This window comes from Euphorbia lathyris, chromosome 5 (assembly GCF_963576675.1).
Source record: "Euphorbia lathyris chromosome 5, ddEupLath1.1, whole genome shotgun sequence".
Taxonomy (NCBI): domain Eukaryota; kingdom Viridiplantae; phylum Streptophyta; class Magnoliopsida; order Malpighiales; family Euphorbiaceae; genus Euphorbia; species Euphorbia lathyris.
In genome coordinates this window covers 86998906-87070994 of record NC_088914.1, presented here as the reverse complement: position 1 = coordinate 87070994, position 72089 = coordinate 86998906, and the positions used below count along the sequence as shown (strand labels likewise).

The 72089-nt window shown below is 34.6% G+C and overlaps 1 protein-coding gene, 1 long non-coding RNA gene, 1 other non-coding gene and 2 pseudogenes across 5 annotated transcripts; 3 read left to right on the top strand and 2 right to left on the bottom strand.

Moving 5' to 3' along the window:
- The first annotated feature begins 15985 nt into the window (after nucleotides 1-15985).
- Nucleotides 15986-16092, top strand: LOC136231439 (small nucleolar RNA R71). Its single transcript, XR_010689824.1, has one exon. It is a non-coding gene; the product is annotated as a small nucleolar RNA R71 (small nucleolar RNA).
- A 9995-nt stretch (nucleotides 16093-26087) lies between these two features.
- LOC136231301 (uncharacterized) lies at nucleotides 26088-52286 on the bottom strand. Of its 2 annotated transcripts, XR_010689748.1 has the most exons (6): nucleotides 52083-52286; nucleotides 51208-51294; nucleotides 32894-32979; nucleotides 28201-28247; nucleotides 27991-28078; nucleotides 26088-27445 (listed from the first exon to the last, which is right to left on the bottom strand). It is a non-coding gene; the product is annotated as an uncharacterized lncRNA (long non-coding RNA). The 2 variants fall into 2 exon arrangements; XR_010689747.1 differs by having other exon boundaries at nucleotides 26088-28078.
- On the top strand, nucleotides 28781-32973 carry LOC136231300 (probable leucine-rich repeat receptor-like protein kinase At1g35710; annotated as a pseudogene).
- Nucleotides 45326-49166, top strand: LOC136230192 (MDIS1-interacting receptor like kinase 2-like; annotated as a pseudogene).
- An 11820-nt stretch (nucleotides 52287-64106) lies between the features above and the next one.
- On the bottom strand, nucleotides 64107-68588 carry LOC136229632 (nicotianamine aminotransferase 1-like). Of its 2 annotated transcripts, none has more exons than XM_066018545.1 (6): nucleotides 68309-68588; nucleotides 67577-67916; nucleotides 67241-67460; nucleotides 65792-65947; nucleotides 65608-65701; nucleotides 64107-64895 (listed from the first exon to the last, which is right to left on the bottom strand). In XM_066018545.1, exons 3-6 carry the CDS (start codon nucleotides 67415-67417, stop codon nucleotides 64777-64779), a joined length of 546 nt encoding a protein of 181 aa, XP_065874617.1. In that variant the 5' UTR covers nucleotides 67418-67460; nucleotides 67577-67916; nucleotides 68309-68588; the 3' UTR covers nucleotides 64107-64776. The 2 variants fall into 2 exon arrangements, with proteins under 2 accessions (XP_065874617.1, XP_065874618.1); XM_066018546.1 differs by having other exon boundaries at nucleotides 68313-68588.
- Nucleotides 68589-72089: the final 3501 nt, after the last annotated feature.

Here is a 72089-nt window from a genome sequence, read left to right as displayed (position 1 = left end):
GGTTCATGTTTAGACCGAATGTTGAGCGATTTCCGCAAGTGCACGGTATACGCTTGTAGTAATAAAAGATATCAATCCCACAGGGAACGTTTTTTAACAAAAACTTATTTTGAATTGGTTAAATTTGCTTTTAAGGTTTATAATAATAAAATCGTTTAATCGGATTTGGTTTTGAAATTGCTAAAATAAGAAATAGAATAGAGTATAACAAATGTTAGAAAATACTTCTGACTTTGGGATAAATTTACAAAACATGATTGTTTAGTTCTTTAGAAAAGTAAACAAGTGTATTCGTTTGCATTAAGCAAAGAAAACAACTTTAAACTTTGTATAAATTATAACGATGAAATAAATGACGGAACCTCTAATTTTTAGGCTTTGAACTGTAGTCAATCCTCCTACGGTCGGGTTAGATCGCTACCTTAACCAAATTAAAACTCTACCGAGATATCAATTTGTCTAAGTGTTCAACAAAGTTTCCTTGTAAAGATTTTGAATTAAACTACGTTTTAATGAAAACACCGACAATCCACTTCGGATCCTTTACCGAAGTGCTGCATGAAAATCTATCGAATAGAACAGACTTTATTGGATGAAATATAAATTTGATACAAGTTTACAGAGAACAAGAAGCATGAAAACATTTGACGACTTGCAAGTGAACGGGTTGTCAATCCTTTCCTTGGGTTTCGTTAGAGTTTGTCAGACTCAGGGCGGATTCTCTACTCAATCTTCTCGTTGTAACTTCGTAATAGGGATGCGGTCGGCCTCCACCAAAATGTAAACTAATATGAATAAATCTAAACGCTACTGTGTTTGTAATTATTGAGTAAACAATGTGTGTACATCGTATTGCTTTTTACAGAAATGAAATCTAAATTCTGAATCACTTGACTCGGAATTTCTGCATAAATTCTATACTAAATCTCTTTCTTCTATATCTTTCCAACTCTCCATCAACTCTTTATTTATAGATGTTGAAGAGTCGTGATTGAAGTGTCGTGTCCGTTATGAAGGATCGTATCCTTTGTGAAGGGACGTTTCTATCCATCCGAACGAACGTGTTTCTTTGAATTAAACATGTGTTCATTGTACTTGGAGGAATTTCTGCACTTACCGAGAATGGCAATTCTCGGCAGAGAATGGGGAGTAAATACTTTGTCTTCGAATGAAAGGAAGGGGAGTTGAAAAACGCGTGTCGCGACCGAGAATTTGAGATTCTCGGTCGCGGCTTCCACAAATTCTCTACCGAGAAATTGGTTTCCTCAATCGAGAATTGGGCATTTTCTTCTGTTGCTGACTTCGTCTTTGTTCTCGTTTAGGTGTAATCGATCTTTGTCGTTTTTGACTCCTTTTATAAGGTTTTTCTTCTGTTTTTAAGCTCTTTTCGTTCCTATTTGGATTTTACCAAATATTTACGTACCTTATAAGAAAGAAACATATTCGAGAGTAAAAGCATTCTAAATAGTTATAAATAGCACAAATTCGTAGCAGAACTGATGTAAATACTAATGATATTTTAGGTATATTTTGGGCTTAACAAATCTTCACACTTAATCTTTTGCTAGTCCCGAGCAAAATTTCACTGATTTTATTCTTTAACTAATCTCTTTATGAAAATAAAACATATATCTTTGTATTACCTTTTGAATTAGTTAAGCCGAAAAAGACTAACTTCTCATGGCAAATTTATACGTAAAATATAAAACTAACTTAGTATAAAGGCGATATATCAGTCGTCTTGTATTTTCAATTTTTGAATTGAAGTATTTGGGACAAAATAATAAGCACGCATGTTTATTGAGTCTTTCGTCTCAAGGCATTTCAAAGCACAAAATTTCCTTTCCCAAACCTAAACTAATATATAAGATATATTATTTGAATGAGTACTTAGGATTAATTTATTTACTTAGTTACGCCCGAGATAAGGGTGGTCTTGATCGTAACCTTATACGTATGTTATTGCTTTTGTGTTTGCTTAAGAGGTATCGACCATGCCATGGATGGACGCAATCGTTACTTTAAACTTAAACACTCTTTATTTTGTTTAAACGTTCCTTCCATACCTCGATTGTGATAAGGGTGGTCGCAACCGTGGCCAAAAGTAAACGGTACTTAATTTTTTTCCCTTTCATACCTCGATTGTGATAAGGTTAGTCTCAATCGTGGCCAAAAGTGAAGAATTCAACTAATTGATTAATTAATATGAAATATAAAATTGTAAATTGGGAAAAAGAAAGATAGCACATTCATCCTATATTGACTTTTAAAATTCAACATGTATTATGGCTAAAGTTTCCTTAAAAACTTCAATTGGTGTTAATGTAAGACGAAATCAAACCGAGCTAAAAATGTTAGTTTAATTTAATGCCTATAAACCTAATTGAAAATTTAAAATAAGATTTATTGTATCATGAATTTCATGATATAAAATAGAGATTGAAAATAAAGAATTTATTTACTTAAATACATTCACTCGAGACGTTTTACTTAAAATCGTATCGGAGATTTATGAAAAATTTAAAAAATAATACCCGTATAGAAATATTATTTCTATCGATAATGATAACCTAAAAATATATGTTGCATTTGAAAAAGATTATTTAAAAATTATTTGTTGCATAAAAAGTATTCGTTGCATTTATTATTCGTACTAAAGATTAAAATGATATATGTATATCTCCTCCCACAGTTAAATTGGACCATGTCCTCATTGGTGCAAATACTGAGATACCATAAAAAAAAACAAGCACAAAATAACGCATACGAAAATAAGATAGAACTTTTAGCAAATGAAAAACATCCATCATAATAAAATTAAAAATTGTACAAAACATAAATAAAATATATTGTACCAAACTTAAATAGAAAAACATCATAATAAGATGAAAAAGAAAAGATAAAACCTAAGCTTGAGGCGGAGAATCCGGAGGTGTTGGTGAAGTTTCCACATTGCGGCGACGGAAAAATGAAAGCATCCGATGCCGAGTAGACCTATGCTCGCGCCTCAAAGTATTGAGGTTGTCATTCATCACCATGTTATTCTCCACCAAATCATCAATTCTTAAATTCATTTGGCGATTATTGGAATTGATTTGGTTCAAAATCCGCCTTAAATCTACCGGATCATCCTCTTGAGGTACTTGGGGTTATGGGTGTGCTTGCGGTGCATCCTCCCCGCCTTCCGCCGCGCCTCCGCCTTCGGTACCTACAAATTGAGAACTTGAAGCTCCTCCATCCATAGTGCCACAAAGATGGGCAATACGGGAAGCATATGAAATAAAAACGGGAGGAACCAAAGTAAGCAATAAGTGAGCCCGCTCAAGTGCCGAAATGTCCAAAATCGGAACATACCCATGGTAGGTGGACATGTCATAATCGGCCAATTCACCCCGTACTCCCAAAAGAATAGCCGTGATAAAATTACCGAGAGGGACTTGAATTGTGGAAGCCCTCGAAGCACGGAATAAATTGTCAAACAGCATACCGATGCTATCAACCCTCAAACCCTTAAACAGACAATCCAAAACAAATAAATCCGAAACTTGAATCTTAGAGCTCTCAACACGACCAAACAAGGAAAAACTCAACAATTTGTGAAAGAAGAACACACAATTGTCCTTAATCAACTTGCTTGAAGTGTTTTTGGAGTTAAAATATTCTTGATCCGAAAGAGTTTGCCAAATAGAGTCATTATCAAAATCCTTAGGCTTGTCATAGAAATCACTAGTAGGGAAACCAAACATATTTCCCATAGCTTCATAATCAATGGTATAGGTGACACCATGATTCCTAAAAGAAATTGATGTTTTCTTCTTATTCATGGTCAAAGTGACCAAAAATTCTACCACATATTCTTGAATACGGTGAAAACGCATAGAAACAAATTCTTGCCAACCCAAAGCTTCAATAAAAGCATCAATTCGAGTAGAGAAATTCAATGCTCTTACCGGATCGAAGTCAAGAAATTGCATATCCACAAACTGCCTGTCGGAATGGGAAAAATGAAGAAATCGAGCGGCTTCTTCCTCCGTTTCGATATCGAAATAGGCTCCGCAATGTAAACGAAGACGATTAGCTTCCGTAACCGGAGGCTTTTGACCAACACGCTTTTGTCTAGGCATGGTAATGGTGGTGGTTAGGGTTGAGCAAAGAAGAAGAAGAAGAAGTGAAGAAAAGAGAGAGAAGCAAAGGATGAAGATGAAGTGAGAGTTGTAAAATGAGGTAATGAATTGAGAAGTGATAAGAGAGGGTAAAAAATAATTGGGGAAGAGTAAAAGTAATGTATGGGGAAGAGGTTAGGGTAGGTGATTAGGTGAAATTTGAGGTGATGTGAGGTTTGTGTAAGGAGTAGGTTTATATAGGGTGAAATAGGGAGATGTAGAGGGTGAATAGGAATAGGAATAGGCTTGAAAATGTGTCAAAAATCCGGAAATATTCGCCCTACAGGTCGAGTGTCGCGATTGAGAATGACGATCAGCGGTCGCGACACGCGAAATTCAGAGAATTTGTTGCTCTGATTTCGGCCTGTTGTTGCTGGACTTACCGAGAATTTTAAATTCTCGGTAGAGAATCGGTCAAAAGTGGCTGGGTTTGTGTATTTGGACCTAGTTTGTGTAATTTGGTTGATTAATTGTGTCCTAAACTTAATGTGAACTGTACCTACACTTAAATATTTAAATAAAAACATTAAATGCAAGGAAAACCAAAGGTTTATCCTTATTAATTGTGAAAATTAAGAGAAATAAATGTGTCATATTAAGAAGTAATGAAACCTTAATGAATATTTATGTATATAAGTTAAATGAATCATATTAAGTGCAAATAAATACTAGGTCATATATTAATAAATTGAATTAAATCTTAATGTATTGAAAATAATAGATTAAGTTATGAATTTAATTAAATGTGAATATATGTGTAGATTAAGAAAAACCATATTAGTTCATGTGAATCATTTTTTATCTCTATTTGAGCAACAATGATTAGAATTGGTCCATACCAAATGTACTAAGTATAGATTTATCCATGATCCCATAGGGAATGGAACAAATATATAACTATGGTGAAATTAAGAAATGAACTAAAATAAATAGAATTTTTATTAAATCAACCATATGTACAAAATAATGAACACAAAACAAAATAAAATATTTACAAAATAAAATGTAAAAACCTAAACTATTCTATATATTCATCCCTATCAAGCGGGATTTCTGTGGCCCTATAGCGGTCAATTTTCAACTGCACGAAAGCTTGACGTTCCGGTGCAGAAAGAAAATGCGGGCCTGCACGAAAGACACGTTTCACGAGTCCTTCAAACTCTAAAAACTCATAGTCTATCATCGGGAAGAATTCAGCATCACTCCAAGGAACATCAATAGTACCCTTGGTACCGAGAATTATTCCACAGATTATATACCCGAACCCAATCTTATTATCCTTGGATCGAGAAGTGGCGACAAGACCCTCCATCAGAATTTTTGAAGAATCAACTGTATTTCCTTGGAATATATCTCCAAGAACATATAAATCGGTGTCACGGACCACACTACTAAATGTGCGACCGAACAAACTATGACACAAAAATTTGTGTAAATACAGCATGGAGTTGGAGTGAAAGGAATGATTGTAGGCGAGTCTAGGATTGAAACGCCAAAAACCAGTAAGCATTCTCCATATGTCTGTGGATGTCATGTCTTTGCCAGGATGATGTTTGATTGTATCCCTCGGGGGAAAACCAAACCAGGCCTGCAACTCTGGATAGCCAAAAGTAAAGATTTCGCCATCTCGACGAAAACTAAGACGGACCCGTCGTTTGTTAACAAAACGAACGGTACAGAAAAATTCCAGAATCCAATCGCCAATGATTGGAAATCGCATGTTGGCGAATTTTGTCCACCCTAAGCGTTCCAAATAGCGACTCATGTCATCACTTATACCGAGTTGATCATTCAAAAAATCATCCATATATAACATTCCGACGAAGAATGTATAATGAAGCCTCCAGTAGCGCCTTCCTTCATCATGATTGAAGATAGGAAATGGCGCCCCGTATCGTTTGGATAATTCTGGACGTTTGTTGCTTGAAGCAGCATTTTTCTTTGAGGTTTTATGTTTAGTAGGCATAGTAAAGAACTAAAGAAACAAGGTGTCTGTAACTTAGGGAAAAAATGGTATTTTAAGAAAATCAGAAAATTGATCTGACAAAGATGAAAAGAATGTAACAGAACTATGATCCTCTAGGACTTATTTATAGGATTTTAGGATGAAATGAGGTGTTATTTTGATGCGAAAAGACATAAAATTATACCTCTTTGAATTGAAGAAACTTAATTTTTCGTTTATGAAAGGATTTGTCTACAGGTTGAAGATGATTCAGGTCTGATGTGCAAAAATAGCGCGTGTCGCGGTCGAGAATTCCAAATTCTCGGTCGCGACACGCTGATTTCCTTGCGGAAATCAGGCGTCGAAACCTATTTTTCCGATTCTCGGCCGAGAATTAAATATTCTCGGTAAGTTCAGAAAAAACCTTGCCTATATGGACAATTTTGAAAAGGAGAATTCTCGACCGAGAATTCCAAATTCTCGGCAGAGAATCGCCTAAATCTTCAAATTCGAACTAATTACCTAAAATCAAATTTAAAATCATGAAATAAACATAATTTATGCATCTAAATCATAATATAAAGTCATCTAATCATAAAAATGGCATGTGTAAAACAAAAATTTAATAATTAATTAAGAATGAAAAATGTAAATGAACAAAAATTTAAAAGAAAATAAAACAAAATAAGTTGTGTTAGAAAAGCTAAACGAATTATACTTCAGATAATCTTGTTACGAACTCAATTCCTATATTCGAAACATTTTCGTAATAAATTTTGCATCGATTACCATTAACTTTGAAACGAACTCCGTTAGGTCCTTCAAGTTCTAAAGAACCATAATCGAATGTTTTGACGAATAAATATGGTCCTATCCATCTGGACTTAAGTTTACCTGGAAATAAACGGAGTCGTGAATTAAATAACAGCACCTTATCCCCAATATTAAAGTTTTTGACTTTAATCTTGGCGTCGTGCCATTTTTTCACTTTTTCTTTATATATTTTCGCATTTTCGTAAGATAGATGAGGTAACTCATCTAACTCATTTAAATTGAGCAAACGTTTCTTACCTGCTTGGTGCAAATCAAAGTTAAGTTCCCTAATAGCCCAATAGGCTTTATGCTCTAATTCGACTGGTAGATGACATGCTTTCCCATACACTAATCGGTATGGCGTCATTCTTATTGGTGTTTTAAATGCAGTACGGTATGCCCATAACGCATTGTTTAGTTTAGAAGACCAATCTTTTCTTGAAGATGAAACTGTTTTCTCTAGAATCCATTTGAGTTCTCTATTTGATATCTCCGCCTGACCATTTGATTGTGGATGGTATGGCGTTGACACTCGGTGGCGTACTCCATATTTCCTCATAAGTATATCAAAACTTCGGTTAATAAAATGGGTACCGCCATCACTAACAATGACTCTAGGACAACCAAATCTACAAAATATATCTTCTAGAAAACCAGTAACCACTTTAGAATCGTTCGTCGGGGTTGCAATTGCTTCAACCCACTTCGAAACATAATCTACGGCGACCTATATGTAAGTTTTACCAAAAGAAGGGGGAAAAGGTCCCATGAAATCTATTCCTCACATGTCGAAGACTTCAACTTCTAACATGGTTGTGAGGGGCATCTTATCTTTCCTTCCTAAATTTCCTGTTCTTTGGCACTTGTCACAACGAGTAATAAATGAACGGACGTCTTTAAACATCGTAGGCCAAAAGAAACCACATTCAAATATTCTAGCTACTGTCTTACTAACCCCATTATGTCCTCCATAAGAGCTAGAATGGAATTCTGAAATTATGGATTCATATTCATTTTCACTAACGCATCTCCTAATTATCCCGTCACCACAAGTTCTGAACAAGAAAGGATCTTCCCAAAAATACTGTTTAATGTCAAAGAAGAATTTCTTCTTTTGTTGGAAAGTTAATCCTTCCGGAACAATATTGGCTGCAAGATAATTTGCAATATCCGCGTATCATGGTGACATGACACTTTTTATTTGATAGAGATATTCATCGGGGAAATCATCTCGTATACCGATAGTTTCACCTATAGGACCGTTTTCATCTTCGAGTCTTGATAGATGATCGACGACAAGGTTTTATACTCCCCTTTTGTCTTTAATTTCTATATCAAATTCTTGTAACAATAAAACCCATCTAATTAGACGTGGTTTTGCATCTTTTTTAGCAAATAGATACCTTAAAGCTGCGTGATCAGTATAAATAATTACTTTCGAACCTAACAAGTATGACCTAAACTTATCACAAGCAAAAACTACAGCTAACATTTCCTTCTCGGTCGTGGTGTAATTCAATTGTGCACCGGACAGTGTGTGACTTGCATAATAAATGACATGAAGTTTCTTATCATTTCTTTGACCTAAAACACATCCGACGGCTAAGTCACTTGCATCACACATAATTTCAAAGGGTAAATCCCAATCGGGTTTAGCAATAATAGGTGCACTGACTAAAGCTGTTTTCAATGTTTCGAAAGCTTTAACGCAATCTTTATTAAAATCAAAGGTCGAATCTTTCATGAGTAAATTAGTAAGTGGTTAGGAAATTACAGAAAAATTCTTAATAAATCTCCTGTAAAAACCTGCATGTCCTAAAAATGACCTTACTCCCTTAACAGTAGTTGGAGGAGGTAATTTTTCTATTACTGAAGTTTTTGCTCTATCCACTTCTAATCCCTTTTCAGATATTTTGTGACCTAAAACAATTCCCTCGTCAATCATGAAATGACATTTTTCCCAGTTTAATACTAAATTTGTTTCTTCACACCTAGACAAAACTTTATCCAAATTTTGTAAGCATGAATCGAAAGAATCTCCATAAACGGAAAAATCATCCATAAAAACTTCCATGATATCTTCAATGAAATCATTAAAAATTGTAGTCATACAACGTTGAAATGTTGCTGGTGCGTTACATAGATCAAAGGGCATCCTCCTATATGCAAATGTTCCGTAAGGACATGTGAAGGTTGTTTTATCTTGATCATCCGGGTAAATATATATTTGAAAAAATCCGGAATAACCGTCTAGAAAACAATAGAAAGCATGACCAGCTATCCTTTCGATCATTTGATCAATGAAAGGTAGAGGAAAATGGTCTTTCCTAGTTGCTTTGTTTAGGTTCCTATAGTCTATACAAACCCTCCAACCGGTGGTGGTTCGTGTAGGTATTAATTCTCCTTCGTCATTCCTTACAACTGTTATGCCTCCCTTTTTAGGTACACAATGGATTGGACTAACCCATTCACTATCCGAAATAGGATAAATGATTCCATTGTCTAGAAGTTTAGTAATTTCATTTTTGACTACTTCTTTCATATTCGGATTGAGGCGTCTTTGTCTATCCGCTTTAGGCGGCTTATCTTCTTCTAAGTGAATTCTGTGCATTACAATGCTAGGATTAATACATTTTAAATCTGAAATTTGCCAACCCATACTTCCTATCCTATTTCTAACAACTTCTTTCAATTTCTCTTCTTGAACCTGTGTTAATTTGTTAGAGATAATTATAGGTAGAGAATCGCCTTCGCCTAAGAAAGCGTACCTCAAATGACTGGGTAATTCTTTAAGTTCTAATTTAGGTGGAACTATAATTGAAGGCGGAACTGGTCCATCTTCTCGAATCAAAGGCTCTGGGTCCTTATCTTCTAATTCTTCACTCATTATATGTTCTATTATTTCTTCTTTTTGAACAATGTCATTTACACATTCTTCAACTAAATCAAGTTTCATACACGCGAAATCCTCCATAGGATATTTCATCGCTTGGTTCATATCAAACTCGATCTTATCGATCGTCTCCTATTCTTAAAACTACTTTCCCTTCCGACACATCAACTAGAGCACGTCCCGTGTTCATAAACGGTCTACCAAAAATTAGCGGACAATTAACGTCATATGCAAAATCTAATATAACGAAATCGGTTGGAAAAATAAATTTGTCAACTTTAACTAAAACATCCTCAATTATACCATATGGTCTTTTAGTGGTTTGATCCGCTAATTGTAAAACCATATTGGTACGTTTGATATCTTCTTCTAAGCCTAACTTATTAAAAATTGATAATGGCATCAAGTTTATGCTTGCTCCTAAATCACAAAGACAACTTGGGAATTCAATATCTCCCAATTTACACGGAATGGTAAAACATCCGGGATCTTTGAGTTTAGTGGGCAAATTACTCGACACAATTGAACTGCAATCTTCGGTTAGTGAAATGGATGAAATTCCTTCCCAACTGATTTTCTTTGAAATTAAATCTTTTAGGAATTTACCATAATTGGGAATTTGCGTAATTGCATCCATAAACGTCAAATTAATATGCAAATTTTTAAGTTTGTCTAAAAATGTTAAAAGTTGTTTGTCATAGTCCTTATTTCGGACTTTGTGTGGAAAATGTGGTTTGGGTACAAAAGTTTTTGTACTTGAATCAATTAGTGTATCTTTTTGGTTTAAAGTATCTTCGTTGGATTTTGGTAAATCAGTTCCTGGTAAAGTTGAATTTCCGGGCATTTCCGGGCCTGAGTAATTTTTCCCTGAACGAAGAGTGATAGCCTTAACATGCTCTTTCGGATTTTCTTCCGTATGGCTGGGAACACTTCCCTCTTTGTGGGATGGAATTGATTTATCGAATTGTCCAATTTGAACCTCCAAATTATGGATGCTAGATGATTGGTTTTTAATAAGCTGATCGAATTTATTCTCGATCCGTTTAAAACCATCGTCGTGATTACTTATTTTTCCGCTCATAGCATCAATAAATTTGTCGATTTTAGAAGATAAAGTGCTAATCGTATCTCTTGATTGATTTTGATAATTGGTTGTACGATTTTGATTAGCATTAGCATTATTATTATTATCTCTCCAGTTAAAGTTATGATGATTTCTCCATCCAGGATTATATGTATTGGAATAAGGGTTATTAGTTTGGTTTTGTCCTTGGACAAAATTTACCTGTTCAATTTCGCTCATCCCTTCATAATCTATATCCGTTTGGATTGGCTGACCATTAGGATCACACGGTGCCATAAACCTATCAATTTTGTGCGATAAGGCAGAAAATTGGGCTTGCACTATGCCATAGATGGTCTATAGCAACACAAAATAAATGTGTTGCCTAAAATATGTTGCCATTTACACATTTAAATTTAATCTATTGCAACACTATTTATAAAATGTTGCCTTTTATACATAAAACTAAATTAACTCTGGTTAATAGCAACATTTTTGTTAAGTGTTGCAATTGATAATAGAAACTTGCAACACTCTGTATTCTCAGATGCAAAACTACATCGTTTTGCATCTGAAATTAAGAAAAAATGAAATAGGAAAAAAAAGGGTGGGATGGGAAAACTTTTGTTTTGGAGGGAAAGACCTAATTTGTTTCCCCCCACTTCTATTATTTCCGACTTCACAATCTGCCAGACCCTAAAACACAACTATCTCTGATCTCTCTATCGTTCTCCCTCAAGGATGGGGATCCACTGTCAGACCATAACCCTAACTATCTTGGGAAAAAGGATGGGGATATATGCAGTCGGAATCTCCGATCGATCTATCGTTCCTCCTAAAAGATTATCGCTATCGATCTCCAATCAAAATTATTGCTCAATTGTTTTCATCTGTCACACCTCTCTAAGCACTGGAATTGGAATCTCCAATCTCTCTATCGTGGTCTACCAGCCTCACTCTCATCTTGATTCCCTCGGGATGACCTTGCTTTTGTCATTATACTTCTTTGTCATGGAACCGTTTGAACTAAAAGCTCGGTCTGATAGTTAAAGTCTAATCGTAGATATTATATTAATCTCTAACACACACCCATACGCAAATGCCCCTCGGGCTTGCAACGTGAACAACACAGGTCCATCCCGCCATATGTTTTTAGTTCCACAAATATGAGGTTGTTAGGACTCAAACCCTAGATCGTTTGGTCGTAGAAGTTCTGATACCATATATGGAACCGTTTGAACTAAAAGCTCGGACTGATAGTTAAGGTCCAACTGTAGATATTATATTAATCTCTGACATTTTTAGACTTGAATTTTCATACAAAGTAGTCTAAGATATTGGAGACTACAACTTTGTGAGAATAACATTTATCCTTCTTACTAATGTAGAACATTATTTCTAGTTTTTTAACTCAAAATTTTAGCTAATGAAAGCTAGTTCTTCGAATATAATGAGAGCTACTGGAGGGAAAGTGGAATTGCCTTAGTTTTAGTTGTTCTATTTAGTCTATATCAATGAAAGACAATGCAACTTTATTCATTTTGCTAGATTGGAAATCTCCATTGCTTGTTTAGTGCTGCAAATTGATTCCTTACTGTTTTTTCTTGCTTTCTAATTCCTCAACTTTAATCAATTTGTGAAAGGTTCATATAGTTAATTTCATTATTGAATTACGCATGTCTAGTCTGTGAAAACTAGTAGTATTTTTTTTGAAAAGATACTATTGTTGGAGTTATTAGTCAAATTATTTTAAATAAGATTTGTATGTAATTAAAAAGCTTAAATAGCATATACTATTGTTTTTCACTTTCCCGTTTGATACCACTACCTTCTTTTAGGACTTTTTATAAGTTGAGGCCTTAATAAATCTAGTTATGTCAATTAAGGGGGGGAAACAAAATGTTGTTATGACAAACATGGTAAAATGAACGTCCATGGACGGTCAAATTGTTCATGAAGTGACCATTCCTTGAACCAAAAACATACTTAGTGGGTATCAATTGTGGTTGCATGGATTTTAATATAATTTGTGATTGAGATCCGAGAGGAATTTGGTATGTTATTAGGATAATGAAGAAATTTGACTTTAAGAATTGCAAATTTAGCTTTAACGTATCAAGTGCTACAAACTTAACTTAATGTTTTCAAGGATGATCAATTTTAGTCCTATGTTACTAAAATTTAAAAAAGCTGGTTTGACTGTTATTTAACAGTCACATCGAGCTTTCACGATTTACTGGCTCAGTTCGTAAACGAGCAGAGTTTGAGCAGATTAAAGCTCGGCTTGAAAGCTCGCAAGCAGCTCGATTAGAACATTTATGAACAAATTTTAGTTTTGTAGAAAACTATATAGTTTTATGTTAGTTCATAAATATCTAAACTTAATATTATTTCATTCGCTATTAGATGAGTTCGTTCACAAATATAATGAGTAATAGACGAACTATTTGTAAGCATCTTATTTATTTATTCACAAACTTTGCTTGTGGTCTTGTTTATGTACATAATTAAAGAGCTATTTGCGAGCAAACTTTATAAATATAATTAACGATTTACTCACAACCAATTCATGGTTAGATAATTTTCTTAATGAACCAAATTCAAATAGGATTTTGGGCTCGAAGCTCGGCTCGAGCTCGTTTATTTTCTAATAAGCTGAGCTGAGCTTGAGCAAGTCAAAGCTCGGCTCAGGCTTGGGCTCGAGCTCATTAATTTTATAGCGAGCAGAGCTTCAGCAGGCCAAAGCTCGGCTCGGCTCGATTACAGCCCTAGTCATTTGTAACTATATTAGTAACACATTGAATATTTTAGAAATATTGACAAAAAAAAATTGTGATTATCTTGTATATGACAGACTTAGTTGTTAGCATTTTAACAAGTTTTTGAAACTATGTTAGTATCACATTAAATATCCTAGACGTAATTCATGTTTGGAAGGTCCGATTTTACAGTTAAATAATAGTCAAAATAGTTTTTTAAAAATTTCGGCAATGTAGGGTTAAAGTTGATTTTACTTGGAAATATAAGGATTAAATTTAGACTATTTTGAACGTCAGTGCTAAATCTGCATTTCACTAAAAACATTACAGTTAAATTTGGCTCTTATCTCATTATATTATATTATATTATATCTGGTATGAAATGGAAAGTAATAGAAATTTGACATTACCATTCTATCCTAGAAAGCCCAATCATAATGTTATCTTGAATATGGCTTTACTTCATAAACTTCAGAGGTTTTTTTTTTCTTAATACAAAATTTGTCCTCTCAAATTATCTAATCATGCCTCTAAATATGTCCCTGTCAGATACTATATGGATTAGATGATCAATTAATTATTTTGTATTAGTATTTGGTGATATGATATTTAAGCAAGTAAGTGTAGTTGGGAACTAATTTTTGTAAATTCAATCTCTATCCTGAAGTATGCCAAGTTGTGCCTGTGTTCTGACTGATTTATGGCCCCTCTAACAAAATTGTAAGGCTAGTTGTTGACTTTCTAGTATATTATTTCCTAGAATGGAAAAGGCCATGACTTTTATTATTTTTCTACCCGATTCTTAGAATTTCCATGCACAAAGGTCTAAATATGATACCTATGCCATGCCTTGAATTTATATATTGTCAAATTCTGAGCCGATCATTGCCCTACAATTTATATGATCCAAATTCCAAATCAAGGTTTAGTTTGTAGGGTTCAGAGTATAGTAAAAAATTAATTAAAGTTTGCATTATTTCTTATATATCATTAGGTACGTATTTTATTTTAATGAAACACTTATTTATTTTTAAAAAATCGAGTACTTATCACATATTGATGCATAACTCATGTTTTTATAGTAAAAAATTGAAGACATTTGCTGATCTGCATCAAATGGTGAGAGCGTTCAACAACTATTTGTGAGGACATAGCACACAGATCTGCTTGGCTTGTTGACAGGGGTGCAGTACCTAAAAATCCGAAGAAACAACCAACTGGGAACATTTCTAATTCTTATGCAGAGGAGTCGACAACAAAAATAAGAAACCGACTTCGAGAAAAAATGAATGAGAGAATGAACCAAAAAATGTTGTGGATGGTGAACAAATTGGGAGAAGCTAATCTCAATTTCAAAGTTGATATATATAGAAGAAATTTGTGGTGACATGTCAAGTGAAAATTACAATGTTGCGGTCCATATGTAGATATGGAAAAATTAAGCTACGTTTTGTTTGTACGATATCATTATACTTTTTTTTTATTCACATGCCAATGTTAAATTCTATTGTTCATATATTGACCTAGTGTGGTTGTACTTGTAATTAAGGATATTTTTACGCTATTATTTTAATTAAAAATAGCTTTCCAAAAATTTGTGTTGCATATTTAAAGAATGTATCGCATATTGTCCATTGCAAAAAAAGTGTTGTTTCTAATATCACATGTTACAATAAAAAGTGTTGCAAATATGAAAACGATGTTGCATCTAAAAATTATGTTGCAATCAAAGTGTTGCAATGGTGTACAAAAGAGTTGTTTCGAAAATAAAGTGTTTGCAGAAAATAGAGTTGCAATAATATACGAAAGTGTTGCTTATATTTTTTCGACAATAGTGTTACAATATCAATAGTTATGGCAACACTTATATTAGAGTTGCCATGAGGTATCTAAAATGTTGCTACAGAGACTAATAGTAACACTTATGTTGGTGTTGCTATAAATACGGTAAAGTGTTGCTATTGACATCCATAGCAACATGCAAAATTGCAACACTTTATTTTGCTTTAAAGTGTTGCCAATTTATTTAAGGCAACATTTTTATAGCGTAAGCCAACACTTAATGAGTGTTACTATAGACCATTTATGGTGTAGTGTTGCAACATCGCAACTGGATCAAGATTCACTATACCTTTAACCGACGACGTAGTTGAGGATGATGGTTTCGCCATTGGTACGTGTCCACGCTCCGCGGGCCACATACTACTGTTGATTGCCATTTCCTCCAAAAGTTCTCTAGCTTGGGCCGACGTTTTCTTCATGAATAACCCTCCGGACATAGCATCTAATGAACCTCTAGTTGTAGGATTTAATCCATTATAAAATGTTTGCATTAAAAGTTCAGCGGGCAATTGGTGGTGTGGGCATAAACGTTGAAGTTCTTTAAAACGTTCCCAAGCCTCATAAAGAGTTTCATTATCATTTTGAGAAAAAGATGTTAACTCTTTTATGACTCTTGCGGTTTTTGCTAAAGGAAAATATTTTGATAAAAATGTTTGGGCTAATTGCTCCCAAGTTTCAAATGTTGCGGCTGGCATAGAAGTTAACCATTCTTTGGCTCGATCCTTCAAAGTAAAAGGAAAAAGGCGAAGTTTGATTGCTTCCGCAGTCACATCTGTTATTTTAAAAGTATCACAAATTTCTAAAAAATTTGTCAAATGGGTGTTAGGATTTTCGTTAGGTAACCCGTAAAATGTTACGTTATTTTGTAACATATTAAGCAATGCTGGCTTAATCTCAAATTGATTTGCATTTATTTGGGGTCTAACTATGCTGTTTGTTACACCGGCCACTCCTGACCTAGCGTAATCCATAAGCGTAGCCATAATTTCTGGCTCAGTAATTCTAGTTTTTATTGGAGTTTTGTTTTTCTTTTTCTTGTCTTTCTTGTTCTTTTTAACCGTTCTTTCAATTTCTCGGTCTAGCGGTTAATAGAGTATAACAAATGTTAGAAAATACTTCTGACTTAGGGATAAATTTACAAAACATGATTGTTTAGTTCTTTAGAAAAGTAAACAAGTGTATTCATTTGCATTAAGCAAAGAAAACAACTTTAAACTTTGTATAAATTATAACGATGAAATAAATGATGGAACCTCTAATTTTTAGGCTTTGAACTGTAGTCAATCCTCCTACGGTCGGGTTAGATCGCTACCTTAACCAAATTAAAACTCTACCGAGATATCAATTTGTCTAAGTGTTCAACAAAGTTTCCTTGTAAAGATTTTGAATTAAACTACGTTTTAATGAAAACACCGGCAATCCACTTCGGATCCTTTACCAAAGTGCTGCATGAAACTCTATCGAATAGAACAGACTTTAGTAGATGAAATATAAATTTGATACAAGTTTACAGAGAACAAGAAGCATGAAAACATTTGACGACTTGCAAGTGAACGGGTTGTCAATCCTTTCTATGGGTTTCGTTAGAGTTTGTCAGACTCAGGGCGGATTCTCTACTCAATCTTCTCGTTGTAACTTCGTAATAGGGATGCGGTCGGCCTCTACCAAAATGTAAACTAATATGAACAAAGCTAAACGCTACTGTGTTTGTAATTATTGAGTAAACAATGTGTGTACATCATATTGCTTTTTACAGAAATGAAATCTAAATTCTGAATCACTTGACTCGGAATTTCTGCATAAATTCTATACTAAATCTCTTTCTTCTACATCTTTCCAACTCTCCATCAACTCTTTATTTATAGATGTTGAAGAGTCGTGATTGAAGTGTCGTGTCCGTTGTGAAGGATCGTATCCTCTGTGAAGGGACGTTTCTATCCATCCGAACGAACGTGTTTCTTTGAATTAAACATGTGATCATTGTACTTGGAGGAATTTCTGCACTTACCGAGAACGGCAATTCTCGGCCGAGAATGGGGAGTAAATACTTTGTATTCGAATGAAAGGAAGGGGAGCTGAAAAACGCGTGTCGCGACCGAGAATTTGAGATTCTCGGTCGCGGCTTCCACAAATTCTCTACCGAGAATTTGGTTTCCTCAACTGAGAATTGGGCATTTTCTTCTGTTGCTGACTTCGTCTTTGTTCTCGTTTAGGTGTAATCGATCTTTGTCGTTTTTGACTCCTTTTATAAGGTTTTTCTTCTGTTTTTAAGCTCTTTTCGTTCCTATTTGGATTTTACCAAATATTTACGTACCTTATAAGAAAGAAACATATTCGAGAGTAAAAGCATTCTAAATAGTTATAAATAGCACAAATTCGTAGCAGAACTGATGTAAATACTAATGATATTTTAGGTATATTTTGGGCTTAACACCGAACAGAGCATTAAAATACTTCTTAATTAGGTAGATAAAGACCGAGTATCTTTTTTTGATACAGATCGGTTTTATCTGAATTCGTGACGTGTTAGTTTTAATCGTAAACTAACAAAGATGTTCTTCTCTAGCTAAACTAGAAGGAGTGAATCCCGGGTTTCATGGACTAAATCCATAGGAATAGTGAAATCCCCATTGTTGAAGGTAAAAACCTTAACAAGCTTCAATGCAGAAGATGATTAATTTTGTATTGATAAAAGTTGAAGATTACAAAGAGAAAGAGATGAATTTATATCATCTCAAAAACCCTAATTGCCAAATTACATAAAGAGCAAATTATATAGCTAATTAAAACATAAAGATAATGGGTAAATGGGTGAAATATAAAGGGGTGACATGGATGGTAAATAGGAAGTGGCATGGTTGTAATAAGGGAGTGGCAAATGTGTAAATAGGGAGTGCCAGGATTGTAAATAAGGAGGAAGCTGGAGTAAGGAGCAAGTTCCTTAAGCTGAAGGCACGCGGGGCGTATGTTGGCTGTTGAGCTCTTCTCCGGATCAGTAGTCATGGTACGCGAGGCGTGCCCAGATCTACGCGGAGCGTGCCCAAATACAGGGGCGGAACCAAGGGGGGGGGGGGGGTTGGAGAGGGCTCCAGCCCCGGCCGGCCGCCCGAAAATTGAGAAAAAAAAATCGTAATGGTGTCTCGTAATATTTTAGAGAGAATTATATTGACTTTATGTAGTATTATTTCAATGTTTAGAAGTAGGTGAGATGGTTTTAAGGATGCTTGCTTTTGTTTGAGAGGTTCCGTGTTCGATTCCCTTCAACCTCATTTTTTTTAAAAAGCTTTTATTTATTTTATTTTTATTTTTTAATAATTATAAAATCATGTTACCATGATTGATTAATTTAAATGGACTCTTTATTTTTATTTTCATAACACTTTTGAATTCATTTTTAATATATTTTTACCATTAAAAAAATAAACATATTTAATATTCATTTTTATTATGCGTTGAAGGCTAAAAAAAATTTGCCAAGCCCTAACGGGCTGGACTTTGAAAATTTACCGTCAATCGCACAGTTAATTTCGATTTTTTTATTGATATGTTTGAGCCCCGGGTCATTCGGGGTCCTAGTTCCGCCACTGCCCAGATATACGTGGGGCGTAGATTGACTGTTGAACTTCCTCCGGATCATTTCTTCTTATACGCGGAGCGTGTTTTAACTCTATGCGGAGCGTGCCTGATCCAAGCCCCACGTGGATGACCTCCTGGACTTTCTCTGGATCAAACTCTCAAGTACGCGGGGCGTGTAATAAACCACGCGGAGCGTGCCCCACTTAGTTGTGTGGCACAATTTTGGCCTCCTTACTCGCCTTGTTGCTCGTGCTTGATTCTTCCTCCGACTTCCCTTGTCCGGACCCGATCCTAGGGAAAGATGCCCCACATCATTTTTATTATATTAATATAAACACCACTCGTAACAATGAATTAAAACAATTATATAAGCACAATAATTATGTCATCATCAAATGGGAAAAAAAAAATAAGTTCTGTGATATATATTTATAACCTTGTTTTCTGATATATATTTATAAACTTGTTTCATATGATCAGTTCTATGATAGACTTAGGAAAATTTACAATAGAATATTGCACTAAGGCATATGAATTAATAATAGAAATTTATTAAGGCACAAAAACGCAACCCCAATACAAAAAATGAAACAAAAAACAAAATCCATCCCTAAAAAATAATGGACTTAATATTTTACACACCTATTAATTTCGAACCTCAAAAAAGAATCAATATCAACTTATTAATTTTGCATTTATTCCTAGCAAATAAAGAGACCTCTTTTATCTTTTTTTTTTTTTGTTGTATATTTAGTTAATTTTAATTTAAAACAAGTAAAATTTATATATTGTATTTCGGTTTGGTTTTGTTCGGTTTTAGACCGAACCAAACCAAACCAAGCCGAAAAACAAACTATCTAAAAAATTAGGACCGAACCAAACCGAAATAAAATTCGATCCGGTTTGGTCCGGTTTTTTTGGTCCGGTTTTTTCGGTCGTTGAGCTTTTGATTCGGTTCTGCTCACCATGTCGTGAGGCGTATTTTGCACACGCCTACGTGTGAAAATTTGTTTTTTAAATAATTTTAATTGTAATTATTAACATTATAATTAAAAAATATACATAAAGTACTAAAATGTGTTAAAATGTACATGAAGTGTGCTAAAGAATTCTAAATATAAAAAAAGTACAATAAATCAATTCGTCCGGTTCCATTCATCCACAATCTGATCCAGCTGAGTCCTAACTGGTGGAGCCTGCTCAGCGGGCACAAATGCGATCTTCAATTAATTGAATCTGTTTATATAACCCTTTGTTTCTTCAATTGCTTAATTCGATCTTCAGCTGAAATAAAATCCTGCTCTAAGGCCGCAAAACCCAAAAATAAAAAATATTTACCGGGAGCAAATTCCTTTTCTTTTTTCCGAGGTTTTGGAGTCAAAAAGCAAAATCCTCATCGTTCTTCTTTATGAGAGAGAAACAAAGGAAAAACTCAAATAACTGTACCCGCTTACCTTCCTTCCATAGTCCTTTTATACCCATACTCCCTTATCAACATAATAGACTTATCTTTATTATGAAACTATAATAATTAATCCACTTAAAAAAAATATAATAATTAATCCACTAAAAAAAATATAATAATTAATACTTATCTACTCTACTTATTATTAATCTAAAACTTTAGGAAGATATATATGAAAGCCTAAACAAAAATAATTATTTGCTTAATATATAATTAGATGGGTAATTTAATTACGAATAGGGCTAATGAACTTTACTCGTTTTCACGGTATAGACGATAAACACTAAAACATAACATAAAAATTGCTATACTTTATATTTAAATTAATAATTGATATACGAACATTGATATGTGAAGCATTAAGATCCTTTGGATCCGGTGGCCATGTGGAAGACCAAGAGCCTTCAAATCCACCAGACTTCTATGAATAGTTCTCCATCAAGGAAAATCCTCATGGCAGATAGTTGAGACCGTCCATAAGATGTCACTTAGAAGAAAACTTCTAATAAAAAAAGATCCCTAATAAGAAAGGGTTCATAGAAGAATGGGGATTCGACGGAACACTATAAGTAGAAAGCTATAGTAAACCATGTATGCTAACATCACTACTTCACAAGTATATCATTTCCTTCAACCCTTCAAAAAAATATTTATTTGCTTAATATATATACTTTAACTTGTAAGCCTTTATCCTTTACATATTATATTTATACTTATTGAGAACATGTGTGATGCAAGAGATGTGAATTTTTTTGAATAATTTAGATAATTCTATATTATGTATATTTCAAAATTAAAAATAACAATTTGTGCTATTATTGTTGACTTTCGAGATGCGGTAATTAAAAAAAAATTGTGTTATTATTATTGACTTTCGATTTCATTTTAGTAAATTGTATTCTTATTTTTTTATATGATTAGTATTAAACTTAGGTACAAGATAATAATAATTTAATGGATAATTTATAACAATTGAAAGCTTAAAAAGTTAATGAATAAAAGTTGTTAATCGAAGATAGACATCCCAACTATGTTGACATCTCCATGGTGAACTGAAATTTTAGTAGTAATACGGTAATTCTTTTTTTTTGGGTCCGATATTGGATATATATTGTTTCTATGAATTTTGGGAAATCTTATTACACAGCCCGGTTAAAGATGAGCTATATGTGCTTCCACCCACCCCGAAGGAGGCGCTTGTAGGAGAGAATGTATCTTTTGAAAGGTGGCATGCACGGCTTGGACATTGTCAGAATCAGACAGTCAACACAGTTCTCAAAGAAAACAATTTATCCTCTTCAAGTCCAATTAATAGTTGTTCCTTTTGTCCTTTAGGCAAGCTAGCTAGAACTTCTTTACCTTCCATTAATCATTCTAGTATATTTATTTTTTAAAATTTATATCTGGATGTTTGGGGGCCACCTCCAGTGTTATCTTGTCCTATCCACTGTTTTTTAATTATCTTTGATGAATTCACTGGATATGGATGAGTGTTATGTTTTAAAAATAAGAGTGGGGTTTGTTCAACCTTTCATGATTTCTACGTCATGATTTCTAATCAGTATAGTGCAAGAGTTGAAAACTTCTATTCTGATCTTGCGGTGGAGGGATTTCAGAAATTACAACCTTTCCTTAGAAGCCATGACATTGTGCACAAAATTGTGTGTCCTCATACACGTTCAAAATGGTATTGCTGAAAGAAAAATTAGGCACGAAGTTGATACTTGTCTTAGCCTATTAGCTAATGCATCTCTACTTGGAACTATGCTAGATTAATCAATAGTCTACCTACTAAAGTTCTAAAAAACCAAAATCATCATATCTCCTGTTTTATAACAAACAACCCTATTATTTATCATTACATATCTTTGGAAGTGGAATCCATCATCTACTTTGCCCACTATAGTGAAGATTTGTTTCCTACTTCGTTAGCTGCCTCTTCAACATCATCTACTAACATCCCGGTGGAAAGCACATCATGTCAACTTCCATCTTTACTTGGTCTGTATCCAAGTAATTTCTCTATTCCCAATCCTACACCCTCTTCTTCCAATTCTTCTTCTTCCTCACATCCCACTACACTTGTGAACTTCGTCTTGGGTTCTGCTGCTTAGAATGTTCCTTCAGATTATGAAAAAACGGACATTGCTCCTCTGGTGCCGGTAAGGACTTCATCACCTGCTATGCCATCCACATATGTGTCAATCTCTAGGTCTATGCCTGCCACGTCTGTCGATTCTCCAGATAACACCATATCAGCTACACCAGACCTGAATACTTCAATTGCTCATAAAACACATGTCACAACATAATCTACAATGCACGAAGTTGTACCAACTTCATCATGCACTCATCTCCCCACTATTGGTACACTGTCTAGTTCCACAATAATGATTGGTCCAATTCATCAGCATAGCATGCAGCTTCGCCAGTCCACACTACATTCCAAAGGGCGCTTTGATGCTCTCCTTGCGACTCATCCTAGTGGCACAGTTGATCCCACCTGTTTTAGCAAAGCCAACAAGCTACCCGAATGGCGCAAGGCAATGTCTGAAGAGATTCAAGCACTTCTTCACAGTGGCACCTGACAACTAGTTTCTCGTCCCAAACATCAACATGTCATTACTTCCCGGTGGTTATTCCGCACAAAGAAAAAGTCAGATGGAACCATTGATAGACACAAGGCTCTTTTAGTGGTAGGGGTGTTCAAATATGGATGGGTTATTATAACCCATCCATTCTCCACCCATCCAACCCACGGAATATGCATATATGGGTTAAAGATGGGTTCCATATGCATTGGATGGGTTATAAAATAAATTATTTGACTTACATGGGCTGGGTTATAATAACCCAACTAATTAACCCACCAACCCAACTTAAAGAAAAAAATGAGAAAAAGCGTGAAAATATGAAAGCGTCAAAAATGGAAAGTACATGAAAACCTAAAAAATGGAAAACATGTGACAAACCGAAAAAGGTGCAAATGGAAAAAACGTGAAACAAATGAAAAAAACGTGAAAACAAAAACAGAACATACCAAATGGAAAAGACTAACGTGGAAAATGTAAAACAAAAAAGGATAATTTAAGATTTTTTATGTTTTTTTTTTGTAATTCGGTTGGATTAATAATATATTGAAAGTTGTGGTGAAGCTCTTAGCCTAGTGGTTGAGAGCTTACCTATGTCTTGGAAGGTCATGAGTTCGAATCACATTCGGATCTGGTGGAGATTTTTCTTTTGTCTCGGGCTGCCCTTTTCAGGGGGTGCCAGCCTGGCTGGGATGTCCTGTTCCGTTTCGCCTGCCTCCTCATTTTTAATCAAAAAAAAATAATATATTGAAAGTTTGGTTAGATTTAAAATCCAATCAAATCGAATCCAAAATATAATATATTTTAAAGAAAAAGCTTTAATTATATTTTATAAACTTATAACTAGAATAGTTATTTTAATTTTATCACCCCAATACAGAAAATACAATACAATCTAGCAATTTATATAATATAATCTAGTAATTTATATAACTTCAATATATTACGTTTCCAATTACGTTTCTAATTCTCTCACAATTAGCTAGAAATGTGCTAGTTGTTCCAGTCTCTACCGTGGCTTCAGAGTCTGCTTTTAACACATTAGGTCGAATATTTGATCCTTTTCGGAGCTCTCTTTTTCCAACAGTTGTGGAATCTTTTATATGCGGTCAAAATTGGCTACGAAAAAAACCGATTCCAATTGACATTCGTTGTGCAATGGATGAAGTAGAAAAATATGAAGAACTCGAGATAGGTAATAATTTATCCAATATTATTTATTTTTTATTTTTCATCATTGTTTTTGTTCGTTATTAATTAATTTTGATTTTAATTACTTTTCAGAGTTCGAAAAGGCAAGATCACCCGTGGTCGTGGAACAAGATTCGTCAATGGTTGATTGATTTGGTTTTTTTTTTTCATCGGTGTGTATTTTGATATTCATATACTGATTATTATTATTATTATTATTATTATTATTATTATTATTATTATTATAATAATAATAAATAAATCAACAGTTTTTAAAAAAATAATAATAAAAAAAACCAGCTCAATAAAAAAACATAGAGTTGAATTGTTATATATAATTCATGATAAATATATAATAATCCACCCAACCCACTATAACCCAACCTATCTAATCCACTTAAAAAATTCATACAACCTATCATAACCCACTATAACCCAACCCATTTAAAAAAAAAAAATCCTTACATGGGTTGGGTTAAAATTATACTATAACCCGCCCAATCCAAGTTTGAACACCCCTACCTAGTGGCACGCGGATTCACTTAGTAAGAAGGCATTGACTACAAGGAAACATTCAGTCCCATGGTCAAGGCTAAAACAATTAGATCCGTCTTTGCCCTTGCAGCAGCTCATGGATGGTTCATTAATCAACTTGATGTCTCAAATGTGTTTCTTCATGGAAACCTCTCTTAGACTATTTTTATGGAATAAACACATGAGGTTCAATGATCATGACAAACCGGAACATGTATGTCTTCTCAGAAAGACTCACTATGGATTAAAATAGGCACCACGTGAATGGTTTACTTATATGCGAACGTTCTTACTTTCCCTTGGATTCAAGATGTCACATGCTGATAACTCTCTCTTCATTAGACGTACGGAAACTGAAAAGACCTGCATTCTATGCTATGTGGATGATATCATCATTATAGGTGTTGCATGTAATTTTTTTTTGCATCATTTCAGAAACCATAACTCTTGGAATCTTGTACAAAATGTTTCATGTCACGTTTCAGTAACTTCTAAAAATTGGAAATTCATTTCTTAAACCTGTTTTTTAGGATGTAATGTGTTTTTAGATGTTGATCAATGCTAATATCATATGTTCAATGAATCTCTAATATATTTTAGATTTAAAACACCATTTGGCTCCTGATCTATTAAAAATATTGATTTTTCGGTAGATTTATCCAAAATTCTTATTCTCCTATCGTTTATTATTTGGTAACATTTGCTCCCCTGACTTATAAAAAACCAGTGAAATATCAATCAGTGTGGATGATTGAGATTTTACAAATTTTGAATAAGTCGTGCGAACAAATGTAACCAGATAATAAGTGAATGAGCAAAGACTTTTTGAATTACATCATAAGCCTATTTCATTTTTTAGACTTGAAAAACTTGTACCGAGTTTAACTAAAATATCACATATGTATATCTAAACTCAATGCATAAAAAACAGGTTTTGGCAAGCCAACAAATTTATAAATATATATAAACTTAGTATTATTTAATAAAAAAATATCTATTAATTATATATGTAATTAGAGATAAAAAAAATATCTTTATCCGTTTCAATATATAATTAAATCATTTATTTAATAAATATATATAAACTTAGTGTTCCACAAATTTAATAAAAAAATCCAAATTAATAGTTGTAAATAATATAATATACAATTTAAATAAATACAAATTATTATTCCGGTACTTTTTTAGTATGCATTCATTCACTTTCAAGTGACTAAAAAAATATAAATTAACAAATACATGGTGGATAAAGTGTACTTCGATGGCATTTCTATTTCCATTACTGTCTCATATTTCGTTACGAGTAATTTAAATATCATTTCTATATAGTATTCGAGTAGTTCCATTACTGTCGGATAATACCGGATATATGTAGATATCTTAAGTGAGATTTCTAAATACATTAAAAAAACTGCAATTTTTATTATTATTATTATTATTATTATTAGGCAAAAAGCATCATTAAACTCTTGATCTTTTATTTTTTGGTTCATTAAGCCATTGATCTTTTATTTGGATACATTAAGCCCCTGATCTTTTGTTTTTGGTCTCATTAAGCCCTTGATGACCAAATTAGTAAGTTGTGAATATGTAGTTCTGTTAAAAAGACGTTATTAACTTTATATGATTTTTAATTATTAAAAAGTATATTTTTTGTAGTTTGAATCAAGGTTTTTATAATTTTCTTATAGCCACATTACACATCCAAAACTGTTTTCAAACAGTGAAAAGTTACAAATTTCGAATGCAAGTGCAATTAATAACAACCTGTCAACCGAATTTTATTTTCAAGGTAATTTTGGTCATGAAGAGCTTAATAAGACTAAAAATAAATGATCAGAGGTCTAATGTATTCAAATATAAGATCAAGGATTTAATGAACCAAAAAATGAAAGATCAGGAGGCTAATTATGCTTTTTGCCTTATTATTATTATTAAGGTTTGGCAGTGAAACACATGCAAATAATTTCTCACGCAAATAATTTCTAAAAGTAATAATTTGCAAAGACTTAAGTGATTGAGAAATGGAAGAAAACTCCAAAAAACAGAAAAGGAATTGAAGTGGTAAAAAAGCATAAAACACAGCTTCAGGAGTTGAAGTCATCAAAAAGCATAAAACACACAGCTTCTTATTGACCGAAGTGTGAGTTAAAATATATATATATTTTAAAGAAACTCCAAGTTTTATTTTTAAATAATTTTGTTGATAACAATCTCAACAATCAATTTAAGTTATCAAACTAATGCAATTTTAACTTTAATGTTTAAAATGATGTAATTTTACGCGTAACATCTAAGATGATGCAATTTTACCAAACCATTCTCGTTCATTAATCTTGTCACCTATGCTTCATATGTGCATCATTTTATCACCCATTAGTAACAAGTCACAAATATATGATTAGACGTGAATAAAATTAGATAAAAATTACAAAAATATGTTGTCTTTTATATGGTTTGGACAAAAAAAAAATTCAAATATTCCGCCGAATTTATAAATATTAACTTCAATTCTAATATTAATAATAGAATCACAAAAAATATGAAGTCTTCTTTTAGACCAATTGATATGCAATTGGCGGAGAATAAAAACTTGCCAATTATTCTTAGCTGCCAATATTAGAAGCAAAATTAGACGTTAGGAATAAAATATAGACCTAAAATTACTGGATTCTTGAATGCAGACAAGCAAACAATACTTTTAAAGAAAGGTCTTATCTAAATTTAGCCTTTGTTTGGGAATTTAGAGATTAATGTGGTGAAAGTTAAAGGAGGTAATAGAATGGAAAGTGAAGCGATGGAAATGAAAGTTAAAAGCTAACCATGTTTGAGAGTTTATAGATGAGAAGTAAGGTTAAATTTAATCTGTAGAGATAAAAAAAATCTAATGAACTTTACGTTATTTTCATTAATCCTCAATTTGGAGGTTAGAGTTCGGAAGTTAAAGGAAGTAAAATTTAATTTCCATTAATCTTCCATTATTCTCATTTACCTCCATTGACTCCCTCCCAAACAAGGGCTTAGATACCGATATGAATCCTTTGAATTTAGATTTCAACTAAGTCATGTTTAATATGTTTCAGCAATTAATTAACATTCTACATCACAATAAAATCAACATATATATCACATCGTTAATGGCTCGTTCGTTTTACCTGTTATTTGTTGTTGCTGTTTACTGTTGCTGTTGGAAATGTAGGATCCTCTACTTTTTTTCATGTATAAAAACGCAAACAACAACTCCTAACCAAACAATTAAAACTTTCATTTTCAATATGAAAAGGCAAACAGGAGGTAGAAATTGAGTAAACAAACAACCTATTAAATACAACATGTTAGTAAAAGTTTAACAAGATTTGACTTACCAACTGCTTAAACCATGCACAATCTTCAATTTGCAAGTGAGCAAAACCTGTAGAGATTTTTATTTTCACATTTCCACATTGTACAGTGTGAAAATCAGACTCCAAATTTCAGAATATGCAAATGGGTTCTCAATTGGGTCAGGTGGGAAAACAAACATCAGTAACTGACATTATATGAAAAAGAAACATCAGCAGCAACATCATCTTAACAGAAGCCTTTTAAGTCCTAAACAAGCCATTGGGTTATAAATATCTTTGAATGCATACATTATTCATCACACACATCTCTAAATGTCTTTCTTTTTACACAAACCACTTTACTTTCTTCTTTCCTTTCATTTCCTTTTTCTTGCTTCTTCTTTACTTGTTAATGAGGAGGCTGAAGCTCTTTTGAGATGGAAAGCTACTCTTCAATTTCATAATCAAACCAATTCTCCCTTATCTTCATGGTCTCTATCTACTCCTCCTTGCAACTGGTCTGGCATTTCCTGCCATCATAACGCTGCAACTGTTACCAATATCAGCCTTTCTGGTTACGGTTTGAAAGGTACGCTTCATACTCTCCGCTTCTTGTCTTTTCCATATCTTAAGGAGCTCAACCTTAGCAACAACTCTTTCCATGGCAACATTCCTTCACAACTTGGTAATCTTTCTAAACTCCAACTCCTTGACTTGTCTCTCAATGATATCTCTGGTTTCATTCCACAGGAAGTTGGAATGTTGGGATCCATCATAAAACTTGATTTGTCAGATAATGAACTCACCGGTCCAATTCCAAGTTCTGTAGGAAACTTGACAAACTTGTCCACTCTAAATCTTTTTTCCAATCAACTCTCTGGTCCCATTCCAAGTTCTATAGGAAACTTGACAAATTTGTCATTTCTTCATCTTCAATCGAATCAACTCTTTGGTTCCATACCTAGAGAAGTTGGAATGTTGAGAGCTCTTACGTTTCTTGATTTGTCAGGTAATAAACTAAATGGTTCAATACCAGGTTCTATAGGAAACTTGACAAACATGTCCTTTCTTTTTCTTTTCAAGAATGAACTTTCTGGTCCCATACCTCACGAGATTAGGATGTTGAGATCTATCACAAATCTTGATTTGTCACGTAATGAGCTTAGTGGTAGGATCCCAAGTTGGATAGGAAACTTGACAAACTTATCCTATCTTTATCTTTATTCCAATAAACTCTCAGGTTTCATACCTCATGAGATTGGAATGTTGAGATTTCTTATAGATCTTCAATTGTCATCCAATAAGCTTGTTGGAACAATTCCAAGTTCTATTGGAAACTTGACAAATGTATCCCATCTTTTTCTTGCCGACAATCAACTTTCTGGTCCCATATCTCACGAGATTAGGATGTTGAGATCTATCACAAATCTTGATTTGTCAAGTAATAAGCTCAGTGGTAGGATCCCAAATTGGATAGGAAACTTGACAAACTTATCCCTTCTTTATCTTTATTCCAATAAACTCTAGGTGTCATACCTCATGAGATTGGAATGTTGAGATTTCTTATAGATCTTCAATTGTCATCCAATAATCTTGTTGGAACAATTCCAAGTTCTATTGGAAACTTGACAAGCTTGTCCAGTTTTTATCTCTTTGAGAACCAACTCCATGGTCGTATACCTCAAGAAATTGGAATGTTGACATCTCTCAGCACAATTTACTTTTCATCAAATAATCTTACTGGTAGAATCCCAAGTTCTATCGGAAACTTGACAAACTTATCCCTTTTTATTCTCCATGTTAACCAACTCCATGGTCCTATACCTCAAGAAATTGGAATGTTGACATCTCTCAGTATCATTTCCTTTTCATCAAATAATCTCACTGGTAGAATCCCAAGTTCTATCGGAAACTTGACAAACTTATCCCTTTTATATCTCCACGTTAACCAACTCCATGGTCCTATACCTCAAGAAATTGGAATGTTGACATCTATTAGACAAATTCATTTGCGTGATAATAATCTCAACGGAGTTCTTCCCTGGGAGATTAGAAATTTAACTCAATTATCAAGTTTCCAAATATACAACAATAGATTGACTGGGCAGTTAATAGACGGCTTATGTCTTAGCGGAAACTTCAATACTTGACAGCAGATAATAATTATATGATCGGACCTATCCCAAAAAGCTTGAAAAATTGTAGTAGTTTACTCAGACTTCGTCTAGAGGATAACCAATTCACCGGAAATATATCTGAAAATTTTGGTATATGGCCTGAATTGAACTTTCTCGATTTGAGTAGGAACAAATTTTATGGAGAGCTTTCATTGAAATGGGAAAATTTTCTCAACTTATCAACCTTAAAAATTTCAAATAATAATATCACTGGCACAATACCATCTGAAATTGGAAAGGCGCCTCGATTACAATGGATAGAGCTCACATCAAATCAGCTTGAAGGGACCATCCCAAAGGAATTGGGAATGCTAATAAAGTTGAACAAAGTTTTTCTTGACGGTAACAACCTTTCAGGTGTCATTCCTAATGAAATAGGAATGCTATCCAATCTTGAACAGCTTACTTTGGCAGCTAATCATCTCAGCGGAGCAATGCCAAAGCAACTTGGAGGGTGCTCCAGACTATTGTTTTTGAATCTTAGTATGAACAATTTCACTGAGATCATTCCATCAGAATTGAGCAAATTAAGCTCTCTGCAAAGCATTGACCTCAGTCAAAATCAGTTGGCAGATAATATTCCACAAGAATTTGGGGATCTGAGAAGAATAGAGGTGTTGAACCTCTCCCACAATTTGTTGTCAGGTCCAATTCCAAAAACTTTTGATAATTTGTTAAGCTTGACAAAAGTTGACATATCATGGAATGAATTGGAAGGCCAAATTCCGGACATTAAAGCTTTTCGTGAGGCTCCACTTGCAGCACTTAGAAACAACAGCGACTTATGTGGCAACAATACCAAACTGAAGTTGTGCGCTACTCAAAGATTGGAAAAAAAGGATGAAAGGTTAATTGCTCTTGCTCTTTCCGGTGGTCTATTGATATTGTTTTTTTTGGTTGTGGGTTGGTTCCTTCTCTATCGAAGAATTAGAAGCAAGAAGGCTAAGTCAGGGGAAGCACACGGTGAAGTAAACCATAACATTTTGGGGCAAGATCAAGATTTGAAATATGAAAACATAGTTGAGGTGACAGAAGGGTTCAACTCGAGATATTGGATTGGGGAAGGAGGCTATGGAATTGTCTACAAAGCTGCGGTATCACCAAATCGTGTAGTTGCTGTGAAGAAGCTTCGCCAGTCCCAAAATCATTCCAAAGCATTTGCAAGTGAGATTGATGCATTGACAAACATACGTCATCGAAATATTGTTAAATTGTACGGGTTTTGTTCACATCCCAATCACTCTTTTTTGATCTATGACTTTATTGAAAGAGGAAGTTTGAGAAAGATGTTGAGTGATACACAAGAAGCTATGGAGTTGGATTGGATTAAAAGGCTCAATATTGTTGAAGGAATTTCTAATGCCCTATCATATATGCACCATGATTGCGCTCCTCCAATTATTCATCGAGACATTACAAGCAACAATGTCTTATTGGATTCAGAATTTGAAGCTCATGTTTCTGATTTTGGAACAGCTAGACTGTTAATGCCAGAATCCTCAAACTGGACATCATTTGCCGGTACATTTGGATATACTGCTCCAGGTACATTCCTTAATTTCATTGGTTTATATATTATTATTGTTAATGCTTGATTTCATTCTTTGATATGGATTTCATTTTAATTATATTTCGCAGAGCTAGCCTATACAATGAATGTCAACGAAAAATGTGATGTTTATAGTTTTGGTGTGGTGGCGCTGGAAATAATAATCGGAAGACATCCAGGAGATCTCATCTCGTCTTTTTCACCGTCATATATATCTTCATCCTCATCCACAACACCAATTTTTCAACAGACATTGTTGAAGGATGTGATTGACCAACGCCTTTCTTGCCCTCGTGGTAAAACTGCTGAAGGAGTGACGAAAGTTGTTCAAATTGCATTTGCATGTCTGAGTTCTGATCCTCAATTCCGGCCAACTATGCGACAAGTTTCTCCGCAGTTGCTAGTAGCTAAGTGGCTCCCTTTGACAAAGCCATTTTCTGAAATAAAATTGAGAGACATTTTGGTTGATGGAAGTCTCATCGGCTAAGCGTAGTGTTATATTTATTTGATCGCTTGGTTCACTTTTATGTTTCCTTGTAATAGCTTAGTATTTTAGCTTAATGTGTGATTATCTTCAATGTCTGATTATGGAACAACTCGAATTAAAATCTCTCTTTTTTTTATATATATCCTCACGATTTAGAAATTTATCATTCTTTTGGTTCTAGTTTGAGAAAACACATGTAGTTGAAGATTTCAAGATCTCTTTAGTAGTAAATAAAGCTAAGCTGAATCATAAAAAAAGAAACACACAAATAAAGCTCTATGTTACACACACTTCTCTTTAGTAGTATTTCCCTGTTTCGTGTCCGTATCAGTTTTTGTTTGAAGGGTATTTTATGAAGGTTATGTTTTCGATATAGCCTTTCTCATGTCTGTTTCCCATAGCCTAAGTTTAATCTAAAAAATTCAGCTAATAGGCTCCAAATGAAGTGCTACAATGATAACAATGGATTTATATATCATATTATTCATGCTAGTAAAAACTTAGTAGCATCTGTAAATAAACCTGAATTTGTCATGAAGTCATCTTTAGTGAATGGCTCATATGTCTTGATGTTTAAATCCTACCGTTCCAATCCAAGCAACTGCTACCTTTGTGGGAAACAAAATATACCATGTTATAAATTTTTCACAAGTATTTCCAGCCACTTCAACCTTTTTAATTTCACAAATCTGGCAGGTTCATGAGATTTATTGCATTTCTTAAGGGTAAATAATTTATTACTCCCCACTTTTTTACATAACAAACTGTTTAGTCCCCCTATTTTGGAAAACACATTATAAGTCCCTATCTTTTGTCAATATAACCCTTGGTCTTTTTTTCTATTTTTCTAAATTTTTAACTGGACATATCTTAGCTTTCAAGATTGCAATAGTACAATACAAAACGGGTTACTCATTTATTTTTTGTCTGTATGTTTATGCCAAATATGCGGTTAAAAATCTAAAAAAAAATAGACACAAGGACAGAAAGGTTAATAGTGACAAAGGATATGGACCTTATAATGTGTTTTTCAAAATAGATGGACTAAACAGTGTGTTAGGTAAAAAAATGAGGGACTAATAAATTATTTACCATATTCTTAATGGTAGAAAAGCCACTTATTGCAGCATATTCAAGACCAGTCAAAAATTAATTTTAAAAACACAATCAAAACCTAATTGCTCCTAGATTGGTCTTTTGAAAGCATAACTAGAGATTGAACACTCAAAACTCAATAAGAAAGTTAGGATTGGAAAGAATGCTTTCTGCTGAAATACAAATGCCAATACTAATAAAGAGGACAAAAGCAATTTGTAGCAGAATATGGCTGTTCAAGCAATTTGCAGCATTCCTTCACTAGGGAAATTCTTTAAAATTGCTAAATTACTAGTGATTTTTCTTTAAAATTGCTAAAGTACTAGTGATTTTTCTTATCATTTTTCTTTGAAATTGCTAAAGTACTAGTGATTTTTATAGTAACTATTTTATCTAACTTGATAAAAAAAATTGAACTATATACCGAAAATGAAACAGAGTCAAGCCCTCTAATGTTGAAGTTTCTAGTTTTAATTAATTTTTCATATTTGTTCTATTTAGTGTATGGTAATGTAAGCACAAAAATGAACCAAATGAAATGAACAGTAAAGAAATTCAATTCAGCAATCTTCCAAATCCACTAAATCCAAATATGCACAGAGCCAAATCGTTCACAAGAAAAAATGAAATTCAGAACAGAAAACAGAAAAAGAAACGAGCAATTTAGGTTTTGTAAGATGAGAGTTAAATATCAGGTTAAGAGCATCTCCAATGAAGTATAATGAACCACTCATTGTATTCCTTTAGTAAACTCTCTCCTATTGGAGTGAGTTTAATATATTGAACTTTTATTAACCGCTCAATGTTTATTGAGCTTTTGATTATTTATATATATATATATATATATATATATATATATATATATTTAAACTAATTTGATTGGTTTAATTAATTGGTGGATTCATTATTATTGGTTTAATTAATTGGTGGATCAATTATGATTGAGTGGTTACAGAGTTTAACGATTGGAGTTAGATAGTTTAATATTATGTTTATTAAATTGATGATGTGACTTGTATATTAAGTGGTTGTGAGTATAAACCATTGGAGATGTTCTAACCTTGTTTGGAGTTGTTTTTTTAGAGTAAATGAAGGTTAATGGAAGTTAAATGTTTACTTCTTCTAACGTCCAAGCTCTAACCTCCAAATTAGAGGTTAATGGAATTAACGAAAAGTTTTTTAAATTTTTTTTTTGTCTCTGCAGAGTAAATTTAACTTTCCTTCCCCTCCATTTTTAAACTCTCAAACAAAGTTAAACATTTAACCTCATTTACATTCTATAAACTCTCAAACAAGATTAATTTTTAACTTTCCTTTCCATCGCTTCCCTCCCCTTTCCATTATCTCCTTTAACTCTCACCTCCATTAACCGGGTAAATTATATACGTGGTGTACAACCTTTACCTATAGTCACACTTTGAAGTACAACCAAAATTTCGTCACACTAAACTGTACAACCTTTTAGTGACCTCCCACTAAAATGTACAACAGGTAATTTTAACCGGTCAACGCCTGGTCAACGCGCCACCTCTTCACTTTTAACCTCCTAACAAATAAAAGTGGATCTCACCTAGTGCTAAATGACTAATTTACCGTTAATTATATCTTTTTTTTTATTTTATATTAATTCTTTTCTCTCTCCTCCCTATCTCACTCTTCCGCCCCGGCTCTTCCACTGCTCCTCCTTCTTCTTCTCTACTTTGTTGAATCCAGAAGCTATTAACGTGTCAGAGCCACCTTTGCCTAAAAAAGTAACTAACTTGGTTGATTTGGAGGAAGAATTTACAGTATCAGCAGGAGAAGAAGATGCAGTGATGGGTAGAGTGATGGGTAGAGGTGTAGGTCTTAATTGATTGATTCTAAGTTTAGAAAATGAGAAATTAGAAAGTGGGTTTGGTAGAAAGAAAGGCGAAAAAGAAGAGGAAAGTAGATGAGAAGACATTAGGAAAGTGTTTAACATGAATTCAAATGATTTTGAGTTTCTCTTGCAAAAGAGAAATGGATGAGAGAAATGGATGAATTTTTCAGGTACTGGATTGGATTGGGCAGTGTTTTTGGAATGGAAGTTAATATTTTAAAGTCAAACAACCGTATTAACTCCATCCATATCTCCACTTGATTACTCATTTCACATTTTCAAGGACCCAAGATCAGATTAAAATTTCAAAATATTCAATAAAGATACAAGATCTAGATCTATAAAGTGGATCAAAATTCTCATCGTGTTTGAATTCTTCAATTCCTATCTGATTTCAACTTATTGATCTCAGCTAATATCAGAATCGGAGAGGTTGGAATCATGGCGGATTACAGGTATGAGAGGAGGTATAGAGAAGGTGGAGAGGGAAAGGAAAAGAGTACGAGGGATGAGTTAAAGGAAGGGGATGAGGATATTTTAGTAATTTCATGTATAAATTTTTGACTTTTAAAGTGGTCAAATTGATGAGGTGTCATGGTTGACCAACGTTGACCGGTCATAAAAATCGGTTGTACACTTTAGTGGGAGGTCACGTGAAGTCTGTACGGTTTAGTGTGATAAAATTTTGGTTGTACACCAAATTATGATTATGGGTAAAGGTTGTACACCACGTATGTAATTTACCCCATTAACCTCTAAACTCCCAAACAAAGGCTTACCCTTTGGAGGTTTGGAGGATAATGAGGTGAGAGTTAAATGAGATAATGAAAATATCTCTGTTTTATAATGATATCTGAAATTATGTTGGGTTAAAATTACTCTTAGCTTCCAATATTACGAGTAAAATTGCATTATTTTAGACCTTAATGGTAAAATTACTCCTTGATGCAAAGGTTAGAGGTATTTTTGCATATGTTTTTTTTTCTTTGGCTTAATACATCATTTGTCCCCTGAATCTATCCAAAAAGTTTGATTCGCCCTGAACTTTTAAAGTATCCTTATAGCACCTTCAACTTGCATAAAATATTCAGTTAGCCCCCTGACCTTATAAGTGCGAAAGATGTGTTGCACGCGTTTTAGAATGTTATTACATAATTCACAGAATAGATTAAAAATGAAGTTCTTCTTTGCTCAACTATAAAACTTGTATTCTCTAATGATAGACCCGCATACCCCGACCTTGGTAATTTTACTTTTTTTGCAAGACACGTGCAATACATAATCTATATTTTACTTACTTTTTTACAACCGAAAGATCAATTGATTACATTTTATGCAAATTCATGAGTCTAACTGAACATTTTATGCCAGTTATGGGGCTATCGGAACACTTTGAAAGTGTAAGGGGTCAATCAATCTTTTTAGACAAATTTAGGATACCATTACTAAGCCTTCGTTTGTTTTATGCAAATTTTCAGCACAAGTCGTCTAAGTCAATATTAAAGAAGTGGACCATAAAATAGGCTGTCACTAGGGATGCAAACCGGCCGTGACGGGGAATGTATTTTCCGTCCCCGACTATCGGGGATTTCCCATCCCCGTCCCCATGAGTTAGACGGGAACAGATTTGTTCTCCATCCATGTCCCGTGGGGATCCCCCTTCCCGTTTAAAAACACTTATTCCCAATTTCACATCCTCCTCCCCAAGGGACAAGTTAGGAAAAATATTCATTTAGTCCTCGACTAATATTTTATTTATCTCATTTAATTTTTTTATTTAAAAACAAGTATTTAATTTAAGTTAAATGTTATAAATTATAATATTTAGGCCTAAGCTCCTCCAGCCCCCTTAACTTGTCCAAATTGGTCATTTTACCCCTTCAATTCATCGAATGTTCTATTTACCCATTAACTCCATAAAAATGGTATTTCTCACCCCATTAACTTGTCCAAATTGGTCATTTTACCCATCACCAACTCATCGAATGTCCTATTTACCCCATTAACTCCATAAACGTGGTATTTCTCACATCCGATGATCCTATTTACCCCATTAACTTCATAAAAGTTGTATTTTTGTATCCCTTTATAATGCAAAATTAATAGGACTTATTCAAATGAGTTTGAAAATATATTTTTTTAGTATCAACTTTTTATTTTGTTTTAATTTGATAATTATATTGATCCTTCATGTGTTTATTACAATAATTAGATACAAAATTTAACTAGCAAAAAAAGTTGAAAAGAGAAAGAATGAATAAAAGATACAAATAACAAAATATTAATATAAACAAGTTAAAGACATTATATGTAGGAATAAGGTACCAAAATAGGCTTATGGTTTTTGTGGAAGTATCAATTTAAGTTCCACGTACAAAATAACACCAATATAGTTTTAACGTTTAAAAAATGGTATCAATTTAGGTCTCGATAACAGATTGTAAGGGGGTGAGAAATATCACTTTTATAGAGTTAATGGGGTAAATAGGACATTCTATGAGTTGGAGGGGTAAATAGACAAGTTGAGGGGTGAGAAATACCACTTTTATGGAGTTAAGGGAATAAATAGGACATTCAATGAGTTGGACGGGTAAAATGACTAATTTGGACAAGTTAGGGGGTTGGGGAAGCATTAGGCCTAATATTTAAAGTATAATTTTAATTATAATGGAGAATAATTGAGGATACGTCGAGGACTCCCCATCGAGAATTAATGGGGTAGGGTCGGGGCAGAGATATCATTCCCCATCCCTGTCACGGGGGATAAAATTATCCACATCCCTATCTTATGAGAATTTTTATCGGTGATTCTCCATCCCCGTCCTCGTTAGAACGGATCACCGACAAATCCCCGCCCACTTGCATCCCATCACGAACTTAGATTTGATGATACAATTGACTATAAATATATATTTCTCTCCTCACAAACAACTGTCTTCTTTACTAGTGGACCAACATCAGCAGACCTTGAAAAGCAACTCAATTTCTAACCCATTCATCACTCGTCTCTTCCTCAGTTGACGAATTAATAACCATGTCTTTCTTCTTCTCTATTTTTTAAAACAAATTTTCTTTATTAATTAGAAAGACAATTTTGAGCAGAAGTCGTGTTGTGCGGAATTAATGAAAGATAAAATAATAAACAATCGAAAAACACAGATTTACGTGGTTCACCAACGTTGTGTTGGCTAGTCCACGGGCAGAAGGAGAATAGTATTATTAGGAGGCGAAAATCAGATTACAATGATTAGGTTACATAATGGGGTATTTATAATATCCAATCTAACCTAATCCCACTAGGAACCCATGATCTCAATCCCAATCCAACTAAGAACATCCCAATCCAACTAGGAACCCATGATCCTAATCCAACTAGGAATCCGAAACCCAATCCTACTCCGAATAGGAAACGGGATATACTGATTCAAGGCATTACGACAAATCTCCACCTTGACTTGAATCCTTCTGAAAACATAACAAATGCACCCATGACAGTGCCAGATGAACAGACTTCTCTCTCTGCCTCAGAGTCGCCCCCACCGGGCAACTAATCATCTCTGACGTTTAGCAAGTCCAAACAGTGCTGAAACTTGCTCTGTGGAACAGGCTTGATAAACATGTCAGCCGGATTGTCTGCAGTGCCTACCTTCTTCACCTTGACCCTCTTTTCACTTCTCAGAAAATGATACCTCACATCTATATGCTTGGTCCTCTCATGATGAACTTGATCTTTAGCTAAACAGATTGCACTCAAGCTGTCACAATACACTGTAGCTTGATGATGATGTAGACCAAGATCACTAACCAGTCCTTTAAGCCAAATCCCCTCCTTAGCAGCTTCAGTCGGTGCCATATACTCTGCTTCCGTAGTAGACAAAGTCACTGTAGGCTGCAAAGTAGCTTTCCAACTGACAACTGAACCGCCAAGAGTGAAAACATAACCATTCATAGATCTTCTACTGTCAACATCTCCAGCATAATCAGAGTCTGAAAAACCTGTCACCAAACACTCTGTATCACCTCCATAAATGAGACCAACGTCAATGTACCTTTTAGGTACCGAAAGATCCTCTTCACAGCTTGCCAATGCTCCTTGCCAGGTTCACCCATAAATCTGCTAACAACACTAACAGACTGTGCAAGATCAGGTCTAGTGCAGACCATTGCATACATCAAGCTTCCTACTGCACTGGCATAGGGAACTCGAGACATGTACTCCTTCTCTTCAGCAGACTTAGGTGCAAAAGCAATAGACAGATGTGCACTTGCAGCACTAGGAGTATTTATGGGCTTTGCGGTAGACATGCCAAATCTTGACAAGATCTTCTGAATATAGCCCTTCTGTGACAGAAAAAGTTTCCTTTTGCTTCTGTCCCTGTAAATTTCTATTCCTAGAATTTTCTAAGCTGCACCCAAATCCTTCATCTCGAACTCTGCGTTGAGAAGACCCTTCAACTTCTGAATGTCGTGCTTCTTCCTTGCAGCTATCAACATGTCATCTACATACAACACCAGATAGATAAAAGACTCATCTTCCAATTTATTGTAATAGACACAACAATCATATGGGCTCCTGGTGTAGCCCAGCTGCATCATGTAGCTGTCAAACCTCTTATACCACTGCCTAGGAGACTGCTTAAGTCCATACAAGGACTTCTTCAACTTGAAAACATAATTCTCCTTCCCAGGAATCTGGAAACCATCTGGTTGGGTCATGTAGATCTCTTCCTCCAAATCTCCATTTCAGAAAAGCTGTCTTTACATCAAGTTGCTCAAGCTCCAAATCCTGATGTGCAACTATAGCTAGCAACACTCTAATAGAGGTGTGTCTGACTACTGGTGAGAATATCTCATTATAATCCACTCACTCTCTTTGATTGAAACCTCTAGCAACAACTCTAGCCTTATACTTGACTCCCTCTGCAGGTGATATCCCTTCCTTCATCTTGAGAACCCACTTGCAAGTAATAATCTTTCTCCCTGGAGGTGGTATGACTAAATCTCATGTTTGATTCTTATGAAGGGATTCCATCTCATCTCCCATAGCAGCAAGCCATTTCTCAGAATCGGTGCCTGAAACAGCTTCTTGGTAAGTTGATGGTTCACGAGTGTCCACCTCTTCAGCAACCTGTAGTGCATAGCCCACCATGTCCTCATACCTCTTAGGTGGCCCAACTCTAACCCTCCTTGGTCGATCTTGAGCTAAGCTACGATGTGTAGCTTCTGATGGTTGAGAAATTGATGGTGTAGGCTCTAGTAGCTCTATTTCTGCTTCTAACTCTTGTTCCTTCAAGCCACTCTCACTCTGTATGACCTGAAACTCCACATGTTTATCAATGCTATCAGTTTCTGTTGCAGTTGTAGGCTTCACAATGGGTCTAAGCACAGATTTTTCGTCAAAGACTACATTTCTGCTCAAAATGACCCTTTTCTCTGATGGAGACCAGATCTTGAAGCCTTTAACTCCATCTCCATAGCCTACAAAGACTCCCTTCTTGGCTCTTGGCTCTAGGTTACCCTCATTAATATGATAGTAAACTGTGCACCCAAAAGCTTTCAAATTTGAGTAATCAGCAACCTTTCCTGACCACATTTCTGTAGGCGTCTTGAGTTGTATGCCGGTGTGTGGTCCGCGGTTAACCAAATAACATGCTGTGTTCACCGTTTCAGCCCAGAATCTTCTTTCTAACCCAGCGTTAGAGAGCATGCACCTCACCCTCTCCAGTAATGTCTGGTTCATTCGTTCAGCTACACCATTCTGTCGCGGTGTATTCCTGACTGTGTGATGCCGAGCAATCCCTTCATCCTTACAGAACTGATCAAACTCAGACGAATAGAATTCCAGACCATTATCAGTTCGCAGCCTCTTTATCTTCTTTCCTGTTTGGTTTTCCACCAATGCTTTCCACTGCTTGAAATTCTTGAAAGCTTCACTTTTATGCTTCATCATGATGACCCAAGTCATCCTTGAATAATCATCAATCAGAGACATAAAATATATGTGACCTCCCAAAGACTCAACTCGAGATGGAACCCAACAATCAGAGTGGATGTAATCAAGTGTGTCTTTTGTTATGTGAATAGCTTTGGGAAACTTGCTGCGATGTAGTTTCCCAAAGACACAGTGTTCACAAAGCTCCAGACTCTTGACCTTATGACCATCAAGAAGATCATCATTTGATAGAATCTGCATCCCTCTTTCGCCCATATGACCAAGTCTCATATGTCATATCTTTGTCATATCCTTCTGGTCAATCTCTGACGATGCAGTATTAGTTGAACCTGTAACAGTGGAACCTTGCAAGAAATACAAAGTATCATGCTTCACACCTTTCAGAATCACATCAGAACCTTTATAGACATGTAGAACTCCATCTTTTCCTGACCAGCTGAGACCCCTACTGTCTAACAGACTCAGAGATATCAGATTCTTCATCATCAATGGAACATGTCTGACTTCGTTCAACGTGCAGAACTTACCATCATGTGTCCTCAACTTGATCGAGCCTATTCCAACTGCTTTGCAGACATGACTATTAGCCATTGAAATGCTACCTCCATCTACCTGCTTATAAGTTGAAAACCACTCTCCTTAGACAAATATGGTAAGATGCTCCAGAATCAAGAACCCACACATCAGAGTGATGAGTGTGTCCATCAGCAACTAGAGCAATATCATTTTCAGAGCTGCTGTCGCCATCTGCTACAGAAGCAGAACCTGGTTGATTTTCTGATTTCTTCTTCTTCTTTGGACAATCAGTTTTCCAATGTCCTTTCTCCTTACAGTAATTACAAGTGTCGTCTGGCTTGGGACCCTTTGAGAACGGCTTCTTAGACTTCTTCTTTCCACCGTTTCCCTTTCCCTTACTGCCGCTGGCAACCAGTCCAGAGGCCTGATTATCTGCACCTGTATTGCTCGCCTTATGGCGCAACTCCCTGCTATGAAGAGATGACCTAACTTCTTCTAGAGTCACAGAGTCTTTACCAACAATAAATGATTGAAAAAAATTCTCATATGAAAGCGGTAAAGACACCAACAGAATCAAAGCAGCATCTTCATCTTCAATTTTCACATCAATATTACATAATTCTAGTAATAAAGTGTTTAATTGATTTAAATGATCCCTGAGTTGCGTACCTTCCTGCATTCGCAGGCCAAACAGACGTTTCAGAAGAAGTTTGTTCGTTAGAGATTTCGTCATGTATAAGCTCTCTAACTTCATCCACAGACCGACAGCAGTCTCTTCGTCTGAGACCTCAGTGATGACGTCATCTGCGAGGCACAACATAATTGTTGAATGTGCCTTTTCTTCCAGAATCGTCATCTCAGCAGTGACTTCTCCCGTTGCCTTCTTCAACGGTGTCCACGAACCTTGTTGTTTTAACAAAGCCCGCATCTTGATCTGCCATAGACTGAAACTATTTCTCCCAGTAAACTTTTCGATTTTCACGTTCATCGCAAACATCTTTCTCTCCAGAAAACAAAACCCCGATCGGAAACCGAAAGCTATGATACCAGTTTGTTGTACGGAATTAATGAAAGATAAAATAATAAACAATCGAAAAACACAGATTTACGTGGTTCACCAACGTTGTGTTGGCTAGTCCACGGGCAGAAGGAGAATAGTATTATTAGGAGGCGAAAATCAGATTACAATGATTAGGTTACAAAATGGGGTATTTATAATACCCAATCTAACCTAATCCCACTAGGAACCAATGATCCTAATCCCACTAGGAACCCATGATCCCAATCCCAATCCAACTAGGAACTCATTATCCTAATCCAACTAGGAATCCATGATCCTAATCCAACTAGGAATCCGAAACCCAATCCTACTCCGAATAGGAAACGGGATATACTGATTCAAGGAATTACGACAAGTCGTTTAAGTCAATAGTAAATAAATATCTTGTCAAGAACGTTAATTTGACGATCCAATTGTCTATAAATATATACTCCGTATTTTATTACTTTTTTTTTGCAACCGAGCAATCAATTAATTACATTTTACGCAAATTCATAAATCTAACTGAACATGTATGCCAGTTAGGGGGCTATCGGGACACTTTGAAAGTTTAAAAGACCAATCAATCTTTTTAGACAAGTTTAGAGTACCATTATTAAGCCTTAGTTTGTTTTATGCAAATTTTCTACACAAGTCGTCTAAGTCAATATTAAAGAAGTGGACCATAAAATAGGTTGTAAATAGGGATGCAAACCGGACGGGGGGGAGCGGGGAATGCATTTTCCATCCCCGTCCCCGACTAGTCGGAGATTCCTCATCCCCGTCCCCGTGAGTTAGACGGGGACAGATTTGTCCTCCATCCCTGTCCCGCAGGAATCTCCATCCTCGTTTAAAAACACTTTTTCCCTATTTCACATCCTCGTCCCCACTGGAATCACCATTTATATTTAAAAAAATCAGTATATATTTCTTTTCTCTTCTCCTTTCTAATTCTAGGTTTTGTTCGAAAGAAATATCCATTTAATCCTTGACTAATATTTTATTTATCTCATTTAATTTTTTATTTGAAAATAAGTCTATTTAATTTAAGTTAAATGTTATAAATTATAATATTTAAAGTACAACTTTAATTATAATGGAGAATAATTGGGGATCCGTCGAGAATTCCCCATCGGGGATTAACGTGGCGGGGTCGGGGATACTCACGGGACGGGGATACCATTCCCCATCCCCGTCCCATCCCTGTCATCATTCCTATCCTATGAGAATTTTTATCGGTGATTCTGCACCCCGTCGGAACGGATCACCGACGTGGACACTTGCATCCCTAGATATCACGAACTTAGATTTGATTATCCAATTGACTATAAATATATATTTCTCTCCTCACAAACAACTTTCTTCTTTACTTGTTAATAGGGAGACGTTAGTGGACCAACATCAGCAATAATACATCAGCAGACCATAAAGTACCTTCAAAAGTAACTCAATTTCTAACCCATTCATCACTCATCTCTTCCTCAATCGACGAATTAATAGCCATGTCTTTCTTCTTCTTTATTTTTTCATTGTATTTTCTTAATCTATTAATAAAATGTGGGCCCAGTGGTTTAATACGCTGGAGTAAAACATGAGAATAGAATACTTATCTTTTGGGGAGTTTGGTATTCTATTGGAATAGGGATAAAGATAAAAGTTGGGATATGGATAGAGATAAAAATATGATAGTCGAAAATTATTATTCAATGTTTGGTATGTGAGATAGGAATAAGGATAAAATAATATATTTTACTATTTTAACCTTATTTGAACTACATAACATTAAATTGATAGATAAGATTTCATCCTATTAAAATCGCAGGAGCTTATCCCACCTCCTTATACACCCCCCTCTTGGATATAGGATTTGAGAGATAAGAGGTTTATCCCCCGTCTGTCTCATTCTTCTATCTCTCAAACAAACACAAGATAACTTGTCTCGTGTTTTTATCCCTATCTCACCTCCTAAATCCCTTCTAACAAACACCCCGTAAATAATATGTAAAATTAATCTATCATTTTTAAAGTTAGAAATAAAATTACTTTTGGTTCTAATATTATGTTATTATGTTACAGGGCTTCAACCTGCATTGTTAACATCACAACGAATATATCACGCCTTCCTGAATTTTATCAGAAAAATCGATTGGTCCCTGAATTTTAAGAGTGTCTCATTATTCTGTGAATTTATTTATAATGCCCTATTGACTCTATAAATTTGTTTAAATTGACTAATTGGTCCTCTGAAGTGGTTAAAATAATCTAATTTGTCCAAACTTCTCATTATTCTCCACATGGAGTTAGAGCTAAGTAAGTTGGAGAGCTAATGTGATACATTTGAAATTCAGAAAAATAATTAGTTTTTTTCTAACACATCAATTAAGTCATCAAGTTGGCAAAACTTAATCTAAATTTGACAAACATTTAAGCATTAAAACTGATTGTTTTTGCACTAATTTATCAAATTTTGTAAATTTAAGGATTGGATTGATACACAAACTTCAATTTGACTAAACTGACCATGCCTGCCATTTGCAGGGTCATTTTCAGCTTTAATTCCTAATTTTTTTAAAGGAATTTTTATACAAATTTTCGTTATTAATTAGAAAGACAATTTTGAGCAGGAGTCGTTTAAGTCAATAGTAAATATCTTGTCAAGAACGTAAATTTGACGATCCAGTTGGCTATAAATATATCTTTCTAATTCAATTTATGCATCTCCACTTCTAAACCATACATTCATAGCTATAGCCATGCCGTCTTTCTCTCCTCACAAACAACTTTCTTTTCTACTGTCCTTTATTCTTTTCCTTTTTCTTGCTTCTTCTACTTCTTCTTTACTTGTTAATAATAAGGAGGCTGAAGCTCTTTTGAAGTGGAAAGCTACTCTTCAATTTCATAATAATTCTGTCTTATCTTCATGGTTTCAGTCTACTCCTCTTTGCAACTGGTCTGGCATTTCCTGCAATCATAATGCTGCAACTGTTACCAATATCAGCCTTTCTGATTATGGTTTGAAAGGTACACTTCATAATCTCAGCTTCTCGTCTTTTCCATATCTTAAAGAGCTCAATCTCAGAAACAACTCTTTCTATGGCAACATTCCTTCACAACTTGGTAATCTTTCTAAACTCCAAGTCTTTGATTTGTCTTCCAATCATTTCTCTGGTTTCATTCCCCAGGAAGTTGGAATGTTGAGATCCATCATAAAACTTGATTTGTCAGATAATGAACTCTCAGGTTCCATACCTCATGAGATTGGAATGTTGAAATCCATTACCGAACTTCAATTGGCAAATAATAATTTCACTGGTCTCATTCCAAGTTCTATAGGAAACTTGACAAATTTGTCCACTCTAAATCTTTTTTCCAATCAACTCTCAGGTTCCATACCTCATGAGATTGGATTGTTGACATCCATTAGAGGGCTTCGATTGTCGGATAACAGTTTCATTAGTCTCATTCCAAGTTCTATAGGAAACTTGACGAATTTGTCATATCTTCATCTTCAATTGAATCAAATTTTTGGTTCCATACCTCGAGAAGTTGGAATGTTGAGAGCTCTTATGATTCTTTATTTGTCAGATAATAAACTCACTGGTGCAATACCAAGTTCTATAGGAAACTTGACAAATGTATACCTTCTTTTTCTATCGAACAATCAACTCTCGGGTTCCATACCTCATGAGATTAGGATGTTGAGAGCTATCACAAATCTTGATTTGTCACGTAATGAGATCAGTGGTAGGATCCCAAGTTGGATAGGAAACTTGACAAACTTATCATTTCTTTATCTTTATTCCAATCAACTCTCAGGTTCCATACCTCATGAGATTGGAATTTTGAGATTTGTTACAGATCTTCAGTTGTCATCCAATAATCTTGTTGGAACAATTCCAAGTTCTATCGGAAACTTGACAAACTTATCCCTTTTTCATCTCCACGTTAACCAACTCCATAGCCCTATACCTCAAGAAATTGGAATGTTGAAATCTATTAGAGTAATTTCTTTGCGTGATAATAATCTCAATGGAGTTCTTCCCTGGGAGATTAAAAATTTAACTCAATTATTAAGTTTCCAAATATCCAACAATAGATTGACTGGGCAGTTAACAGATGGCTTATGCCTTAGTGGGAAACTTCAATACTTTTCAGCAAATAATAATTTTTTGAGCAGGCGGATCCCAAAAAGTTTGAGAAACTGCAGTAGTTTACTCAGACTTCGTCTAGAGGATAACCAATTCACCGGAAATATATCTGAAAATTTTGGTATATGGCCCAAATTGAACTACCTCGATTTGAGTCGTAACAAATTTTATGGAGAGCTTTCATGGGAATGGGAAACGTTTCTCAACCTATCAACCTTGAAAATCTCAAATAATAATATTGCTGGCACAATACCATCAGAAATTGGAAAGGCACCTCGATTACAATGGATAGAGCTGACATCAAATCAACTTGAAAGGACTATTCCAAAGGAATTGGGAAATCTAATAGATTTGGTCGCAGTTATTCTTGACTGTAACAACCTTTCAGGCGTAATTCCTAAAGAAATAGGAAGGCTACCTAATGTTCAACACCTTATCTTAGCAGTCAACAATCTCAACGGAGGAATTCCAGAGCAACTTGGAGGGTGCTCGAGACTATTGTTTTTGAATCTTAGCATGAACAATTTAACAGAAAGCATTCCATCAGAATTAAGCAAATTGAGCTCTCTACAACGCATTGACCTCAGTCAAAATCAGTTGGCAGATAATATTCCACAGGAATTTGGGGAGCTGAGAAGAATAGAGGTGTTGAACTTCTCCCACAATTTGTTGTCAGGTCCAATTCCAAAAACTTTTGATAATTTGTTAAGCTTGACAGAAGTGGACATATCATGGAATGAATTGGAAGGTCAAATTCCAGACATTAAAGCTTTTCGTGAGGCTCCACTCACATCACTTAGAAACAACAGAGACTTATGTGGCAACAATACCAAACTGAAGTTATGCACTTCTCAAAGAGAGGACAAAAAGGATGAAAGATTAATTGCTCTTAATCTTTCCGGTGGTCTATTGATATTGTTTTTCTTGGTTGTGGGTTGGTTCCTTCTCTATCGAAGAATTAGAAGCAAGAACGCTAAGTCAAGGGAAGCCAACGGTGAAGTAAACCATAACATGTTGGGGCAAGATCAAGATTTGAAATATGAAAACATTGTTGAGGTGACAGAAGGGTTCGACTCAAGATATTGTATTGGGAAGGAGGCTATGGAATTGTCTACAAAGCTGCGGTATCACCAAATCGTGTAGTTGCTGTGAAGAAGCTTCGCCAGTCCCAAAATCATTCCAAAGCATTTGCAAGTGAGATTGGTGCATTGACAAACATACGTCATCGAAATATTGTTAAATTGTACGGGTTTTGTTCACATCCCAATCACTCATTTTTTATCTATGACTTTATTGAAAGAGGAAGTTTGAGAAAGATGTTGAGTGATACACAAGAAGCTGTGGAGTTGGATTGGATTAAAAGGCTCAATATTGTTGAAGGAATTTCTAATGCCCTATCATATATGCACCATGACTGCACTCCTCCAATTATTCATCGAGACATTACAAGCAACAATGTCTTATTGGATTCAGAATTTGAAGCTCATGTTTCTGATTTTGGAACAGCTAGACTGTTGATGCCAGACTCCTCAAACTGGACATCATTTGCCGGTACATTTGGATATACTGCTCCAGGTACATTCCTTAATTTCATTGGTTTATATATTATTATTGTTAATGCTTGATTTCATTCTTTGATATGGATTTAATTTTAATTATGTTTTTGTAGAGCTAGCCTATACAATGAATGTCAATGAAAAATGTGATGTTTATAGTTTTGGTGTGGTGGCACTCGAAATAATAATGGGAGGGCATCCAGGAGATCTCATCTCGTCTTTTTCACCATCATATATATCTTCATCCTCATCTGCAACACCAATTTTTCAACAGACATTGTTGAAAGATGCGATTGACCAACGCCTTTCTTGCCCTCATGGTAAAACTGCTGAAGGAGTGATGAAAGTTGTTCAAGTTGCACTTGCATGTCTGAGTACAGATCCTAAATTCCGGCCAACTATGAGACAAGTTTCTCCACAGTTGCTAGTAGCTAAATGGCTGCCTTTGACAAAGCCATTTTCTGAAATAATATTGAGAGACATTTTGGTTGATGGACGTCTTATCGGCTAAGCTTAGTATTATATTTATCTAATCCTTTTGTTCACTTTTTGCACACCAAACTCTTTATTTATGTTTCCTTGTAATAGCTTAGTATTTCATCTTAAGGTGTGATTTTCTTAGATGTCTGATTGAACAACTCCAATTAAATCTCTTTTCTTTTTGGATATTGTTCTATAAACTATACATCTTCAAGAGTTCCATAGATGTCTTTGACAACAAAGAGAAACAAATATAACTCAATTATTACACCTATAAATACTAATTTCTCTATATGTACAAGATTATTTCTAAACACAATAAAAGTAATCTAAAACTAAATCATATCCAATTGTCTATAATGTTAATCATAAATTTAAAATTAACAATTAAATTCCATAAGCACATAATAATAAAATCAGAATCTATCTAAAATTATAAATAACAAAAACTGACATTTCTAAATAAAAAAAATAGTCTAATACAAAATTATATACACTTCATAAATTTAGCATGAAATAATCGAAATTAACTTCTAACTCTTTCATGTTAAAATTGGTAATAGTAAATTCTAAATCTAAAAACTATCAAATCCCACGAGTCCTGATTACACCAAAAAAATCTCATATGCATATAATTTCAACAAGTAAAATGTCAAGTATCAACTAGTTTAACACTAAGAACATTGTCGTAATGCCTTGAATCAGTATATCTTGTTTCCTATTCGGAGTAGTATTGGGTTTCAGATTCCTAGTTGGATTAGGATCATGAGTTCCTAGTTGGATTGGGATCATGAGTTCCAAGTGGGATTAGGTTAGATTGAGTATTATAAATACCCCATTATATAACCTAATCATTGCAATCTGATTTTCGCCTCCTAATAATACTATTCTCCTTCTACCCGTGGACTAGCCAACACAACGTTGGTGAACCACGTAAATCTGTGTTTTTCGATTGCTTGTTTATTTATCTTTCATTAATTCCGCACAACAAACTGGTATCAGAGCTTTTGGTTTTCGATCGGGGTTTTTTGTTTCTGGAGAGCAAACTGGTATTAGTCTTTAGGTGAAAATGTAATTTATTAGTCTTTAGGTCTCAACATTCATAGGCTAAGGACTTTGGTTTCTGATAAAAAAAAATAGATAAATTTTTGAACAATCTTATGTAATTTGTAAGCTACAAATCAGTAATTCAGAATCCAATTTTCAGATAAACATTTTTATCATTTGGTTTCAATTCACACTTGCACATTTTTATACTAACATTGAGTTCATCCTCCTTAAGAAACTCATTTGTCTCCCTTAAATTTAGTGTTTGTTCCTCTAGTGATTAGTTGCACAAAAGGCATAAAAGCCAAATGTACCAAACAAAAAAAGGTATTAGTTGCATCACAGACAGAAACATGTGTCTGTCGATTTAAGGCCTGTCACTATGTTACACAAACACTTCTCTTTTGTAGGTTTCTGCATTTCGTGTCCGTGTCAGTTTTTGTTTGAAAGCTATTTTATGGATGTTACGTTTTCGAAATAACATTTCTGTTCCCTTTTCTCATAGCCTAAGTTTAATCTAAAAAATTCATCTAATAGGCTCGAATGAAGTGCTACCTATGGAAACTCTTCATGACATGCGTTTCCCCGTTTCCGGCTGATGTGGGAAACCGAAACTCTCAGAAACTGATACAAAACGTTTCCGGGCACGTTTCAGTAATTACCCAAAATAAGAAAAGCGTCTCAATTTTTAAACGGTTTTCTCTACCTATTTCGATTAAAATTCTGGAAATTCAAACTTTCTATTTTGCAATTCCTATTCAATCTAAGATTGGGAAAATTGAAACTTCCTATCTGAGAGATAATTCCGTCCTTATATCTTCAATTTAAAGAACTTATCCATATTTCTTTTTCATGTAATTTTTGTCTCTTGAATCTCGATTGAACTTGGATTTTCTTCCTCTTATTCTTCAATCTTGGTTTTTTTAATGTATTATTTTATTTTTAATATTTATAAATATGCCCCTGCATTTTTAATATTTACACGTTTCCCCACGTTTCCGTTTCCTATGTTTTTCAGAAATTACATTTCCCAGTATCCGTTTTAGTTTCTCTATCCGTTTTCGTTTCCGTGCTACATAGAGTGCTACAATGATAACAATGGAATTATATATCATATTATTCATGCTAGTAAAAACAAATATACCTGAATCTATCATGAAATCGTCTTTAGTGGATGGCTCATACCATACGTACTTGATGATTAATTCCTACCCTTCCAAGCAGCCGCCACCTTTGAGGGCAACAAAACATACGAAGTTATAAATTTTTCAGAAGTATTTCCAGCCACTTCAACCTTATTTATTTCAGAAATTTTTAATTTCACAAGTTATCAATTTTTTATTTGAGGGCAGGTTCATGATGTTCATTGCATATTCTTAATGATAGAAAAGCCACTTATTGCAGCATATCCAAAACCAATTAAAAATTATTTTGAAAAACACAATCAAAACCTAATTGCTCCTAGATTGGTCTTTTGAAAGCATAACCAGAGACTGAACGCTCAAAACTCAATAAGAAAGTTAGGATTGGAAGGAATGCTATCTGCTGAAATACAGATGCCAATACTAATACAGAGGACAAAAAACGCAATTTGTAGCGGAATATGGCTGTCCAAGCAATTTGCAGCATTCGTGCACTAGGGAAATTCTTAGTTTGTAAGCTTTTTCTTATCATTTTTCTTTAAAAGTGCTAAAGTACTAGCCCATAAAAAGATATAGTTTATCCAGCCCTCTAATGTTGAAGTTTCTAGTTTTCTGAATTTTTCATATTTGTTCAATTTAATGTATGCGTAAGCACAAAAATGAACCAAATGAAATGAACAGTAAAGAAATTCAATTCAGCAATCTTCCAAAACCACTAAATCCAAATATGCACATGAACCTTATTGATGAACAGAGCCAAATCGTTCACACGAAAAAATGATATCGCAAATGAAATTCAGAACTGAAAACAGAAAAAGAAGGAGCAATCTAGGTTTTGTAAGATGAGAGTTAAATCTCAACTTGAACAAAGAGATACCTGCAATTTCGGGGTTCTTAATCTCTGAAAATGTGAGCTGCAACCGCGCTTCAACTCCATTGATCTAATTGTGATTGCAGTTGTGAAATGATACAAATGCAACAGGAAGAGATGTACCCATATCCCTCCCTCTCAATGTGTTTACTACATTTACGAGGCTTTTGCTTTACCGAGGTTGGCAATAATTCGCACTAGCTAGATGAAGATAAATGAGACCCAAAGGTAACATGCCATTAGAGCATGAGTAACTTCAGTACTTTTGGGCCAAAATTAAAATAAAAATAAACTAAAAGTGGCTGAATTAGTAATATGGGGAAGTTAAAGTAAGGGATAATTACTAATCTAGCCCAATGAAGAACCCCACTTTACATATCTAACCCACCTTCCTTTCATTTTACCAAATTAGACAAATAAACCCATTTTGGACAAAACTACCCTTATTTTAGTTTGAAGGTTCATCTCCTACCTCCCGCTCCTTCCACTTCCACTTCCTCACCTGACCTTTCCCATTCAACTTCATTGTGGTTCATCTTCTTCATTTTCAGTTCGTTTCAACTGCATTTTACGTTTTGAACTCATCACTATATATAATCCGGGTTGTTCTTCTCTACATTTTCATTTTCATTTTCTCCTACCTCGACATTTTCATCTCCGGTTTCTTTCTTCCCTGCGAAGCGCGACTGTGATGGCAAGAAAACGGAAGGCGACGGCGACGGCGGCGGCGGCAAGCGAAGAGGAAGGACGGACAAAGCATAAGGTAAGCATGCATCATCTTCTTCCCTGTTACCGCTATTAATGGATTAAATGCGCTCGAATGCGCTCGTATGTTAACTGTATGTAGATATGGTCGCATTTGTTACCTAAATGCGCTCAAATGCGACAAGGTATAATAGGCGAACATAGTGTCGCATTTGTTACCTAAATGCGACACATGCGACGAGCCATTCCATTAAACTGTCGCATTTATTACCTAAATGCGCTCAAATGCGACATTATACACCATGAAACATTGTCGCATTTGAGCGCATTCACAGACGAATGCGACATGATTGTAAGCCTTATACATAGAATATGTCAGTTTTGTTAGAGAATTTAATGTGTGTATGTTTAAAATTGTTACAGCATGATCCCAGTGAATCTAAAAAGAGAAAACATAGTTCCATTTTCAAATATCCCAAGGCGGTTAATTCGGATGCTCAAGTAACAGTCAGGTTTAATATGGATTCTGGGGTCATGATAAAGAAGTATTTGAATGAAAAGGAGCTAAAAATGTATAGGAAAACATGTTTTGGTCAATATTTGGATATGAAAGTTGCTAGTTTCTCTGCTGGAATAGTGCATCATGTCCTATCACGGGAGATTAAACATAAAGAAAGTAAACACAGGGAGATGTGGTTCAGGGTGAGGGGAGTTGATATGCGGTTTGGAGATTGGGAGTTTGGCCTGATAAGTGGTTTAAGTTGCAGCAAGAGGTATAAGTTGGTTGAATTTATACATATCGTATCTCTGTGTCGCATTCTGTAGTGGAATGCGCTTGAATGCGACAAGATTTTGCACTATGGCTTGTCGCATTAGAGCGCATTCATCTCCAATGCGACAAGATTTTGCACTATGGCTTGTCGCATTAGAGCGCATTCATCTCCAATGCGACAAGATGTTGCACTATGGCTTGTCGCATTAGAGCGCATTCATCTCCAATGCGACAAGATGTTGCACTATGGCTTGTCGCATTAGAGCGCATTCATCTCCAATGCGACAAGATGTTGCACTATGGCTTGTCGCATTAGAGCGCATTCATCTCCAATGCGACAAGATGTTGAATTACAGCTTTCACGTATGAATTATTCATTACCATGTTTTTGTAGGTGGTTGATCCAAAAGAAGATAAAGGTCGAGGGACCGGAAAAGATGAAGTTAAGGAAAATACTCGAGGAGGTATAGTTCCAACCCGAGGTGGAGGCACAGTTAGAGGTAAAGGAGCAGGACGTGGAAAAGGAGCAGGACGTGGAACAAAAGTAGTACGTGGAAAAGGTAAACGGGTTGCTAAGGTTAGCAAGTATTTGAATTCGCCGTGGACCAATCCATTAAAGTACACCGATCCAGTAGCATTATATGGTGGCCATATCAAGTCCGGATTTGAGGAAAGACCAGTCATTTGTAATGTTGATGATCAGCGCCACCGAATAGATGCATGTTTGATAGAAGAGCTGGAATCGTGGATCAACGGGCCTGAATCAACTCAGGGAATATGTTTGAAAGGTTTAGAAATATACAGTTTGGATGCAAAATTTTTCAATACACTTCGGGATGTGGGGACGTATATCTGGAATGAGGTAACCTTAATCTTATATCATATTCATTTGTAAGTATGTGACTTTTACTGTATTAAATGTTTGCATAATCTTATTGTAGCATATCAATGGTTGGCTGTATTTACTTAGACGACAGTCAGTACAAACTGATGTGGCTGCAGAATGGACCACTGTTGATACTGAATTTGTTGGATGTATGTGCCAAGCCATGTTTGTGAAGGGGTTCAATGAACCGGGGTGGGATAGTGAAGACTATTTCGTACGAAGAGTAAAAGGTGATGCAGATAATTTTGTACGCCCTTGGCACACAGTGAAAAGAGTGTTTATTCCGATAAATTACAAGCAAGAGCACTGGATCCTAGGAGTGTTCGAGTTGGGGAATATGCACTTATATATATATGACAGTCTTGTATCAAACATGTCGGAGCAACCTTTGGATGCGGTTCTCCAAACACCCTTGCAAGTCATTGTTAGAGTAATGGAATTGAGTGGCTATTTCGTAGATGGATGGGAAAATGTGCGACGGATGATCACTTGGAGCAGAGTTACAGGGGTGCCACAACAAATGTCCGGCTCAAATGACTGTGGCGTTTGGACTTGCATAAACGCACAATTCTTAAGTGGATTACATGATCTCCCGCATGACGACTCTTATGTATATCCATACAATTCTACGGATGGCGCTTTCTTTCGTTTACGACTTACGGTTTAGTTGTTTCATAGACGTTTGTTAGACTTCAAATGATATTGTACTCTGATTCATGATGTTGTTATATATGTAATATTTATGCACAATTTGTTATAAACCCTGTCGCATTTGAAAGGAATGCGCTCAAATGCGACGTCAAGTATTCACAATGAATTTCCTGAGTCGCATTTGAGCGCATTCAACGCACAAATGCGACTAGGATTCTTCTAAACCCTGTCGCATTTGAATGGAATGCGCTCAAATGCGACGCGAAGTATTCACAATGAATTTTCTAAGTCGCATTTGAGCGCATTCAACGCACAAATGCGACTAGGATTCTTATAAACCCTGTCGCATTTGAGTGGAATGCGCTCAAATGCGACGTGAAGTATTCACAATTTGTACAAGATAACAAGATAAAGTATTATACAATATAAATTTGTTTGTCCCCAATAGAATCATACAAGCAAATGATCATAAATGCTTCGAGGTAGTAGTGTTAGAACAACTTGCTGAACTTGAGATTACACTAGGAAGCCGACTAGTGTTTGGAAGCATGGATGGACAATTCAAACGATTATGACCGATGCTTCCGCATCTGCTACACCTTGTGCGAATTACATCTTCACCCACAGATGGCCTTCTTTTTTGACCTTTTGGTCGACCAGCAGACCGTCCCTCCTTCTTAGGAGGAAGCACTTTCATAGGATTCTCGTTCACTTTCCATTCTGATTGATGACCAAGTGGATATATCGACTCACCCCATGCCAACTTAACTGACTCGTTGGTGTAGTAGCGATGTACCCACCTATAGGTGTTATCCATCCTATGTTTGGAAGCAATTTTGCATACGTGTTCACATGGAAATTGTGCTAGTTGCCATTTCCTGCACGTACATGTTCCTGCATTTAAATCAACAAGTCCCCCCTTAACCCGATCACCGATTTGAAAGGTGTGATTATCCACAGGGAAATATGAACAACGTATCACTGTCTCTACACGCTTTATCATCCTTTCTTCCGGCTTCCTTGCCAAATAGCCCACACGTTCTTCTGCAGAAACATATTAATCTCGTAAATAATTACGTATGTCTAAATAAAATAAAATAAAATAGAATACACGTTTATAACTTGCTTCTGTACGTCTCTCGTAAAACCATTTTTGTAGTGTCATGCGTATGAACTCAACCAACATTGTGATTGGTAGACGTCTAGCCTCCACCATTAACGCGTTGAATGATTCTACCACATTCGTCGTGATAATGTTATATCGACGACCACAGAAGAATGCACGGGACCATTTCTCTTTTCCAGCTTGCAGTAAATATTCGGCAGCACCGGAATGTAGTGAACGAAGTGTTGCAAAGGATTCCTCAAAATCAGATACCCGATAGGATTTTGCACATTTCCAAAATGCCTCATCTATCTTACGAATTCCACGAAATTTGGCCTTAACATTTTGTTGCAGATGACGTGCGCACGCCCCGTGAACAGCATTAGGAAAAACCAAACTAACTGCATGTATAATGCTTTGGTTCCGATCTGATATAATGGCTAGATCTTCAACATCATTCAGACACACTTTCAATTTGTTGAAAAACCAGAGCCATGATTCATTACTTTCTTTCGGTCCAACTCCAAATGCAACAGGAAAGATCATTTTGTTCGCATCAACACCAACTGCAATGTATAATATGCCGGGATATTTACCTTTTAGAAACGTTCCATCAACGGCAATGACAGGTCGAATATGTAGTTTAAAACCTCTCAATGATGCACCCATAGCCATAAAGAAAAATCTAAATTGATCATCATCATCTGTCTCGATATGTGTCACGGTACCCGGATTTGTACTTTTCAACATCTCACAGTAGTCCGGCAACAACATGAACGATTCCTCCGGGGAACCACTTTGTGCTTCCAATGCCCAGTGTCTTGCTCTCCAAGCTTGCATATAAGAAAGATTGACGGAAAAATCTCGTTCAAAATCAAAAACAATATCCTTTGGTCGATGCACCCGATTTTCCAAATCAAACCTGCTTCGGAGTAGTATCCCTGCAACACGTTTCCCCGCTTGCCTATGGTGCGGACATATCTGATCTCTCCCACAAGCATGCATGTCCATACCATCTATTCTTGAAAGCCTGAACAAATTGGAACCTGGAATGACGATCCCTCTAGCCCTCGAATTGCATTTGCCCACATCCTTACATTTCACCTCAAACAAAGACTTGTTTGATTTGTAAACCTTCCATTCAAACTTATTTTCAATTGCATATTTTCCAAGTGAATCTTGCAATTCAACTTTGTTTGAAAATATATCATTGACCCTCAAAGCAGTACCTCTGTTTGATTGTTTAGGTGCAATCATATTCACGGGCGCATCGCATGGCTTTGGACACCATCGAAATGGATCAGTCATCCTTTTCATTCTATCTTCATCGCCATCCTCATATGGGATACGTTGGACGCATTTAGATTGCTTAACTGTTTCGTGAACACTTTTAACAGGAATTTCATTCTGAGTGGTATCTTCATTCTCCACATTATCACCATTATCGTAACAATAATCATTATCATAATGCTCATCATAATGATCGTGATTATCATTATTCATATAATCATCGATGCCATTTCCACACTCGTTGTCATCCTTACCATGTATAGGAGCATCCAGTTCGATGGTGGGATCATTACTTACTACTTCCGTTGGTTTGCTTTGACCAACATGTCCATCCTTGTTAGCTCGCAATGTTGAAGCTTGTATTGTTCGCATGTTTAGAGTAGCATACAATGGAATCAAATCGGTCGGATTCATTCGGCAGTACTCTATGAATCCCATGACATCTCCATCGTCATCAATATCTGCTATCCCACCACGCAGTTTATTTGGACCATATATCGCCTGCATTGACATTTGGAGATCATACGAGGTTGAGTCAACGCGGAGTGCACCATAAACTTTCTCTTTCAACTTTTGCAAGTCAATATCTATTGGCAAAACCAACAACTTCGCTTTACCATCCACGTATGTCATCACTTTTCCTTCTGTAGTCCACTGTCCGTTCCAAGATAAAAAAACACGTACGCCTCTCTTTGGTTGACATACTTCTACATTTAGTAAAATGGACACGTGATCAAAGCATAATAAAGCCAATTCATATGTAAATGAAGCTCAAATGCGACATGATACACCAAAATGCGACTCAAATGCGACAAGCTATACCAAAATGCGACTGCCAAATGCGACATGGTACATCAAATGCGACCGCCAAATGCGACCGCAAATGTGACATGGATATGAATGCGACAAGCTATATATTAGTCCTTGTCGCATTTTATTATCTGTGTCGCATTTGACCACCGAATGCGACAGATCGGGAGACAATGGCGGAATCGGAAAATGTCAAGATTCAAACAAATGTATTCGAAAACCAACTGTGTATTTCTAGTAATATGTATGAAAAATGAGGGAATGATACTTACATGAACTTGAATGGGGTATGGATATCTTTAGATCTTGGGTTGAGTTGATAAATTTTTCTGTGAGAATGTGAAAGTAAATGAAAGGGAAAGAGGAGATGGTTGTTATATGAGAATAAGGGTAGTTTTGTCCAAAATGGGTTTATTTGTCTAATTTGGTAAAATGAAAGGAAGGTGGGTTAGATATGTAAAGTGGGGTTCTTCATTGGGCTAGATTAGTAATTATCCCTTAAAGTAATGCAGTGGAGGCTGCACTTTGAGCCGCCAGAGGCGCCTCAACTGGCGCGTGTGTTACACGTGGCGCCGTCCGTGTGCGGCACTCCCTTCTTATTTCCTGTCTTTAGATTTTATGGGCCAATTTCATAGTTACAAACTATATTTAGACACAACCATTCTAATGGTTGGTCACAACTTTTGGCTACAAAGTAATAAAGTAGATTACATCCACTGGGAATGTTCTTAGCTAAGAATTTGTTTGTTTGATAGAAAAACCCGTCAAATTACTATTATTTAGTTTAAATAAGATTAAAATAGTAAAAAGTATTATTTTATTTCTGTCCTTAACTCATGTACCAAACGTTATTTTTATCTATATCTCAACCATTTATCCTTATCTCTATCCTAATCGAATATCAAACATCGCGTAAAAGAATTTCTAGTCCACTCTATAAAAAAAAGTAATATAAATAAGGATAATTAATTTATTAGTCCCTATATTTTGACAAAACACACTGTTTAGTCCCTATGTTTTCAAAAACACACGGTAAGGTCCCTAACTTTTTTTCTCAGTGAACTTTTTAGTCCTTCCGTCTGTTTGTTAGATTTTTTACCGTTCATGAATTCGGAAAAGACTAAATTACCCTTTACTATTTATCAGTCAAAAACAATCCACACATCTATGTCTTTCTCTCATAACTCGCGTTCACAAAAAAATAGAGAAACGATTGTATCCCTAACACATAATCGAATCACTCATGCTCACTCTTCATGTTTGAATTGAATGTAGGAATCGACTCAAATCTCTCTCGTTTACTCTTCCTATTCGAATTGAAGGTGGAAATCTTCTTACTCTCAACAGTGAGTTTAATTTCCTTCATATTCTCAACTCATGTTAGGAACTAAACAGTTCACCAAGAAAAACGTTAGGGAATAAACAGTTCATCGAGAAAAATATTAGAGACCTTACCGTATGTTTTTGAAAGTACAGGGACTAAACAGTATGTTTTGTCAAATTATAGAGACTAATAAATTAATTACCGTATAAATAATTATACTTAAATAATAGAAATGATGAATAGGTACTTAAATAATATGAAAATTGATACTCAAATAATAGAAATGATGAATAGACTCTTATGCTCTGTTTTATAGGATGTAATTCATCAAAGTTGTAATAGAAGGTAATGATTAGCAATTCATTGTCAAATTTTTAAAAATTGATGAAATGTAATTACCATTACAATACTTAATTAAATTTAATCATAAAATTTTATTTATGAAAAACATGAAAATGAAGAAAAATGTCAAAAACACAAAAACAATACGAAAATGAGAAGACGGAAAAATAAGAAATGGTAAAACGGTGAAAAAGGTGAAAAATGATAGAACTAATATGTAATTATCTAATAATTCACCAGTAAAGTGTCTGTGGAACATTTCTTAATTATATCTAATGAAAAAAAACTAATCAACATTCTAATTAATTAGTAATTAGTCAAATTTAAAAGTTCTTTTGATATATCTTTATCTCAATTTTACTTTTGTTTTTCGTTTCGCGCTTTTATATTTTTTTCGTTTTCTTTTTACTATTTTTTGTGCATTTTTTCACATTTTTCTCGTTTTCATCGTTATTCCAATTTTCTTGTTTTTGCGCTTGTTCTCGTTTTCGGATTTTCACGTTTTCATAACTTTATGGTTTTTCTATTTTCTTTTTCCATTTTTTTATATTTTCATGTTTTTCACATTTTTCCGTTTATCTCATTAATAATAAAAATAGAAAGACTAGTCGTAATGGGAATTCATGCATGTTTTTATCGTAATGCCCATTACATAAATTTGAAAAGTGAAATAGAGTGATGTATTTGTGATTCCATTACGAAAAAAATAATATGACGAATCAAACATGATAATGAGCTTCTATTGTAATGAACATTCCGTTACAATATCCACTACAATGTACCAAGCGACGCCTTAGTGATCTGAGAAGTCATTAAGAGACTGTTGGTTTCAGTTTTTAACTAAGAGGCTATTGAAAAGATTAAATATGGAGCAAAGGAAAGTTCAATTTAATTCTGCTAGAAACTTTTTGCTTCCATTAGCCCTCAATTTGGAGGTTAGAGTTTGGAGCTTACAAAATGTGAAAATTTAACTTTCATTGACCTTAATTTGCTCTAAAAAAACTTTTAAAATTAATGTGATATTTTACATCTCATTGCTCCTGTCTAGCTTCATTAACTTCCTTCTAACCAAACAATAGTTAAGATTCAAAGCAATGTCGGCTATCCGAATCAATAATATACATTGACAAGTTTCGATAAATTGTTTTATCACTAAAAAGACTAAGTATTTTGTTGTAAAATAATCTTACACTTGTGATTCTAAGGTTATAAATGATGCAATTTTATTTGTACTAGTTTTTAGTTCGTGAGATGCGCGGATTTATCTTGACATATAAATATTAAAAAAATATATATAATTAATAATTAAAATTAATGACATAAAGGTGTTATCAAAATTTAATTTTATTATTTTATTTTTGCACTTACTTTAAATAATCTTTTTATAGATAAATATAATAATATAATTAAAATTAATCTTATTTTAAAATTATATTATATTTTTTATCACTAAAAAAAGAAGGAAATGACATCTTACCTCCATCGTTACTGTTTTATATTATATATAGATATGCCGAGAATCAGAGAGATTTTAGAAGAGAATTCAGGGATTAATCTAAATCTATAAAACTCTTAAATATAATACGAATAAAATAATCTTTATATAGATAAATATAATAATATGATTCAAATTAATTTATTATATAATATATTATGTTTTTCACCAATAAAAAAAAGAAAGTGACACATAAGCTCTATCGTTACTGTTTTATATTATATATATATTCTATTATATTTTTTGTCAGTAAAAAAAGGAAGAAGTGACACATCAGCTCCATCGTTACTATTTTTTATTATATATAAATTTCTAACAAATCAGACTAATTTAAAAAACATTATTTTATTGCATATCAATTGGTTAGGAAAAAATTGTAGTTTTTATAATTTCAGAATTAATTTGGAGATAAAATACTTTTAAGTTTGACGAAATATTTGGATTTAAAAATTATTTTTCGTCGAACACATTCTCACACGCGATAATTTAAAAAAAAATATGTCCAACACGTCCTAACAAAATCATGACTGAGAAGAGAGTTTTGTTAATGATATCTAAAAATAGTCCAATTTATCAATTTCGGCATCCTTCCCATGATCCAAAGTCCTGTCATGTTTGCTGCAAGACGCAGAAGGCCGCTAAGAGCTGTCTTGATAATGATGTAAAGAAGGTACCTATGTGGAGGGATAAATGCTAGTGCGTAAGGTTTCTCTGCTTCCTTTTTCGACTTCCTGGAACCTTGACCCATGGGCGGTGCTCATTGGAGTTGGATATGGTCGTTTACATATTGGGTGGTGGGTTCTCAAGGAAGGTGGCGTCTGCCACTTGTATTGTGATTGAACTAGTTTTGAAGTTTGTTGGAGATATGAAAAGGGTGGACATTTCTGTAAATTGAGAGTCTAAATGTGGAGTGTGTTTACACTATCTTACGGGGCATGGTTTATCCTGGAAAGAGTGAGATTGCTCGAGCTCGTTAGGATTGACTTAAAGAAATATACCCCAAGCAATGGAGTAGGACCTTTTTCCTACTTCTTAAGGCGATCTAATCCCTTTATGGACGCTACTATCTATCCTATAAAAGACATCTCTCTTTTTCCTCAACTACGTCGAACCTTAATTATTCCCGCCCTGCTCCTTGGATAATATCTTCCCCGGCGCTTTAGTAGAAGTAGCTTCCCCACAATAGAATCTTTCTTCATTTCGTGTCTCGACCCTCGCTTCGAAAGCTACTGAAAACCCAACATAAGAACTCTTGCTTGAAACCGTTACAAGTTTGTTACTCTTTAGTAGATTTTTAGTTGCTTACTCTTAATGCCTGGGTGAAAAGGTAATACTATCGACGAAACAACCCTTTAATCCAGCATATCACCATGACCTCATTATTGGCCTCCCTCTCTATCATTTAAGGCTGGCACTCTCGTAATGTCTTGCGAGAACTTATTACAATATGATTTTTCGAGCAATCGACTGAGAAAATAAGTTTGGAGGTTGTTGAAGTAGAATCCACACTCAATATACTAAATATCGGGTCTGCTCAATCATTGATTTGATCTTCAGAGGTTGAATTGCGCTAAGTTGGATCCCTTAGATACACTCAATGAGAAAGTGAGTAAAATTTTAAGAAAAGAAGTACTAAATCTGTCCTAGAAAAAGGAGAAAGTTGTTACGAATGATATTAACTTGTTACCCCTAACTTAGTGAGGTTGTAGTGTAAAAGTCTATGAGACATTTAAACCTATTTATTGGATAGGCTTTTGAGGGTCATAGACTCTGTCCAAAACATTTTATATCTTATTATTAAAATTACTTTTAAATATTCACTCTATTTTATAATATTTATCTTTTAAAGTTAAGATAGAAGAATTAAAAAATGTAATTAATTTTAATTAAAAAGTCTTTATTACCTTTATATTAATTGTATTTATTAATTAAATTTTATTTATTCACAAAATAAAAAAACAATATAAATATGAATATATTTAGTAAAAATCGATTATATTTGAGCTACAAATGTAACTAAAGATTTACTAATATATTAGAAGCCTGAGCTTGGCTCAAAAAACACTGATTCACTAAAATTCACCAATACAGAAATGAAAGAAAAAAATCTAATGATCACCACTGCATAAACATAATATTTCAAGGAGAGTCAATTCATTTAATTACCTCTTTTTATCTTCCAAAAAAAATTACATTATTTATTTCTCATACTGCCCATGGCAAAAAATATTAATTCCAAATATTCAAGTTAAAAGAATAACTGTTTTTTCTCCTAAAATACTTTGGAAGCAGAATTCATAGACTTGAAGCCTTACAAAAGTAAAAGAAGTTATACAAATTTGAAATATACAAATTAATCAACAATATTTAACACAATAATTTATAAAGATCCAATATCCAATGGTAGACAAGTTCCATAGTTTAGAACTTGTGCAAAAAGAGATTACAAGTTGAGATGCAACACATTAGATTAGAGCATTTTTAGTCAACTTTCTAAAAATAATATAAACAATTGATTTTTATTGATTTCAGTGATGACTAATACATATCATCTACAACAATATTCCTCATATCCGCTCCTTATTTATTATTTTATCATTAAAATTATTAATTATTGTTGTATTTATCAATAGTAAAGGAGAGACGCATCAATAATAAATTATTAATAAAAAATAAAATAAGTAAAGCACTAAGAGTGGAGAAGGAGGCTCTATATTAATAGGGATGTTCTTAGTGATTTGAAGAACGGGGTTAATTTTTAACTCGCTCTTCTCAAATTTTAATTTGAAAGTCAAACTAAAAAATTATTGGAGATGCTCTTATTCTACTAGAATCCCTTTATCGTGAATAACAAAATTCACGATAGGGATTCTAGAGATAAAACTAATGATTACTGAAGTTTGGAGTGTGTTTCACAAAAGCTACTGAACTTCATTTTTTAAAATAAAAATTATTAAACTTCAAATATGATTTCAATAAAGTTACTTCAACCAATTTAAGTACACTCATTCACCGAAAATGTTGATGTGGTAGAAAAGACAGTTGATTATCTGTGAACTAAATGTCACGTCGGACATGTTTGATTGACAATATAGTCAACCGTTTTCTGTGTCACATCAATGTTTCAACTAGTTTTTGAACATAAATTTGCTTGAATGACTTCATTAAAAACAAATGTGATTTTATCGAAAATAAAAATCAGAAGTTTTATGACTTTTATGAAACAGACTCCAAACTTCATTAATTTATTTTAGACATCTAATGACTAATTTTTCCTAATATTCACAGTATTTTTCCTAATGTTCACCATATAATCATCATCAGAGGTGCTTGGCATGCCTTTCACAGAAAGCTTTTAGTCTCCCAAGTCCTACTTCAAGGGATGAAGGATCAACAGCAAAAGTTATACGAAGCCAATTCTTTGTACCCAGACAAAACCCTGCATATATATACATTACTTTATCAAGCTTACTCCTTTTTCTCATCTTCTTTGCCTTTTCATTCCGAAAGAGAGACTTTTAAGTGTTTGGTTAGACAACTCATGTTTGTCTTTCATATATAGCTGAAAAGTAGCTTTTTACAAAAGCATGGAATCAAAAAGTAGCTTTTTCTAACCGCAACAGCAACAGCAAACAGCCGTTAAACCAAACAGACCTTAAGTTCAGGAGCCAATAGCTCACTTATATAAGTTTAGGGGTCAATCAGTTTTTTTGGTCCAAGTCAAAGAGTCCTTCATGTGCATAGCCTAACATGCAATAAACCTCATATTCTAATCTAAAGTTCAAGTGTTCAACTAAATCTCTTGAGTTGGCTAATAGCTACTTCTCCTTGAAATCTCCAAATTCATCACTCATCACCCAACATTCTCAAATTCTTCTTCAAGGATCTGATCCTCTTCATTTCATCATACTCATCTACAAAATCAGTTTCGCATTGTATATCTGTCTCTTCAAGTCTTTTTTTTTTTTCTTGTTTATTTTGGACACTAAAAAAATCCATATGACACATGGCGCGCCTAGGTGACAGCGCCCGTCTTTATGGGTTCAAAGGCGCTCGACCTAGTGCCTTTGCACTCGGAGCTTGAGGCACGTCTTTAACAACTATAATCCGAGTACAACAATTCCTAGAATTTTAAGTGATATTGTTGTTACCTGGTAGAACAATGACAGATTCCTCTTTAGCGAGCTTGAGACAGAAGTCAAAGTCATCCTTAATGCTTTCCAATTGTGACAAATCAAGTTTTGTCTGTTACAAAGTTTTCTGTTCAGTGATAGTCCTTCTCATTGTGTGAAGAGAAAGAAATTGTGAATCTGAATTAAATCAAAGTGACCTCACCATTATAAACATAGAACCTTGTGGTTTTGTAGGGAAAGTCATACAAGGGATGTCCTGAATTCTGTCATAGCACACATCTGCAGCCTCTCTCAGTATGTTAATATTTCTCACAAAGAAATCCTTCCCCGTTTTCTCCAGGATTTGTGGAACTGCACCCTGATTTTGAAGCCAACATTTATTATACTTCAAGACACCAGAAACAAATTACTGTTTAAGCTAAAAGGAACAATCAACTTATGTTCGGAAAATGATGTATTCATCATCATTTCTTAACGGATTTTCTTTAATTTGGACTTTAATGGTACAATAATGTATAGTTCAAGCACTTTTATATCACCATAAAAAGTTAAGTGGACATAACGTTAGTAGCATATAGTTCAGAGGCTATGGATGTAAAGTTAAGTGGCGATAATGTTAGTAGCGGTACTTTACTCTTGAAATATTTTATAAAGGTAAAAATATAAGTCACAAACCTGAATGAAAGTGGCAGGATCAGAGGAGATGTTGAGATAGTTAATTATTGAATTGATAACCTGAGAACAAATCAAAAAATAAAATGACCCTGTTTGGGAATTAGCTATTAGCTGTTAGTTGTTAGCTGATTACATTAGCTGATTTGACTAGATGTTTGGTAAAAATTAGCTTATTGATAATAGTGGTTTGTGCAAAAAGACGAATAAGGGCATTTCTTTTTTTAATATTGGAAGAGGAGTCTATCTATTAGGGTTAAAGAAGTCCATTAATTTTAATATTGCAAAACGCTAATTTAGAAAAAGCTCCTGGCGTTTTCATCCCAAAACTCTCTCCCAAACCTCTCTCCACCAAACACTCCAATCAGCGGTTTCAGTGGTCAAACCGCTAAAGTTGGTCAAAACCGCTCTTTTTTGTCCCAAAAAGCTCTTTACCAAACAGGGCCAATGTAAAACCAAGAAAAAGATATAGTCAAATAGCAATTGTTAGTACCTAACATGGTTCTGATACCATTTGTTAGAAATTGGATCAGTAGTTAATTATATAACAAGCTTGATGTAAAGTAGGAAATTAGACATGCAATCACAAACAAGAGATTTACGTGATTTGTCTAATTTTGCCTATGTCCACGGGCAATGAGAAACACATAATTTGGTAAGTTGGTACAACAATAAAGAAATATCATCCTTTATCCAAGTTACTAACTCTCAAATATCATACAACTCGATTACAATAATAGGTTACACATGCATATCCCAAAAACACAAACTCCAAAAATCTCAATACAAATAAATAAGCAAATAATAACGGTTACTTATATAAATATTACCTAAAAGTATAAAGAAAAAAATCTAGTTGGACAAACTAAATAGGATTCTAGACATACTTTAACAGCAATCATACTCAGACAAGCTTTAAACAAGGATGTTGTGAAATCTTACAGACAAAATAAAGAGGAAGAAAGAGAGAGAAGCTAACCCCAGATTTTTGGAGGATGCCATTGGGATCAGTAGCAGCAAGCCAAGCCAAGTCTCCAACCAGGAACGATCCATCTCTTTGATAAGGAGCCAAGGGTAATGACAGGCACAATTGAACCAAACACTCCCATTGGCACAAATGGGTTACTCCCAAATGCAAGATGAGCATATACTTCATCAGCAATCACCAAAATTCCAGCCTTTTTAGCTGTCTCTGCAACCTATTACTCAACAAAGCAACTAACTGAGAACAGCTTTTTAGAAATAACAGAACATTTCCATACAGTGGCATAAACGAGGATCTGAAACAGAAGGAAAGACAAGTAGCTTAACCCACATTCTTCAAATGTTCATGGGTGCAGACATTTCCACAAGGATTTCCAGGGTTGATGATAACCATGGCAACAGTATTTTCATCAGCTTGAGCCTCAACTGCTTCAAGATCAACTTCCCAGCCCCTTTCTGCTAGAAGATCAAAATAACGAACCTCAAGTTTAAACCGCACAGCAAGGCCTTCAAAGTATGGGAAACCTGGTCTTGGAATTAGAATGTTAGCTCCGGGTCGACTTAGAACCGCAATTGAGACTTCAATAGCTTGTGTGGATCCAACTGTAATGAAAACATCATCTGGAGATAACTGGTAAGGCAGGTCTCGGTTAAGATGATCTGCAATAGCCCTGTTAGAGTCCAGAAGACAATTAAATCAGGGTCTAGAATAGCTTAAATCTTAAATGATAGCTGTCTACAGTAGCTTTCCTTGCAAAGTTTTACAAGGAAACTCACCATGTGTAACTAGGAAAATTTTCATGTTGCTTACCAAACAATCAAATTGAAGAATATGACATCAAGACCAAGCACAAAAGAGCTCAAAATTACTGTTCTAAAGTGTCACATTAATCTTGTTCTGTGCATGGAAGTTGTATATCACTCTTTGACATCTTAATCCAATCAAGAAAATAAGTAGCATGTAATAGAAAGAGAAGAAGGTAAATATATAGTTGCTCTTTTACATAAACATTAGCAAGGAATGATACCAATAGAAAAGATAGTATTCTCAAAAAAGTCTTACTAACAACTGTAAGTTGTATTCTCGTTATGCAAAGCGCCAAAATATTGATAGGGCAGTATCTGGCAATTTTTGTACTCAACCCTTTTTTCATTTAGTCCTTTAACAAATTAGCCATCTCAAACAGAGCAACAGTGTGGGTTTGAAGTCACGGAGATGGACAGGGATAGAGAGCAAGGAGAAAAAGAGAAAGGAATAAGGGAGAAAAAGAGGCGGCAGCAAGATCTGGTGGCCAGGGAAGGCTGCGGAGAAGGAGTAGAGGTGAGGGACAGGTTTAGTTGTGAGTCTGAAAATTAAAAAATGGCAGATTTTATTTCATTCTCACGACTTTTTTATTTTTTAATATCAGACGGATATCCTCCGGTGAGTAGAACGACGGTACGTTGTCACCAAAAAATACATCCGTGATAAGACAGTACAATGTACCCCATGGTTATTAGACCCGGCCAGGCCCGGTAGTCATACCGGTCTGAAGATGGCTCGGTTTTAAATATTTCAAAACCGTATGGAAACCCGGTCAACCGGCTGGTTGAACCTCTAACCCGGAAAACCGGTCACGGGTTCATGGGTCAAATGGGTCCAACTAAGAGATATTTTTAGTCTTTAATTAAAATAATAAAGATTTTTGTAGCCTAGAGGATTCGAACACCAACCTCTAGCCACAAGGAAATATGCTTCTCCACGAGTCTAATGTTCAATTTATGGTACAATATAACAATTAAGATATATAACCTATTTAATAATTAGTATTTATTACATTACAATTAATTATTTTTGAGGTTTTCGTAAATATTATGTAAAAATTATTGTATCTCTGGACATTAATAAAGTCTAACTATTATCTAATATCCTACTATTCTATTACACATTAATTTTTTTTTGGTAGAAAAGGAAAGGAAAGCAAACGATTCTATTACACATTAATAAATATTACTCAGCATATTTTTTTAACTATTATATTTTTATATTGAATGTTTATATATTTTATAAAAATAGTATATTTTTTCTTTGATAAAAAAAAGTATATTTTTTATCAGTATTTTATTATGCTATAAAAGTAAATGTGAAAAAATAATACTTTTTTTTTGGGTAAAAAAAATAATACTTTTTATAGCTTTTTGACTTCCGGTTAAACCCCGGTTAGACATCGGTTAAACCTCTAACCCTTGATCCTTTGTCTCTTCCGGTTTTTTTGACCGATCCGGTTTTGATAACCATGATGTACCCACAAGATAGTACCGGCAGATCCACCAGTCATCGACGTAAATTCGTCCATTCTATGATAGCGAAAATTCTTGTAGTGATAAAACAGCCAAATGTTGATAGGCCAATATATGTCAATTTTTGTTCTTTACCTTTTTTATCTAGAGTCCTTTTAACAAATTAGCCATCTCTAACTGATGGACCATGCACTTGACAAGTTAACAAGCAACTGATGCAGCCATTATAACTAGATTATATAGCACTGCACATGTTTCTCTAGTACAAGACATCCACTACAAAAAAAATCACTTTCAGGGACGAAAAAAATCGTCCCCAAAAACATAAAAATCTGTCCCCTATACTTTCAGGGACAATTTTTTCGTCCCCATTTTTCGTCCTTGATTCTATAGGAGACGAAAAAAATGATGTCGTCCCCATTCTTAGGGACGATTGTCGTCTCCATTGAGAGGGACGACTGTCGTCTCCGTTGAGAGGGACGACTGTCGTTCCTATTGAGATGGACGACTGTCGTCCCTGTTTATAGGGACGACATGTCGTCCCGGTTTCTAAGAATGACATGTCGTCCCCATTCATAGGGACGACTTTCGTCTCCATTCGTAGGGACGAAAATTTGTCCTTGCTTCTAAGGACGACTGTCGTCCCCGTTCATTGGAACGACATGTTGACCCTGTTCCTAGGGACGACTATCATCCCCGTATTAATGGTGACAAATTTTTGTCCCTACAATAAGGGACGACAATCGTTCCCAAAAAATAATATGCAAATTATTAATTAAAATCAATAAATTACTGATTTTAAACGATGAAGTTCAATTTTCAATGGCAAACCATAAGCTCAATATAAACATAAATCATATAAGAAAATCACAACTTGATGATTTTGAACACAATAATTTATTATCTAATGGCAATATTCAACAACAAAAAGATATTAGAAAAAAAGGAACTGAAACAATGAAGTTTTGTTGAGCTTATTTTTCCCAAATAATATATGTTTTGACATGTCCTATAATAATATCTACAATGACTCAAACCATGTTCAAATTCCTCTTCAGCATTAAACAATTTCATTCTGGTGAAGTCGTTGTTAACTTGCAAATTCACACACAAAAATAAAATTCCTCTTGAGCATTAAACAGTTTCATCCTGGTGAAGTCATTGTTACCTGCAAATTCAGACAAAAAAAGGAATTCTTAATTCACTGTATTCATCAAAGTGGAATGATATACATACAGTAGCAAAATTAACTACATATATTGTTGTATAGCATGTCATACATGTATAATCACCACCCAAACAAGGCACTGTATCTTTGCTCGGTAATATTTTTAGGTTTTCCATCAGCATTTGGTGAAGCTTCTCGTTTTCCTCTACAAGCTCTTCAATAACTTGCTGGTGTTTCAATACCTTGATAGATAGAAAACATGACCATTTAACAAGATTCCATCCCCATGTAATTAATTGAAGACACTATTGGACACTAGACGAGATCAGACTTCAGAGTCTACACCTAAATAACAAATTTCATCAACGAAAATTCAAAATGGTGTACAACATTTGAAGAAAATTATTTTCTGACCTCACACGTCAGCCTGGATATACATTGTCAAAGAATTTGAAGAATTTTAGACAACAACTCAGATCAAGTCAAAATTATGATATTTTTGATATTTGGCATTCCAACAAGCCTAGTAAAACAAATGCAAAGCAGAAGAGGTTTTAGTGATCTATGGACATATTATGATTGACAAGTACAAAATTATGTTGTCTGTTTTGTGTTTTTGGTTCAGACACGTATATAAGAAGATAATAAACTCCATGCATAACCGATTTCCAGTAGATCTTCGATAAAGAATGAGATTAAAATTTTCAAACGAGGATTCCACATAACATGAAATATGTTCTAATGTAGAATGAGTTCTTTTTTTTAATGCTGAACATCAGTATCATGAATAACTTTTCTCAAATTGCTCTCTTATAAGTTCTGAGAACAAATTAAAGCTTGTGAATAGCTTTTCTCAAATTAATATAGCGCATGATAGTAAAGTACCTGTTGATATTATAAAAAGAATGAGCACAAACATCATTAAATTCAAGTAAATTGCACCTAAAGCAGAGCTTCAATTTTGTGCAACATGAATCAACATTGTTTGATAATTAATAAACATTAGATAAATAACAAGACGAAATTTGAATTGATTCATACCTATAGAATCACGAGGCAATGCCGATCAACATCCAAACAAGCACACAATTCACAAGGGTTTCTTTTGGAAATGGCATAGTTTCATAAGGAAGTGATTTTCACATTTGGGAATGACAACAACATAACAATTAATAGTATTAACAAAATAATACCTTATGTGGTTTTTTTGTAAGAACTATATGTTTCAGTCAGTGGAAGAATGCTCTGCTCATGATGAAAAGCTTCGGGGTTCTGGTACAACTCCTCCAAATCACTTGTTGTTAGAACAAAATACATGTCAAGACATCAACATGAGAATTGGCTAAAGCAATTGTTCAATAAATTTGAAGAGGTTTTACTAAAAATCTAGTTTTAT

Excerpts from the sequence above, each read along its gene's own strand:
- LOC136229632 (XM_066018545.1), bottom strand. The coding sequence starts at position 67,417 with ATGAAGTATATGCTCATCTTGCATTTGGGAGTAACCCATTTGTGCCAA. Across the intron at positions 65,702-65,791 it reads AAGGTTCTATGTTTATAATG|ACAAAACTTGATTTGTCACA; the intron begins GTGAGGTCACTT and ends ACTTTGTAACAG. Across the intron at positions 64,896-65,607 it reads ATCTGTCATTGTTCTACCAG|GGTTTTGTCTGGGTACAAAG; the intron begins GTAACAACAATA and ends ATATATATGCAG.